The following is a 72,089-nucleotide window of genomic DNA, read 5'->3' as shown; positions in this document are numbered from 1 at the left end:
AGGTTGGACAGTCAGATGTTGTTGTACTTTTTTACCATCTGGATTTGCTGTGGATATTGCATGTTTTGGTATCCATTTAGTTTTGTTGTGTAAAACATCCCATTTCTGAGATGACAAGCTGGTGACACAGCAATTGTGGATTAAAAATAATTGTAATTGATGTTAAAATATGTTTTTGTGGAAGTGCAGGTGTGATGTTTACTCTGTGCCAGCACACAGAATAGTTTTTAAAAATGTTTTTTTAGTTATTTGTGTGACACATCAAATAGCTGGTCAGCCATAGATCTGGGACAGAACAGCTTTTCCATGTATAAAAAAAAAAAAAAGAATTCAATTTATGTAACTAAAACGTGTCCTTGTAAAGTCTACAAGCATACCACATTCATACAAATGACAAATAAATGCAAAAATGTAACTTGTAACACTCCAACAAGTGTGACCTTACCTCGGCTTGCTCATTATCAAAACGGTGCAAAGCTCACCACAAGAGGGCGCTATGCCAACAAACACATGCTTCCAAGAGGAAAACACAGATACATTGGGTGTATTCAGACCTGCACTGTTTGGTCCACTTTAAACGGACCAGGGTTCGTTTTGAACGCTAGTCCGGACCTTTTATGTTGATCCTGGTGCGGATCAAAGAACCGGACCGAGACTCACTTTTTCAGATGGTCTCGGTCTGCTTCCAAACAGACTCGGTCCAGTTCGCTTCAGGCACCGTGGGAAAATTAGCCCTTTGCTGCTGCTAACGCTAATGCTGGATGGATGCTACAAACAATGAGCCATGGACAGACCTGGAGCCTCCTGGAGATTTGGGCGGATGCACTAACCCAACTGCCAGAAAAGACACACAAAATGCGTTCCTGTGTAGCGGGAAAATGAGGCAGAGGGATTTCGAGCATCTCCTGAGCAGCCACCGTGTCAAAGGGGAAAAAACATTGCCCAATTTAAATGAAAGTGTGAGACGCATTAAAGAAGAGTGGAGGAACAAGACCAACAGTTTGTCCCGTGGACATAATGGAAACAAAGAGCTCAGCAGACGACCCTTCATCTGTACACCTCTTCCTCCAGCTGCTCCGGTGAAGCTGAGGTTAATGGTCAGTGGTTTAGTCTCTTAAGTTTCTTTTATCATCATTGTAAGAGTCAAATATCGTGTATGTGTTTACAATATAAAGTTCACTTGCAAAAAGTACAATCTGAATGCGAACCGCCCAAAACAAAAAACAAAAAAAGCCAGCTTTTGGTCTGGACTGAACAACCGGACCAAAGGACTTTTCTGTTCTGAATACACCCGCAACTCTGATGCACACGGGTACATCTATTTGGGCTGGGCCGGTCAGAGTCCAGGGCCGTGTTTTAGTCCCAGTCCGCCCCTACTCAATGGGATCCATTTGAACCCTTCTTTGATAAGCCGTCTTTATATTTATTGGTTTATTTGGTAGGGATAGGGATACTTTAACGGCGTGCATTTTCTCCAGTTCGGCTTAATCGAAAGACTTCTCACAGCCTTTAGGCCAGTGTAACGCCTCATTTGAAAGCTAAGACCTACAACACTGATCTAATATTTTCCCTTGTGTTTCCATGCATTGTTTCCGAGTTGTCGTTACTTTTTTGTCACGTTCGTGTACCTTTTTAATGGTCTATGGAACCCAAGCAGGGAGAACATACGAACTCCACACAGAATGGAACCCACCTGGATGTATCTGCTTCTGTCTTTTCCATCAATCAGTGGAGACAGTAAGACCTGAATGCAGATCCCACTCTCTGATAGGCCTTTACCAACGTGGCATGTGAATTTGGAGGAGACGCTCTGCAGTTTGAAGTCATCCACAGACACGGCATTTCATCCGGCGCAATCGAGAGAAAGCTTTTGTGGGATCATTTCTAGTGCAACTTCCAGTTCCTGTTGTCTTTTTGCCCGTCCCGGTGCGATGATTGAGCATTCTGTCTTTATACTCTCTATACCCTTCTGTGTGGCACTTCCCTGGGGATGGACGAGTCCTCCAGTTCACCGTTAAATAGAGGAGGGAGGCTGGAACACTGCGCTTGTCCCTCGTGGCCGTACAGACTTTAATTAGACTCTTTACAGGGCTCTATCCTCTGGCATCCTCTGTCACAAAGGCACATAAATCAAGTGCAGTACCTTGTGTTTTTCAGTGTGGAGGGAACCTGTGTGCTTTAAAGGGCCAAATATAATATATAAAACGAAAATGGAAATGGAAAAATCCAGCAATTTAAAGGAATAGGCCACCGTTTTTACATACTGAGATATGTTCTTACCTTAGCTTTGACGAGTTCTTTAAGACCTGTCTGGTCTTCACCTGTGCTTTCAATCACGTAAACACAGCGCAGACGGCGTTAGCATTAAGCCTCTCCCTCTCTCCACTATAGCTCCAAAACAGGTCAAGATAGAAGCTACTGTAGCAGAGTGGAGGTTACCATAAAAATAAATAAAATAAATATGTTGCCACAACGCCACCCAGTATAACTGGGAAATACCTTACAACAAGTCTAAGGCACACAAGTTCGTTAAAAGGACCGGGCAGAGGCAAATGATTTACAAAAGCATGTTTTGTTTTATTACACCAATTAAGTTTGGTTTCTTAAAAAGTTCATTTTGGACGTTTCGTTCATTAAAAGCTGGTTCCAGGACGTAGGTACAGAAGAGAACAGGTTGACAGACATACAGGCAGGGGAGGCATGATGGTGCTGCCAAGACCCTGTAATTACATTTAACATAAGTACAGGACAATACTTTTTACAGGTGTCAGAAACAAAACAAAGATCCTACCAGGTAGCGAAAGCGAAGCGAGACACCCTACGAGCCCGCAGACCCCGGACCACGTCCAGCTATACGGCACCACTCGGACCGGCATCAGCAGCGCTATGTGAACAGTAGGAACTTAGACCATGCACCCGCATGACAAGACACAAACTGCGAAGAACACGCTTACCATCAAGGCATGGAAGTTGCATACAAAGTTGATGGCCTTAAGCCTACGTCGCCGGCTTGACGCTCCCGACACGACGCACAACCAAGCAACCCCAGACTAGCCGCTAGCGAAGCCCCGCAGCAGGTGTGACGTCAGAGAGGTGAGAGGGCAGGTGATGGGGAAGAGGCCCCTTTTATAGCGCGCCCCCTACGTGCTATTGGCTTAACGCAGGGACACCTACCCCACCTCACTACACTGACAAGTTCTTCCACGTTTTCCCTATTTAAATATGGTTACACTACAAAGTATAATTACACAAAATTAAACAATGTGGATTTTCTAAGCGGATAAAAGGGGGAACTATATTGTAAGGCGTAATAATACCAGGAGTAGTTCGAAATCCGCGCAGTAATCTTCACTTTACTGTGCGGATGCCAAACTACTGCTGGTATTATTACGCCTTACGATATAGTTCCCCCTTTTATCCGCTTAGAAAATCCACATTGTTTAATTTTGTGTAATTATACTTTGTAGTGTAACACTTCACGTAACCATATTTAAATAGGGAAAACGTGGAAGAGCTTGGTAGCTTCTATCTTGACCTGTTTTGGAGCTATAGTGGAGAGAGGGAGAAGCTAAATGTTAACGCCGTCTCCGCTGTGTTTACGTGATTGAAGGCACGGGGGAAGATCAGACAGGTCCTAAAGAACTCGTCAAAGCTAAGGTAAGAACATATCTCAGTATGTAAAAAAACGTGGCCTATTCCTTTAAGGGATATGCAAAAAAAAATGTAGCCCTCTCACGCAAAGCCAAGGTAACCTGTTCGATTTGACGTGGATTTCATACTGAACTCACCGACTTGTAGGACATACCTGATTTCTTGTGTGCCTCTAAACACGACCCTGTGAGAATGCAAATGGCCCAGAGTGCGGAACGAAGTGCTCCACACTGTTTGGCCATGTGACGGTCCAGGAGAACAAAAACAAACGGCATGAGCGGTGATAGATATCGGATCAAAGGGTTCTCAGGCAAATCAGTAGGAGATGGTAGAAGTATGATTCCACAAATCCTTTTTGTTGACCATTTACAAAATAACAATGTTAGAAAGCTTTGCAATGGCTAAATGGACCCAAACTGCAAATAATATCTAAGAATAAGGAAAGTGACTAGATTAGAGGGACTATAGGGAGTTTAAAAATGTTAAAATTTTGTATTTCCCCCCTACATGTTCCAACAATGTCACCGAATTGCCGTCATGCACGAGCTTAAAGAGGGGGAATTATGTTTTTTTCAAATATCACATACAGTTACACCACACATAGCACCAGTCTATATCACACTACAATGATGACGAAACCTTCTGTTGGTCTGTAAATGCAGTAAATTAGAATAACTGCCTTGTATAAAATTGGTCTCTCAAAATGGCTGTAGAAAATGTCTTGAAATAGGCCTCCATCTCTTTAAGAACCTCTGACCCTTTCCGACACGCTCTGCTGAGGAGCAGTGGTTGGTTACTCGGCTGGTGACGAAAGCTCGGAGGCGTCTCCAGGAGGTGGGGGCGGCCTAAAATGGCCGCCATCAGAGTTTTTACAGATTACTCAAAAATACGTGAACGTGCCAAGGCAACACTTCAGCCATGTTTTTAATGAGGGAATGACATAATAACATGATGTAAAGCTTGAAAAAGTCGATTTTGCATAATACCCCCCCTTTAATATAGAAGGTGCAGTTACACATATGACCTGAGGTGGCAGTAGTGAGTATAAAATGGCCAACTTGCATCCAGCCCCTTTAAAGGAATAGGCCACCGTTTTTACATACTGTGATATGCTCTTACCTCACTTTAGACGTGTTAATATATCCCCGTCTGGTCTTTGTCCGTGCGCTCTGTCACGCAAACGGAGCACATACGCAGCCTCTCCCACATGTCACATAGCTCCAAAAAAGCTCACGATAGAAGCTACCAAGCTCTTCCACGTGTTCCCTATTTAAATAAAGTTACGTGAAGTGTTTTCATGCGAAGTATATTTACACAGAAATGTAACGTGTCGATTTTATAAGCAAATAAAAAGGGGGACTATATTGTGAGGCGTAATGATACGAGGAGTAAAACGTCCGCGCAGTAACTCCTAAAGGTTATTGACGGAAGTGAGCGGGGGAAGTCTTTAGGAGTTACTGCGCGGACGTTTTGCTCCTCGTATCATTACGCCTCACAATATAGTACCCCTTTTTATTTGCTTATAAAATCGACATGCTACATTTCTGTGTAAATATACTTCGCATGAAAACACTTCACGTAACTTTATTCAAATAGGGAACACGTGGAAGAGCTTGGTAGCTTCTATCGTGAGCTTTTTTGGAGCTATGTGACATGTGGGAGAGGCTGCGTATGTGCTCCGTTTGCCTGGCAGAGCGCACGGACAAAGACCAGACGGGGATATATTAACACGTCTAAAGTGAGGTAAGAACATATCACAGTATGTAAAAACGGTGGCCTATTCCTTTAAGGCTGTGTAGAGCTAGTGCAGGAGGTGGAGTAGCCTGATCAAAAGGTCAAAAAAAAAAGTCTGGGGAAGGAGAATGAGATCACATGATCAGAAGTCACATGTGATCTTCCATTAAAGGACTTTTAATTATTTTTCATACAACAGAGTGCCTCAGACTTTTTTTGACCTACTCCACCTCCTGCACTAGCTCTACACAGCCTTAATATAGTCATTTTTTTCCCTTTTTATTGCAACGCTGGCCCAGTCTTGGAAGAGCACCTGTTTGTTGGCCTTCTACAACTGCACGGACCCTCAGAAACACTCACGTTTCAAATAATACCTCTTTGGTCTCGTTCACACCTGACAGTCAAGAGGACTCTGTTCGACTGGGGACCAAAATATAAACGTTGTTTCTTTTTCTTTCCAGCTGGCACCGGTTTGTGTCCACGAACCACTTTCCACAATTGACCTTTGGCAAGAGCCCCAGCCCCTTAGCAAATGCTGGCTAGGTCCGGCAAGAAGTGCAGTTTCACACGTATTATAACAGGGGATAAGTGTGTGTTTGTGACTCTTTTTGGTGCAATACCAACGCGATATCTGCCAGATTGAGGCAAAATGGATCACAATGTGCCATAGAGGAATATATTTCAAATATGCAACGAAGGGGACACTTCAATTATCGAGGTTAAAGCACCGGCCTCATGTGACATCGGAAAAAAAAAAATCCTGGAGCTGCCTTAAAGGAACAGGCCACCGTTTTTCAAAGAGACCAAAGATGTTGTTAGCATTTAGCCTCTCCTTCTCTCCTCTATGGGGCCAAACATGTCGATTTTCTAAGCAGATAAAAAGGGGGACTATATCGTAAGGCGTAACAATACCTTAGGAGCACGTCGACGTCCGCGCAGTAATATCGTCACTCTTGAAGAATTTTGAAGTTATTACTGCGTGGACGTTGACGTGCTCCTAAGGTGTTATTACGCAACTGTGTGGACTAGTCATGGTGGTGCTCTTTCACCACTGGGTAAGATATCTTCTTATGTTTGTCCAGCACTGATTAAAGGGCAACTAAACGCTTCCTGTAGCACTTAAAGGAATAGGCCACAGTTTTTCTATACTGTTGTATGTTCTTACCTGAGCTTGACCTTAGACGAGTTGATACGTACCTGTCTGGTCTTTGTGCGTCGCCCGTGGAAGAGCGTGGTTGCTTCCAACTTCACCCCCGTTTGGAGCTATAGGAATATACTGGGAGAGGCCAAATGCTGACAACATTTTTGGTCTTTGTACGTGACTGAGCCCACGCACAGAGACCAGACAGGTACGCATCAACTCGTCTTAGCTCAGGTAAGAAAATATCTCAGTATGGAAAAGTGGTGGCCTGTTCCTTTAAAAAGTAAGCTGGGCTCAAAAGTTGGCAGGTGGTGTTTTACAGTACAGCCTTTGAAAGGAGAAAAACATTTCGTTTCTCAGACTGGATAGCCGGGGAAGAATTTAAGACTTTTTAAGACCCTTTTAAGACCACAAAATCTCAAAAATAAGACCCGTTTTTGAACGCGCAATATATAAATGGACTGTAAAGAAAATCACTGTCACAAAAATCCAAGAGTCAAACTGTTGTTTTTGATATCACAGCATTTTTCACATTAGGCATTTTAACAACCGTTCAAGTTTTAACAACCTTATCCCATAACAAAAATATTGAGATTGAATAATTACTCACAATTATCGACTGAATGAAAGAAAACAACAGATATTTAATTTTTGTATTTAAAATGATTTTTTAATACTTGAGCTGGTAAACATTCACTATTTCTAAAAATAAAAGCAGCTTTTCGACTTGTTTGCATAGAACAACACAAAACACTGTCAACTTTACAACTAATTAATTATCAGAATTATTTTAATTTTATTATTATTAGGCCAGAATCTAGTCTAGGTTTGATGTTTTCTAAACTTCTTTGTCAGATGTTTTGATGAACAAACTGAGAAACGTGTTTCTAAAGTAAAAGGACTTGCACTTTCCTTCTGTCCCTGAGCAGAGGAGCGATAGCTTTGTGTTTCCCAACATTTGGACAAACTTTATTGTGAATTATGCCGTTCATTACCTTGAGTTGGATATTCACAGTGAAGGATTATCTCCACGTTGTTTCATATTGGACGTATCTTTCCACCGACAGCAGCATTACGGACCTCCATCAGCGACAACAACACCGTGGTCATGTTTTGGATTCCTAAACTTCAGTCGTTTTTTGGGGCGGATAAAGCTCTGAGGGAGAGTCCTTCTGCCTCGCTCAACTATCGGTGAGTTTATGCGCGGTTTGTGGCGGCGGCCAGTGCGTCAGTGTCGCTTCGCCCTATCGGACCATGAGCGGCACCGGGCGGCTCCTCATCGGTGCTTCTGTGCATTTATTTGTCTACTTTTTAAACTAAATTGTGTGCAAATAATTGGGTCGTTGAACGTTAAGACCAGTTTACCATGGATTTAAGACCAAATAGGCCGAATTTTAGACTTTTTAAGGTCTTAAATTTGGATTCTTAAATTTTAGACTTTTTAAGACCCCGCGGATACCCTGATAATGCTTTGTGCCTTGGGGGGTAGCTACGACCTGGAGGCCTTTGAGTGCAAGTGAAGCTACAGCCAAACAATGATGAAAAACAACTTCTGCTTTGCTCGTGATTGCTCCAACAATCAAAAGATGTTATCCGGAACTACAAAAGCACTGTTAACACAGGTTCATGAGAACTTTTTTCCCGATCGACTTGTCAAAATCAATAGATTACAAGGTACAGATTTTGGTCTGGTGGAATTTGATTTTTTTTTTAATGGTATTTGGTAGATAGTCTCTTCGATGACCGCTGGCAACGCCATATTGTTTACATTAGCCACCCCCCCAAGGCGCAATGCATTCTGGTATTGCGCATTTTGGGGCGGGAGTTTAGCAAACGGTGAACTGCTGCGGTGGGAAATTGTGTCTTGTCACCACAAACACGTTAGCACTGTTGATATATTGAGCAACAGCAGCAACCTTCCTCTCTCTTGGTACAGCAGTGTTTTTTTTGCCTTTTTCTGCAAACTGCTTTTGTAGTTTCTCTGTTCCACACTTTTTGTTAGTGGATGCTATGTTTTTGCGAGGTTCAGTGGATTTGTTTTTTTTTTACTGCAGAGTCCATACAAGGCTTGAAGGGCGATAGTATTAGATTTGTGGCCCTATTCCAGTATTTACATCAGGTGATGCACGTCCACCAAATGGCATATTTTAATTATCATCTTACATTCGCTATTTTGCACCTCTCCTGATAAATGACCCCCGAGTATTCTAATCTGAAGCTTGTGTCGAGTCACTGCTCCTCAGAAACGGAAGAAGACAGACTTTAGTCTCCCCACCAGCTCCTGACAGTATTCAATTGTAGCTTCTCCATTGCAGCACTTTGAGATACTTGCGAGAACATTTTTCACTCTCCACAGGGACAGCTTATCAAACTGATTGTAAATGTGTGTCTGCAGTCACTTTGTGTGAGTGGCATTCTCATTAGCTTTGTGTCACTGGGGCCAACAGGCTAACAGAAGGCTAAAGGCTAACAGGCTGAGGACACAGGCTAATTACAGCAGGTTATTGGATCAATTCCCCGTAGACCCGTCCACGAGCGTTCGCCGGAGACTGTGTGACAGTAATTGCGTCAAGTTCATTCATTAATAATGTCGTTTGAGGTCCCATCCAACCCTTGCGCAGGAAAACCACACTGGATGTTTTGTATTTTAGAGAAGATACAATAGCAATGAAATACTCATGTGTGTCAGCTCACCCAAAACCAACTTCACATATACACGTAGGCTGCTCGATTATTGAAAAAATCACGATTATTTTAGTCATAATTGAAATCATGATTATTCAAACGACTATTTGCTGCCTTTAAAAAAAAAGTATTTATTTTATTTATATATCTATTAATTAAAAAAACTATGCTGAATATTTTCTGAACCGTCATAAAAGTACAAATGATTTCAAGTTTGCCTCGATTAAGGAGAGGTCTCTGTTTCACGCCTGCCCCCTGCTGGCCAGCCCTCACACCTGCACAAGTAAACTGAGCAGTGCGGCTCATCCCACAGCGCTGTTTGTTTTTATGTCAGGCAAAAGCATGAGCCATGGCACGTGAAATGCGAAGGGAAAATAATCCCAGCGCCGTGAAATAATGAAAAAAATCAAATGGATGAAAATTAGCCTACATGGCTAACTCCGGCACATTTACATGTTGAAGAAACACATGTTGATTAATGTGCACTGTCCCAATTCAAATAAAGATATTAAAAAAAATAAATAAAAAAAAAATAAAAAAAAAATTTAAAAAAATTATTGAATACATTTTATTTTTTTGTAATCGTTTTGTGTAATAATCGAAATTGTAATTGAATTTCGATTAATTGCACAGCCCTATAGACACGCGAGAAACAATCCAGAGCTGTTATTCCCATGTGGATGCAAACGTTTTCACACATTCTTGGATGTTTCTTACAGAGTGTCATTGCAAGGTGCAGGATGCAACGCAGTGAGAGGGTCCACCACCTCATATTATATACACACAGAGAGAATGTAAAATAAAGCTTAAGTTTAAGCATATGTTTGGTTCTTTGGGTCACAAGCTAAAATATAATTGTAAAATTCATGGTTATAAATAATCTGGTTAAAATATAGGTAACAATAGGGGTAAATACATAAAAAAGGGTTTATTTCAAGTCAATTATATTTATTTCATGATGATTATTCTTACGTAATGTATGAACATTTGCAGTGGCGGCGTAAACTTTATAAAATGTAAATGAGCGGCGTCCATCATTTCAATCACCCATCGTCAGGAGCACACAGCCCGACGGTATGCACCAAATTCAAAACATGAGGAGTGTTACATGAGCTACAGTCTGTTAGTTTAAAAAGTTTAAAGTCTAGTGCTTGGGTAGTTGTTGGGATTTGTCTGTGTTGGGAGACTTAATTGGTAATTAAGTTGGCGTGCATGGCGCTCTCGGCCTCGAAGAAGTGCCCACTCTGGTAATAAAAAACTAAGTGAACTAACGTAGCAGATGGTTGTGTGGTGAGCGGCGGAGATGTTGTTTTTGTAAAGCCCCATCCATCCATCCATCCATCCATCCATCCATCCATCCATCCATCCATCCATCCATCCATTCATTTTCTTCCACTTGTGGGTCCACAGAAGGACAGCCTCTCATAAGGAGCTTCTGAACAGCTCTTTGTCTGACCCGTCACCTAGGACCTGTTTGACCTGAGAGACCCTACCAGGGGCACGAAGCCCCCGACAACAGAGTTCCCGGGATCATTCGGGCACTCAAACCCCTCCACCAAGTCAAGGTGGCGGCTCCAGGAGGGGTTGTAAAGCACTAAATTAAGATAATATAATAAAGATGCAATGTACCTGTTAACGTGTGGGAGCGGTACTCTGCGCATGTGTGTTAAACGCTGTGCATGATGGGAGATGTAGTCTGTGCGATATTATTAAGGCTGCTGTGTAAAGCTGCAAGATTATATGATTATTTTTGTTGCATCCTATATTCGATGTACACATTTGTACACATTTGTAACATTGGTTTAACATTGGTTTAAAAAAAAAAAATGAAACAAAATACAAGACTAATGACAAACACGAGTCATGCCATGTGTGCTGCCTGTCACTAGACTATTCGGATGGCTGAACATTTAAAAATAACAACAATGCTGTATATGTGGAAGCAGATTTGTGTCAACGTTTATTGGAGATGAAGTTGTCAAGCTCCCCATGGCTGCCAAAGTTACTTCTGCTCTTCATTTTTACATGTCCGGCTTTTTCCTACATGATTTGCAAATATATGCAGTTACATCAGGCGTGGTCCGACATGCCAATGAAAACACTATATTATTCTCAAGACCACAAAGAGCAGGTGAATCCAGCTACATGCTTCGATCTGGGTTTTTTTGTAGTTTATCCTGTAAAAGCTTCATAACATGCAGGGCGTGATGTTTAATAAAGCGCTCAGCTGTGTGCAGACACTCGCTCCGAGATGAGCGTGATGTGGGCGGGGAGAGAGGCAGCAGCCCTCGGCGTTAGACACCACTCGCATACGCAAATTTACCAGATGAGAAGGATTTAATTGATCAGAAACTGTCACATCGGCTGCAGAGAACTTGCAGAGTTATGCAGCGGTTGCAAGGAAACTTGTTGGAACAGTTTAGCTACAGCTACAGGACTCTTAGAGCGGCTGAATTGATGAAAGCTTGCTCTGTGCCCTGTTTGTGAAATACCATCTGTTTTGGACTGAGCTGTTCACGAGGAGCAGCAATGCAAAAGGAAACCTGAGGCTTATTACGACAACCACAGCTGATGCTCTTCATTCATCAGGAGGTAAACCAGCAGTGGCACTGACACACACTGTAAATACAGCCTTTAAACCAGGGGTGCCCAAACTTTGTCATCAAGGGCCAAAATGAAACAGTGCCAGTAGGTCACGGGCCGAATACGGCGATGTCAAGTGTGAAATTGACATCGCAAATGACATGCTACATTAAAACAAAAGCTAGCTATGGTAAATCCTTGTTTTAGTTGAACAAAAACTGTAGCAATATAGTGCAAAATGTAGACAACACAGTTTTACAGTAGCCTTCCTACAGTGACTTTACCTCATTCATTTGTTAACTCAAAGGAAATGCCACATTTGATCATTTTGAAAGTGCCAGTATTTTTTAAGTCAATGTTTAACACGTACCTTTGTTAATGTCAACAACCTTTGCAATAAAAGTTGGAAAACTGGGAAAGTTGATGCTACAGCGCTCCGTGATAAACAACCAAGACACCACAACAGTGTTTCCTTAACTTGCGAAAGGAGTGAAACAGTGCCCCCGATTTGGCGCTGGTGGCAAAAAATTGCACTGCATCAATATTTACGATTGAGAATGAATGGGAGAGAGTTGGTATTAACCATACATGGTGCAGAAGTAGGTCACCCTCTTAAACGTAACAAATGCAGCCGCTCACATCAGCTGCTTGTATCCTGTTCACGTCACATTAGTCTTGGTTCCGTGCTTTGGCCACAGCCAGAGGTCAGGCCCAAAACGTATGCCTGGTCAGTGGTCACACCCCTATAGTGCTGCTGAACCTAGACCTGACCAACTGCAGCAGGCCCAGGACAGAACAGTTAGTCACATCAAGGTGGAAAAATTATATATATATATATATATATATATATATATATATATATTTTGTCAGCCCGTGCATTTGGGAATGATCCCAAGTCCAACTCTGAATCCTTCATCCTCGCCAACTCAACCATTCCAGCTTTAGGCCGTATGGGTGGCTACTTGGGGACAACAGGTGAAAACAAATACAGCAACAGTTATTAATTATTTCCATTATGTGTACTTTATATCTAATAGAAGCTTGTAAAACAGTTTTTATTCCCCTGCATGCACCTAGTTGTAAGGTAAACGCTGTAAGTAGGCTCTGGACACCGTTTATGTTTGTGGAAAACCGAGTAGAACTGTCAGAGTAGAGAGGAGGGACTTCAAAGATAAGACAATCTCACTTAATCTCGGGTCCCACAGGTGTCAGCGCTGACAGCGTAATCCCTGGGAATGGGCACGCAGACCGACACGAGCGCTGATACACGCTGCCTGGTAATAGAGTGGGGAGTCGAGAAACAACTGATATGAGTAAGCTGAATGGTGGTCCAGTGGCCCAGCCACTTCGTGAAAATTGAATAGTGAGAAAGAGAGAGGGAGAAATAGAGGGATAGAGAGAAATGTATTTTCAGATTTGTGTGTAAAGTACAAAATAAATAATTGATCAGAAATAAATAAAATGAGAGAGAGTTTGTAGCCTCCACTGGGTGTAACCGATCACACACAAGTCGAGTGAATAAGATAGTTTGAGTCTATTGAACAACGTCATGTAATGCAAAACAATACAAAACATTTGCCCTTATTTAGTCCCACCCCCTTTTTATTCTATGGGTGCTTTCACACCTAGACCATCTGGAGTATGCTTCGTTTGGGCTGGTGTGGAAGGGGGCCAGTTTAGTCCAGACTAAAGAACCGCACCAGGGACGGCCCGAGCCAATTTGGCAAAAAATAAAATAAGAAAATCAGAATTTTTTTTATTCAAATAACATTCTATAGTTTTTCTTTTTTCTTTTGCTCTTTCTCCGAATCCTTTTGGACACACTTTGGCTATGGAAAAGGCTAGTTTTACTATATTACATTATGATTATCATTGTATCATTATATTATATTATATTATGGATATCTATTCATATTAATGTTGCGTATTTTTATTACATTACTGGGCAAATGTATCGAATGTGTGAGCAAGCCAAGGCAAATTACTGCCATCACTGTGCATGGTAGACAATAAAGTTTTTTTTTAAATTTTATTCTAAAATAAAAGGTCAGAACATTTGCTTCATGAAATGTGCAACATTTATTATTTATTCAACAGTTATATTGGAGCCTCAACTTCTGTGGAAAATGTACACATTTTGACTGCGATGTTACGCGGCTCCCTGGAGGCGTAGAAGGACCAGTGAGGGGTCGTTTGAAAGCTTGAAATTTTGAGTTACCAAGTCACAAGTCTCTATCACTTTCTCTTCCAAGTTACGTCAAAAAATCTGCGATGTTGTAGATGGCGGGGGCATGGGGTTTAAAAATTGCAAAAAAGTCCCTTGATTCAGCCCTGCTCTGTCATGTAGCAGACTGTTTGTCTACGGAAGCTTCCGAAACCAAGCTCGCACTATATTTTGTGAAGCACAAACTTCATTTCTCTGCACGAGTTTGTACCTCTCACACGCCGACCTTCTCCTGTAACCGATCTGATATGTTTTGTGGTGATATGCAATTGTGGCTTATATTCCTTGTAGGAAATGTCATTTTCTCATAATAAAACATTTACCATTTGACTGGAGGCATATGGTGTGGAGGAGAGTGGCAAATGGCAAAGACACCGTCGCACAATCGTTTCCTGATCCACAGCTGCGACCAAGGAGCCACACTAATGAAGTTTGGGAAGCCCGTCCTCAGGAAGCGACGGCAGATTGGAGGCGAAAATGCATCCCACTGATCCGCACAATGTACACGGCTAATTCGGTACACTACACCTGTCTCCTCTCCTTATCTCGCCTCCTCGTTCCCATCCCTCCCGCTGTCCCATGGGCTCATGTCAGACAGATCCTCCACAGCAGTAAATAAGCACGGGCTGAATTTCAAGTGGCTTTTAACATGCAAACGGTGACTGCTGAGCTTTTGACACGGACCATTCTTCCAGCGGTGCATGCTGGGATGAGGTTTGGAGGGACAGAGGTGAGGGAAGAGTGACACACACTGGAAATGAATGTGAACCACTGCAAAAAATAGTGAGGATGAAAGCCACGGCGCTTCCTAGTTTGAGATTAGTCGAAGATGTCCTGCTGTTTTCTTTAAAAAATAGATGAATGTTGCATATTCTTATAGTTTTGTAAACAATTCTCCAATTCGACCACCAGCATCTGCAGACCAAGGCTTAATAGGATATTATTTTATTTTGACATAGGGCCTCATTTCCAAGTTGTTCAGAGCGTTGTTGATTTCTGGAGATATTTTATTTTAATTCATGCAGTCCTTATATTTGAAGAGTTTAGTGGTGCAAGGCTAGTGCATGTCTATGGTAACTGCACTGCGTTCCAAATTATTATGCAAATGACATGTTTCTCTGATTTTCTGTCAACTCAAATGAGTCAGCATAATTTTCAAGTCTTTAACTGGTAGAGGATCACCTAAATGTGATTGAAAAAACTTCCCAGTGATAATAGTATTTTATTCCAATATAAAAATTGTAAAAACCTCAAAATCTGCTGTTCCAAATTATTATGCAACTCATCGTTTCAATACATTTTAAAGCTTGTAATTAACTGAATTAGTCATTTGTTGAATTTGCAGCATTAGGAGGTCATATTTACTGAAATCAAAAGCTATTTCAATCAAAAACATCTCTACAGGTCAAGTTACATTTCAACATAGGGCCATTATTTGATAGCAAATTCTTACATTTTCATTTAATTTATCTTTTTATGGACATAGCAATTACATTGGACGAACAAGATGCATTGTTTAAGTGTTATAGCACATGTGCTAATGTTCAACACCTGTCCATAGGGGGCTTTTAGGTTTAAAAAATTCAGTTTATAATAAAACAGATTATTAAACTAGATAAGGCACATTTTACACATGTGAACAACTTTGGGCCGACTTAAGCTAGTTGACGCTAGTCTGCAGTTTCAGAGTCGTGGGGAGTTCCTCAGTGTAGCCCCTCTGAAGGAGAAGCTCGACTGTCCAAAAGATACTACATCCATTAAACTTGAGTTTTTGGAGAGTTTCTGCTTGGATTTCTTTGCAGGATGTCAGAATAGCCTCCCAGAGCTGCCCTTTGGATGAAATCTGCCTCCCACCCTCATAGATGTTTTGCTTGAGGCTCCAAAGGTTCTCAACAGGGTTGAGGTCAGGGGAGGAGGGGGTCCACATCATGAGTTTCTCTCCTTTTATGCCCATAGCAGCCAGTGATGCAGCCAGTGATGCAGAGTATTGCAGTATGACATGGTGCGTTGTCATGCATGAAGACGATCTTGTTAGGGAAAGCACGGCGCTTCTTTTTGTAAGCTACTGAAAGGATTAATTCATTTATTATAACTTGTATACTTATTCATTTATGTTTATGACTTATAATGATTCATGTATTTGTGGAATATGTTTAATATGTTTGTGTGTATGCTATAGTAGAGCTGGCGTCGTAGTTTTGCACGCACACCCTGCCAAAACCACATTCTTGCTCAATATGCTGTTTTTCTCGGCAACCAAGTATCTAAACAGGAACAAACACAGACAGGTGTCAAGAAGATAACCAGGGCGAAGATCAGCGGCTGGAACCGTCACGTACGACCTTGAATATGCAAAAACAATGCCATATATAGGGGAAGAAGAAGATTCGAGAACGGACACAAAATCCATGCTGATTGTAATAAAAGGCCCCGTATACGAAATGTTGGACAAGGAAAGTCATAGTACTCAGGCATGGTGTGCTAGAATTGTAACTGAAAAGAGAATAAAATCTTGGTTAGTTAATCTAACTTTGTTGTGTTCTTCCTTTCAATAAACGGCAACACTACATGCACTAGCCCAGCACTAGCCTAGCACCACTAAACTCTTCAAATACAAGGACTGCGTGAATTAAAAAAAAAAAATCTCCAGAAATCAGCAACACTAGGACAACTAGGAAATGAGGCCCGATGTCAAAAATCCTGAAATATCCCTTTAATTCAGGTCAGTTCTCCATTTTGTGAACAAATGTGGGCGCTAGCAGGAGACCAAGACAGAGATTCAATGTAAACATTACCCCACTTCTTTCTATTAAGCAACACAGGTTTGCATTGGGCTTATGTTGTACAACTAATATGTCAAATCATGTAACGCACTTGTAGTTGTTCGATTGAAAGGTGTAATCCGTCGCTTGAGTCGCCTTTGTTCGTTTTTCCATGCACTGTTTCTGAGCACAAAGTCGATTGTGCTTGGAGACAGTAGATAGTTTCACTACATTTCTCCGACCAGCACAAACCTCGCCCAGCTTTCAAACCTCCGGCCTCTCCCGGAGACTCTGACATATCCTCCCTGATGCTGACTCTACCCCGGCCCCGTGCAGTGGCTTCCACACCGTGCCCCCTCCCCGGCCGGAGCAGCAGCAAATACAAAGCTCCAGCACAATACGGGCTTGTAACCAGTGGTGTGGTCCAGGTGATACACAGGTATACACCGTATAACCACAGCCTGCAGGATTACCGGATTCCCACTACAAATTGAGCAAGGATGCAAATCACTCATCTGCGCAGTGTTATTTTCGCGTTTTCTGCCTATTTAGAGACCAGCCTACACTTTACGGTTACAGGTTGCCATTTTGACCCCCCCAACCCCACTCCGACATTGAGGTCTAAGGGCGCATTTCCATTTTTTTTAATCAAAAGTCCTGGCTCTGCAACATTGTGGGAGGGGTGACACTTTACTTTTTGTGCAACGTCCTGCCATTCCGACACACAAGATCATTATAAGGTCCTATGTCATGCAAAATCGACTTTTTGGAGCTTTTAGCCATGTTGTTATGGTACTTCTGTATCAAAAACACCCCCAGAGTGGTTTGTGGCTTCATTCACGCCATTTTCAGCAATCCTCCTGAATCCTGCTCTCTGAGCAGCTGCTCCGCCCTCTGCTGGAAAACCACTGAGTTGTGACACTCGACATAGTGTCAAACAGGAAGAGCCCAACTTCTGTAATGTAATGCCTTACAGCCTGATTTTAATTTATAAAACAGCTTTTTTTTAAAAAAAAGTCAGGGCTGCAAAACAAACGCACCCCTGAGCGTCTGAAGGATGTGAAGATGGAGCTCTTTCTAACCTACTCTGGACACACCTGTTCTTTTTTCTTACCTAACAATAATGTCGCGGAGAAAATCTCGTTTGGCTACGAGAGGTGCAGGACTTTATTCAACCTTCCTAAAGAAGAGGCCGCTCGCCAGAAGTTGGAATTTCTTTCCGGGATTCAGTGACTATCAGCCAAATAGTGTTTTTCTGTGACTGTCTCTGATGGATGTTTGGTGAATCTTCTCAAAGTGGATTAACTTTTATAACCAACGTGAGTCCCCAATGTGATGGAGAGGCCAGGACAGAGCGGTGTGAGTCAAAACGTGTGTTAGCTTGTATGTTAGCTTGTGTGTTAGCCATTTATGAAGCTGTATTGCATGTCAACTCCTTATAAGGAGTTATAAAATAAATATATTTATATTTATTTTACTGCTAATAATGCATGGGCAGATCCGCTCGGAGAGAGGGGGCGGAGTTAACTGAATCAAAGCGTCTTGTCTTCCAGGTTTGCAAAATACCTCCAGAAAATACTGATATTTCTCACAAAAAATAGTGCTCCATAGCCGTAGAGGTACAATACATCATATAAATGCCTATACTTTACTTTGGGATGGCTAAAGTAGCATGATACAGATCCTTTAAAATATGTGGGCCTGCTAGAATGACTTATTAAATATTATATTCACGCTCATAACCACTCACACAAGACAGAAGATTTTGAAAATGAAGAGTCACATCACCCAAACCCTAACGCACAAAACTATTGTCAGAATGGTGTCAGATTGGAGGGACGTCGCAATGGAGGGTGGTTGGAATAAGGGGTGGACGCTCAGACTCATCAGCAGCCGAGGCACAGATTAAACAGGACAGATCAGGAGCAAAGCACCAGCACAAGGTCTCTCTGTTTAAATATTATTCTAACTATATTGGGCTACATGAAGTCAGCCTTGCATAGATTTGTTGCCGCTTATAAGCGAAACTGAAGTCCACATGGCTAATTTGCAAACACTACAACAATACTGAGTCGCTAATGCAGCTGTCGCTTCTCCTGAACCAAACTTTCCTTCAAAGCTCCCCTTGTTCTGTCTCTCTTATTGAAGCGTGTGACTCCTTTGATCATCATGCCTGACTGCGTTGTCTGATTCATGACACACCTGTTACACACCTGTGCAAACTTCAGCTCAAACAAAAAGAAATGCCTTCCTCCAGTATCTAATGCACAAACATCTCCCATTGTCTCGCCCAAACTACAAAACTAAGTCCCGTTTCTGACAGAGACATATCTGTAAACCTGACGATTATGAAGAACAATGGCGATTATTGAAATTAACCAAAGTAGAGATTGCGATTTCAATTCAATTTAGTAATGCCCAGCCCTACCATTATACATTACACAGTGGTATGTGAGAAATGTTACATCAGTATCATAAATCAAAGGAGTGATGGGTCTGTTGTGAACAAATTGGTCTTTTAAGTGAATGATGAGAGCCGAGTCCCATTTTTTTCAAACGGTTGTTTATTAAAGGAATAGGCTACCGTTTTTACATACTGAGATATGTTCTCACCTTAGCTTTGACGAGTTCTTTAGGACCTGTCTGATCTTCCCCCGTGCCTTCAATCACGTAAACACAGCGCAGACGGCGTTAGCATTTAGCCTCTCCCTCTCTCCACTATAGCTCCAAAACAGGTCAAGATAGAAGCTACCAAGCTCTTCCACGTTTTCCCTATTTAAATATGGTTACGTGAAGTGTTCCACTACAAAGTATAATTACACAAAATTAAACAATGTGGATTTTCTAAGCGGATAAAAGGGGGGACTATATTGTAAGGCGTAATAATACCAGGAGTAATTTGGCATCCGCACAGTAAAGTGAAGCTTACTGCGCAGTAAAGTGAAGATTACTGTGCGGATGCCAAATTACTCCTGGTATTATTACGGCTTACAATATAGTTCCCCCTTTTATCCGCTTAGAATATCCACATTGTTTAATTTTGTGTAATTATACTTTGTAGTGGAACACTTCACGTAACCATATTTATATAGGGAAAACATGGAAGAGCTTGGTAGCTTCTATCTTGACCAGTTTTGGAGCTATAGTGGAGAGAGGGAGAGGCTAAATGCTAACGCCGTCTGCGCTGTGTTTACGTGACTGAAGGCACGGGTGAAGATCAGACAGGTCCTAAAGAACTCATCAAAGCTAAGGTAAGAACATATCTCAGTACGGTGGCCTATTCCTAGCTTCACATGCATTGCTCTGTGCTACCTCAGATCTGCTCAGATATTAAAAAAGAGAGAGAGAAAGGGAAGAGAATGGGGTTGCAGAGAGTGAGACTGGAGGTGAAAAACTTGCAGCCATAGCCCGTGTGTGTGAGGAACGAACCTGCTGTTTACACAAAATCAAGATCTCTACAAACTTTATCTAAGCCATGAATGTAGTCGGTGCTAGTCTAGCTTTTAGCCACTTTTTATTTGAGATAAAATCCGGCTCATATTTTCGGTTTAATGGTTGGATAGAGTTGGGTTTGTGGAGTGAAAAGTAAAGCCCATTCTAAAAGCAACTAAAGCAGAAGTACAGGAGTCCTGCTGAAGTTTTGACGTCAGTGATGTCTGGAGTCTGCGTTCCTCTCAGGGCGAGGTGCAGCTCACAGACGAGCAGGAACGGGGCGGAGCTGACACAGGCAGCAGAGGGACTGGAGTGAAACACTGAAAATGTTTACTGTAAATAAAAGACTACACACATGAATCTAATACTAGCTTTAAACGTGTGGGCACAGACCACTAGAAACCATGTAATAGCAATGAAATAAAACCTTCTGTTCCTTTTCAGTTCATTCTTGATTATACTGTAGTTGTGATTTTGTGCAGGGAGCAGTACGGCTCATAACAAGCCATGAATCAAAATCTCTTCTAAATGTGTCTATATTTTAAATTGTATGACAAAAAGAGCCGTTTGGTAGCCAAAAGAGTGAGCCGATCCAAATGATCCAGTGCACCAAAAAGAGACAAAGATCCCATCACTAAAAAGTAAGGAAAACGACTTAATGTGGGCTTTTCATTGATGAACCAAAATCCTAAACCACACACAGCCATGGTATAAATAAATGAATGCAGTACAAAAAGTATTACGTATTTTTAACACAACCAACTTCTATTCTGGAACTTGTCATCTAGAAGCTGCAAAAAAGAAAGAAAAAAAAAACTTTATATAAATTAGTCAGGTATTCACTGCTCACCTCATAGATTTATCTCGTCATTTTCTCGTCATGGTTTATTCTGGAATTTTATTTAATTTTCTTCTGGTTTAGAAGATGGGCTTTCTAAGATGTTACTTAAAAGAACTTTTTCACTTTTTTGACACTTTGTTGCTGTTTTTGTCACGTTTATCATTATTTTTTTACGCTTTTTAATTGCATTTTTAATGCATTTGTCATGTTTTTTGCAGCGCTGTGCTCAGAGCCGGTGCTGGCCCTTCTGGGGCCTTAAGCAAAAATCCACACGGGGGCCCTACAGTAGCATCCAATGGTTATTCAACGAAGATCGAATCCATGTATGGTCAAAAACAGTTCCAGTGCAGTAGTGCAGGTAAGAAGCGAAACAGACAGACCTCAATTCAGGCCCCGCCCCTCTGTGTGAGAACCACTAACCACTGTGAGACTGGGATTTAGGACTACTACTAGTCTATTTTCCAAATTTTTACAATGGTAAAAAGCCCCATTCTCTCACCTCTAGTTCCTGACCCACAGTTTGGGAACCGCTGATTTAAAACTAACTGAAACCTGCACCTGACGGTTATTTTTGTCTGACCACTGAGAATTTGCCTGTGAGTAGCCCAACTCGTTTCAGACTGTGCACATTCAGAGAACCAGAGTTACTGTAAGTAAGTAACTGCGTTAATTAATCAATCAGGGAAACAACTCCGTAGTTTGACTGAGATGCGGGGCCCTTGTGGCTGCAGGGGCCCTATGCAACTTGCATAGTTTGCCTATAGGAAAAAACGGCTCTGGCTGTGCTTTTGATTTTGCGTTTTCATTCTTTTGTTGGTATTTTAGTGTGTGTTTCAAGAAGCTTTTAGATTTGAGTGATGCCAAACTGGAGAAAATGCGCTCGGTTCAGGTGGGGGTTGAGAGGTTAAATAATAAAACTGTGCATTACGTCAGATCTGCATGCGGAATATTAACAAATCAGGCTGGATCAACGCTTTAAGCTTCAAGTCCATGTTGTGGATCTTAAATTAAATGTATTAGCACAGTACCTGTTACATATTACTGCACAGAAGAACTTCTCATTTCATGCAAATGTTTTCTGCTATTTTTACAAGCGCAAAACTCAAATGCTCTCAAGACTTTCTCAGTTCCTCTTCACTGGAGCCTTTATTTCATTTCACAGCAGTGAGTCTTTCTTAACTGAAATGTTCAGAAACTGTATTGAATATTTGTATTTAGTAGCTAAAAAAGTGACAAAATGTATGTTTAATTCTATTGATGGTTAAGAATAGTTAATAACTGCTAACTATCCTGCTTTGTACTTTAACTGTGTTTAATGTTCATTAGTAGTTTTTCATCACGGGTTGAAAGGGGGTGAAGAGTGGGGAGAGACATTTAGCAAAGTATTGGTGCTGCAAACCCTTAGCATTAATACTGGAACAGTGTTATTAATTGTGTTATTTATTGTGTATTTCTGCAGCCCTCATACTGAACGCTCTCACTTCCTCTCAGTCATTTGCCATCGAGCAGCTGTGGTGAGTCGATTTTCTTCTTAAGACTAACAAGTCCATGCAAAACATGCAAAGTACAAAGGACACATTTCTACTATTTTGGGGGAATAAATCACCCTTCGGTAGACGATTTAAAATATGAATTGTAAAAACTGTATTTAAGAAACAAAACAATAACATATTTACTGTTAAGTTTGTAGAACCACATTGCTCTCTCTTCTTCTACTCAGACAAGTTTGTGATGAAAAAGTATGTGAACCCTTTGGAATTTCTTACAGTACATTTCTGCCTAAATTGGTCATACAATGTGGTCTGATCTTCAATCATAAGTGTTAGAGGAAAACATGAAATCACTATTTATTACACTGGGTTCAGCTGTACGGTCGTACTATCTCTGTCATAGCCTTGACTGTGGTGCTCAGGCGCTCACTCTCAGCCACTGAATGTTTGCTTGTGTATCAGTATGACGCTCTGAGAGGGAATTTATCCCTTTTCTGTGGAAGCATGGACAGACTTGAATGGTAGGACTAGCGCAATGTCTTGAGTTCATGTCTCCGGGTCCCGAACCGATGGTAAATAAATTAAACTTCTCCTGTATAAGACATCCAGACTGCTGCCTATTCTTCATCTATCCTCTTGAACACCATTGTTAACTCTCTAGCAATAAGAATGAGTGAACAGTGTCTGCTTAAACTAATACCACCCAAACATACACATGTTATCATATTTTTATTACATGTAAACATTCACAGAAGAAATTCCAAAGGGTTCACATTCCTTTTCCTCCCTACTGCAGTTATTGCCCTTAAAGGAACAGGCCACCGTTTTTCCATACTGAGATATATTCTTCCCTGAGCTTAGAGGAGTTGATGTCTGGTCTTTGTGTGTGCCCTCAGTCATGCATAACGACCAAAGATGTTGTTAGTATTTAGCCTCTCCCAATGTGTTCCTATAGCTCCAAACGAGGTGAAGTTAGAAGCGACCAAGCTCATCCACGGGCACAATAACCAGACAGGTACGCAACGTCTAAGCTCAGGTAAGAACATATCTCAGTATGGAAAAACGGTGGCCTGTTCCTTTATGGGCAATAACTACAGTAGGAGGAAAAAGTATGTGAACACTTTGGAATTTCTCATGTGAATGCTTACATGTACATGTATGGTAAATAAAAACATGATGAAAAAGAAAAAAAGAACATGTCTGAGGAAGGGCGTAGGCCCGAAACGTTACACGGTGTAAGTCATCATTAAATACTTTTTCTGGGAGCTACCTAGTTGTGCGGACTTTTTTTCTTTTTCAGCTTTATAGTCTACTTTGGTCCTGCACACACTAAATAAAAATATGATGACATGTATATGTTTGGGTGGTATTGACTGAAAGATACAGGGCCGGATCTTGTGGTTCATAGCACAGATGGGTGGCGCTCCTTGCAGTCTTAAAGCAGTACTAAGTAACATGTTTACCTTAATAAATCCTTTTAGTCCCTGTGGGGGTAATACAAGTGTTTATGGGATGATTGGAGGCAACTTGACTGCCACTGGACCGGAGCAAGCAATACACACTAATAGAATCACGAAGAAGAAGCTAACATGCTAATGTGCAAAGCTAACTGTGGACTAGCGTCACTTTAAACAGTATTTACAGCCAAGTTTCAGTGAAAAAAAATACTTCCATTGTATAATTGGATGTACAATATCCCTCTCTCCCTTCCCCTTTCCTGTCAGCGTAGTATTTACTCTCCAAGACAAGTAATAAGTTAAAAAATTGCAACTTGCTACGACACCTGCAGTTGCGCGGATGGCCTCTAGGGGCAAGACTTACTTAGTACTGCTTTAAGTGCCATACCTGCCGCAGAAAGTGGGCAGGACAGGGGGTGGACAGCCTCACGTGGAGATGTTGTTGCGCCTCCTCACCAATGCTTTCCCCAGACCTCTGGGGAAAGCATGGTGAGTGGGCCAGATCTTGCGTCAGATCTGGCCCACTCACTCTAAAAAGGCCTGAGTGTAGATAATTTAAGAATAAAAAGGTATTAGATACTCTTAACCTGCCAGGTTAGGTTTAGAGTTAGAGTTAGCAGTTGTGTATATCCAAATCTCAAAGTGTGTTGACTGGAGAGCTTACAGCCTATATGCCAGTGTAATATCTCATTTGAAAGCCAAGACCTCTTAGTTCCTAAAACTATGTGTAAGATCTATGTCAGTGAAACACAACTTACATCTAACCCTAATCATAACCCTAACCCCTGACGCCAAACCCTAATACAGCAAATAACAGGTTAAAGCAACAACAAACTTCTTTTCTGTCTTTAACAGGAACAAGTCACAGGATGAACTCTCTTTTCTCACTTCTGTTTCTTGTGCTTCTGCCTCGTCCATCAGGGTTTTACTCTGTAGCAAACTGCACAGCTGCCATCTATGATCAAAACATACTTTTTTGCGAGAAAAATGGGTTAACAAGCATACCCCCTGATTTACCCAAAACTGCCACTTTTATATCCCTCAGTAGAAATGGAATTGATAAAATCCGACAGACTGACCTGAGCGGTTTCACCAGACTTGAGACTCTATCAATGAATGCTAATCAACTTTCCCAAATCGAGGACTGGGCTTTTTCAGATCTATCAGCTTTAACAGAGCTGAGAATGATACAAAACGAACTCGGACACCTGACTGACAACATGTTCAAGGGACTGTCCAACTTGTTAATTTTAGATTTGACAGGTAACCCAATATATTCAATTTCAGAGTTTGCATTCGAGCCGTTGAAAAACCTCCAACAACTATACATATTCGGCACTCATGAGAACAACATGACCTTGATCAACATCATTTCACACACTCCATCTGTACAGACTTTAATAATCGATGACGTACGCTCATTGGAAGCAGAACTTTTTCCTTTTCCTCTCCTGAACCTTACTATGCTGCATTTGTTCCCAGTCCAAATGAAAAAGTTTAGCATTCACTCGGATGTTTTGCCCCAGTTAAAATATCTCATTCTGTCAGGCAATGGACCCGAGTTCGAATGGGACGTGTCAAACAAATCTGTGTTAAGAAATCTAAAGCATTTAGAATTAGGTCTTGCGAAACTGCCCACTGAAACATATGAAACCATTTTGCAAAGTGTTGACTCAGTGGAATATCTTGAACTCAGAACTTTTGGTAATTTGTTTGACCAAAGAGTGTTGGACGCCGCTTGTGGTATCCGATCTTTACAGAAGCTGAATTTGTCTTTTCGAAACATGTCAATATTAGACGACGCTCTCCTACGCTCCTGTGTTCACCTGAGGGAACTTACCTTTTACTCAAACGCACTGGGCGATTTATCAGAGTCCTCCCTTCGAGCGCTGGCGCGACTAACTCGTCTGGAGATCGAGTGGAACGAATTGTCCCGAGTCCCCGTTGCCGTACGAAACATGTCCTCGCTCACACATCTGTCGTTTCAATCAAACCAAATCACAAAACTTCAATGTCCGGATTTTTTAAACCTGCCATCGTTGCAAGAACTTAACCTAAATTTCAATAGAATTTCAAAACTAAAAGCGTGTGCGTTTAAAGATCTAAAACAATTAAAAGTACTTTTCATAGAAAGAAATCTTTTATCTCAATTAGATTATACCTTTGGCACCAGTTTCCCCAGTTTGGTCAGATTGAACGCTGATGAAAACTGCCTGGGTTTGGTCCAAAAAGGCACCTTCGATAAAATGATGTTTCTTACCGATCTAAATTTAAAATCCAAATCGGCAACTAATGTAGAAAATGGTGTTTTTGAGGGACTTTCCATTCTGAATGCGCTGACCTTTTCTCAAAGCTTCCAAAGTGGGTGTGTTTTTGCAGGTTTGGGAAAATTGCAACGTCTTACTCTGTTCATTTCAAGTTACAAAGAAATGACTGTTTCGGAGCCGATGAGTTTTAATATTTCCTCCCTGCAAGAATTGACCCTTGAAGTTGACAAAAATGTTTGCATTGATCACAACCTGTATAGTCTTCACAACATGAAAAAATTAAAAGTGTTTTCTCTGAGCACAGTCTGCTGTTACACTCCTTCTGATGCCTTTTTGGAAACTCCGCACTTGCTAAACCTTAAAATGACCAACTGTGCTGAGTTCAGCCCACACCCTGAGCTTTTTCAACCAATCACAGAATTACAAACTCTTGATTTGTCTCAAAATAACATCAAATCTCTGGATTTTCTCACTGGAGCTAATCTGACCAAAGTACAAAAATTGATATTAACAAACAACCATCTAAGAATAATCAATGAGACAGTTTTTGAGGCATTGAAGAAGAAGAAGAAGAAGAAGAAGAGCTTTATTTATACAGCGCCTTTCACAGACATATAGTCACAAAGCGCTTTACATGAGACAATTGTACGTTCACTCCATGCTCAGTGGTGGTAAGCTACGTTTGTAGCTTCAGTTTCCCCTGGGGGAGACTGTCAGAGGCGCTTTCGCGACTACACACGTCTGCGCCAACGGACCCTCTGACCACCACCATACATTCACTCACACACATCATTCATCCTGGCCTATTGTGCATGTTTTTAGTGGTAGGGGAAACCGGAGTACCCGGAGGAAACCTACGCAGACACAGGGAGAACATGCAAACTCCACACAGAAAGGCCCGTACAGGTGGGAATCGAACCCGGACCTTCTAGCTGTGAAGCGAGAGCACTAACCACTGCGCTACCGTGCCTTCATTGAAGTATCTCGACTTAGCTGGAAATCCATTCATCTGTGACTGCTCAAATGCCGGGTTTATTGAGTGGGCGGTCAATAACAAACAGGTGCAAGTGGCCAATGGCTTTCAGTACAGATGCTCCTCTCCTTTGTCCCGTGACGGACACTTCCTGCTACGCTTTAACGTGTCGTCGTGTTGGCATGACATTGCTCTTCTCTGCTTCCTCTGCAGCTCAGCTCTGGTCCTTGTCACTCTCCTCTCATCGTTCATCTATCACTTCATGCGCTGGCAGCTCGTCTATGGCTACTATCTGCTACTTGCTTATCTGTATGACAGTAAAAAGAAGAGAGAGGGGAGTCCTCACATGTACGACGCATTTGTCTCCTACAACGTTCACGATGAGGAGTGGGTTTTCCGCAAGTTGCTGCCTGAACTGGAGGGACGACAGGGATGGAGGCTGTGTCTGCACCACCGCGACTTCCAACCAGGTATGACAAATACACATGTGACGAATGACAGAAAAATCTGCAACAGTTCGTGGCTAACACAGTCAGAGTTTAGCATTATGACAGAAGTTTACAAACGACTGATGATCTGAGCGACCTGTTCTGATGCAGCTGAAATCCTTATGAAATGTCCGTAAGTCAAATAATCCAATATCTACAGGGAGCTGTGGTGTTTTTTCTCCTTATGACCTTGTCTCCTTATGAAAAGCAGGCACTGGGAGGCTGTGAGGCGTTCGAGGGTTAGGGGGGGGAAAAAAACTCTGTAGATTTAGGTCTAAATGAAACATTAATGTTCTAAATGCCAAAAAACCCCAAAACACAAAAGTTGCAGTTTGGTATATATAAGTATATAAGTATATACAGTCTCAAAATGTTTGCTTCACATCATATTTATGCTGATAAATGTGTGTTGCACACAAGATTAATGAGATTTTTTTGACCTACTGACAAAAAAAAAATCCAAAAGGCATTGCTCTGGGCATCTTTAAAGGATCTGTATCATGCTATTTTAGCCATCCCAAAGTAAAGTATAGGTATATAAGTATTTTCCGAAGGTATTTTTCAAACCCGGAAGACAAGCCGCTTGGATTCAGTAAACTTCGCCCCCTCTCCCCGAGTTGATGCAGCCGATGCAACTTTAGCAGAAGTAGAAATATAAATATCACAGCAAAAAGTGAAGTTACTTCACGATGCAGCTATAAGGAGTTGACATCTGCAACACAGCTTCATAAATGGTTAACACAAAAGCAAACACACGAGCTAACACGCTTTTTGATTGACTCACCACTATGGCTGCTCCATCATCGCTGGTTACAAGAGTTTAATCCACTTTGGTTCTGACCAAGGTTCAACAGGCATCCATCAGTGAAGATTTTCCAACTTCTGGCAAGTGGCCTCTTGATTAGGAGGGTTGAATAAAGTCCTGTCCTGTCGTAGCCAAATGCGCTTTTTTTAGCCTTAGGTAAGAAGAAAGAACAGGCGTGTCCAGAGTAGGTTAGAAAGAGCTCCATTTTCACAGCTTTCGGTGCAAACATGACATCTGTTCAGACGCTCAGGGGTTTGTTTGTTTACTCCGTTGTAAGAAATATTTTTCTTACAACCATTGATCGTGTAACAGAAATAATGAGAAAGCTGTTTTACAAATTCAAATCAAGCCGTAAGGCATTACATTACAGACGTCGAGCACTTCTGTTCCGCTCTGATGTCAGAAGGGAACAAGTTCGATTCAGGAGGATTGCTGAGACATATATTTCAAGTCTGTTTTTCACATTCAGCAGGTGGGAAAAGGGGCTTTGTTTAAAATATTGTGTGCTCTTTGTTCAGGGAAACCTATCATTGAGAACATCACAGACGCCATCTACAGCAGCAGGAAGACTCTGTGCGTGATCAGCCGCCACTACCTGCAGAGCGAGTGGTGCTCACGGGAAATACAGATGGCCAGGTACTTTTGACTTGCACTTTGCAAGTACTGAAACTGTCAAAGGGCCCCAATACTCCCATCCATGCCTTTTCTTTGTTCTTTTTAACAGTTTCCGTCTTTTTGATGAAAAGAAGGACGTGCTGATCCTGTTGTTCTTGGAGGAGCTTTCGTCCAATCAGCTGAGCCCATTTTACCGCATCAGGAAGCTGGTGAGGAGCCGCACGTACCTGAGCTGGAGCCAGGCCCGCGGAAACAAGGAGCTGTTCTGGGAGAAAGTGCGAAAAGCTCTGGAGAATGGGGGCAACCCTGTTGACAACCGTGGCCCGCTTCCTGCTAATGCTGAGTTACTTATGTGACATGACGAGGGGTGCTGGTGTTTTTAAATAAAACCCAAGACATATAAGGACAGAGGCAGCATGTTCCTTTAATACAGTTTCATTTATTTCTATGTTGCGTTTTTTGCATCTTTCCGTTTCTTACTTTTGTTCACAATTAGACATTTATAGCTTTTCTTAATTTACATTAGCCTTCAGTTGGCTCACATTTGTTAGTTTTTCATTAGCTTTTCAGTTGAACACGGTTTGTACACCAGTTGGACTTGCAAATGTCCAGGAGCAGGTCAACAAAACAGGAGCAAAACAAGAAGGAGGAGACCAGTTCTCATCCAAAGGCTAAACCGAACACATCGAGAGGGAGCAATGGATGCTATGGAGTGGTGCGCGTTGAGGCTAAAATAAACCTGGACCCGTAGAACATGCACAGCCCAACCAGCTGGAAGACGCCAGTGAGGAGACAGAGGAACTGCGTGTGAACCAGGGTGGGCTTTTATAGTATTTAAACGCCAGCACCATCTGCTGTCCGTTTTGATGTTAATAAGTTTTAATAAAGTTATTTAAAATACAGTTGACTAAAAACTGGTAATGCCACGCTTACAATAATAAAGATAAGAGATATTACACTCAGTCTGTTTATTTTTTTTAATACTTTCGGACAACTGTTATTTGTGTTAATAACTTATTGTATATTTGTGTCAGTGCACTTACTGGTCTCACGTGGTTAACACATTCAACCGGGGCTTTTTTGTTTGGGTGGAGGTTGCTTTAGCAAAAAAGAAAATGTGAATAAAAAAGTAATCGTGATGGGTCAGTCGTAAACAAGTTGGTACAAAGAGCTGGCTCTTCTAAGCGAACGATGAAAGAGCAGCGTTTCAGCCGTGAACCTTTTCTTTTAATTGTTTGTTTATTAAGCTATATGCATCGCTCACCTCAGAGAGTAAAAGAGAGAGAGAGAGAAAGGGGAAGAGAATGAGTTTAAATGTAGTGTAGGCATCTATAGCTTTAAGCCACTTTTTATTTGAGGAAAAAATCTGCCTCATATTTTCGGTTTTGGGTTAGGGTAGTTAGAGTTACGCTGGGTTTGGGGGCTGAAAAGTAAACAATGCGATCACAGCGATATGTCAGGATTCCTGCTAAAGGTTTGACTTCAGCGATGTCTGGCTGGCAGGCAGCAGAGGGACTGGGGGAAAAAAAGGACTTTAACTGTAAATAAAATTGTATGTTTGTTTGTTTACTTTATTGTCCCCATAGGGACATTTTTCCTCTGCATTTAACCCATCCTTCGATGCCGCTGGGGCGACCCGTAAGGAGCAGTGGTCGACGGCAGTGCCGCGCCCGGGGACCCATCTCCATGATGTGGAGCCAGGCTGATGGTCAGAAACACCTGGTTGGAGGATTCCCCTATTGCACATGTTTTTAGTGGTAGGGGAAACCGGAGAACCCGGAGGAAACCTACGCAGACACGGGGAGAACATGCAAACTCCACACAGAAAGGCCCCCTCCTGAAAGCCCCCCCGACCTTCTAGCTGTGAAGCGGAGGCGCTAATCGCTGCGCTACCGTGCCGCCATTAGTTTCATACATGAAACTAATCATAGCTTGAAAAGTGTTGGCACAGACCACGATAAGCCATATAATAGCAATGAGAAAACAACATCTTCTGTTCCTATTCATTTCTTTCTTGATTACAGGTGTTTTGTGCAGGGAGCAGTGGAAAGAGTCATTTAACCTCTTAACCCCCACCTACACAAGTAAATGTTCTCCAGGCATTACCCGAATGTAAAAGCTTCATGAAAAAAGTGTCAAAATAACACAAAAAGACCACAAAAAAGTGATTAAAAAAAAGGTAACAAGAACAATATGTGTTTGTTGGTATAAAGCAGTTAAAGAACACTCACTTCGTCATTTCTTCTTAATTAGGAAACTTGTTAAACAACGTAGAACATAGAAAGAACACCAACAGGCAAGTAATTAGATATAACAAAGTTCATTATAGGCAAATGTCTCTATGATACTCTTACTTTTTTTGCTTTTAGCATGGTCACCCAGATGCACGCTTCTGTTTTTGTCCAGAGCCGCATGTTAGTTGAGTACAATCTTGTGGGACTTGACAATGGCTAGTACCTCATTGGTCTCAATATTGAAGCTTGCTCTGTCCTTTTCAATGATGTTGAATGTGCCTTCAACAAGAGGGCCTGAAAACAGACAGGAGAGCCTTCACCAATGAGGATCAGTCTGGTACCTCTTCCACCCGCTGACTGACTTTAACTGGCTCCAACACATGGGCCCCACCATAGGGCCCAGTGGCCCTATGGTGTTTTCATGTTACCAAAGAGAACGGAGATGCTTGCTTTTCGCCTCTTGTTCTCGATGGTGCCCACACTAGCCGATCTGCTAATATCCTGCTGTACAACCCTGATTTTGGCCCTCTGACAATTGTCCAGCAATACTGAAACAGCCTGGTCCCACCTTAATCTGTACAGTATGTGTCAAGAATGTCAGACACTGTATTTGTGAGTGTTTTTGGGTCTGCTACATTGGCCTTTCTTGAGGCGAGATGAAGGGTTAAAACTCAAAATACCTGATGAGGACATTGAGAATTCGATCCACATTAGCATTGGTAGCCTCATCAATGAGAAATGAGAAAAGAATTGCCTGCAGTTTGGTTGATTTATAGCGTGCAGCCACGCCGTGTGTGCAAAGGTAAGAGGTGTGGGAATTGGTTCAATTGGTCAGTTTTGAGAGTGCACTCCTTTCAATTGTGCATGATTTTATTAGCTCCACAAGCAGCTGTGACATGGTGAGCGAAAGGTCATGTTCAGCATTGCAAGTGTTTGTTGTTGTCACTGAGGCACCGGGCAGGCATGGGGTATTTTGCAAAGAACGCACTGCAGCCTTATGAGTGGCCTCTGACGGATGGCATGGCAGGACTTTTTTGACATTACTGCGATAAATAATCTTCTTATGGCAAACTACGCACAGGTTGTTTAATTTTTTTCCACCACAATCAATGGGAAAAGTATTGTCCCCCTTCTCATCAAGCCATGCCCATCTCCATCAAATTCTAACTAATTGTTTTAGCATCTGCCGCCAACAACGACACATATATCACGTTGCTATCAAGACGTTCATAGGCCTATGGTAGGGCTGGGCAATTAGTCAAAATCGCAATCTCTACTTTGATCAATCTCAGTAATTGTCATGGGACTTTATAATCGACAGGTTTACAGCCATTTCTTTGGCACAAACAGTACCTAGTTTGGGAGTTTGGACGAAACAATGGAAGACTTCTGTGCGTTGAAAGCGACGTGATGAAAGCATTTGATTTTGTTTGAGCTGAGGTTTGAATAAATGTACTTACTTACTTAGGGCTCCTGCAAAGGGTAAGGGGGCGTCCCGTCCCTGTGCGTTGAGCCTACCAAATGAACCGGTTGTTTCCAGTGCTGACGGTCTTGTGCCAGCTGCTCAGAGTAACTCTGTGTTGTTGGAGGTCTCCCGCATTCAGGGCTGGACTGGCCATCGGGAGATTTGGGAGTTTTCCCGATGGGCCGACGTACTTTTGGGCCGGTTGGGCCAGTCAGATCGAGATAAGGCCCGTTATACCTTTCACCGGTCCACAATTAGCGGGAAAAGCCATTATCTATCTTTACATAGATGCAATTACACAACTCCTCCACTAGAGGGATGTGACGTCTTTTATACCCCTCTGGTGGCATAGTTTCTTGAGTCATGGTTCACAGATAATCTGGTATAATGAGCAATAGGTCTCTGGGACATAACACTCATGCCCCTCACATTGTGAATATAAGAGGAAATAGTTTATTGTAACTCCCTCCAGGACCCACAGAACCCTAGACCGCTATTTTGTATACATTTTAGACAAATGTTTACAAAGAAGTGCATGCTGGGAGTTGTCAGGTGACTCTGTCGTGCCCCTCGTCGTCAGCGCAGTTTGTACATCTTCTAGTTTCCATTGAAAGGATTTACAATGTTTGGCCTTTTTGGTATTTCTATTCTCACTCCACAGCTCTGTAACTCTGAGGTGAGTTTTACCATTTCATCTTCAATCTACAGTGGGATCATGTGGTTGGTTTGGAGAAGTTTATTTGTGTTGCAGTCGTGAGAGGAACTTCATTAACGGAACGCACATTTTACAAAAGTTCCTTCAAGTTATAAACGACAAGATGAAAGTGTTGAGTCTATGAGGTGCTAGCTTGAATTCAGCAGAAACAAAATGCAACTATTGTCCTTGAGTCATAGCTTATACTGTTTTAGTTCAAGCCAAGGGCTTATTGTTTTGCTCATCACCTTGACTATTGCATTGAATATGACTGTTTTTTTTTGGAGGGCCGGTCTTGACCCAAAAGTCCCGGGCCGATTTTTTCTGCCAGTCCAGCCCTGCCCACATTGATGTCGAGCCATTGGGTGCGGGCTTTGCCTCGTGGTCGTCTCCAGCCTGTGGCCCACAGGTGAAACTGGAGAATGGCTCTAGTCGGATGGTGAAGAGGGAGGCGGAGAACATGGCCAAACCAGCGAGGCAGGATGCCCTGGGCTGGCACGTGCAGTCTCTAAACACCTCGTTGGAAACCTGCTGGGGCAACCTGATGTTCTCAATGGTTCTGAGAGCCCTGCTATCAAAGCCATCTATTCTTGTAGCCAGAGTGTTGTTTAAAGGCCAAGTCTCCGAGCCATACAGAAGGATGGAGAGTACTGCCGAGTTGTAAATCCGGAGCTTCGTCTTGCATGAGATGGTCTGGTGGTTTCCAGAGAGACTGCAGAGCTGACGCAGCCAGGGCTCTTCTGCGGATGATCCCTGGTTTTAGGTCCCTGTTGTCTGCCACTACGGATCCCAGATCCACCAAGTTCTTGACAGGCTCTACAAAGTCATTACCAATCCGCAGGGGAGGTTGGGGAGTAGAAATGAGGGTCTGGCAGTTGAAGTGTTGGTTGTTTTTTCCCAGCCCCAGCTTATAGCATAATTAATCATGCATTAAAAAAAAAAAAAAAAACATTTATTTTGCGCCCAAAGCTACGTTATGGCCAACAAATGTATTCGTTGAAGCATTTTCCCTTTGCATGACTTTTAAAACCTTGCATACTCGCAGGACACAAACGTTAATGGTGTATTCATTTTCATTTCAATTAACATCACAAAAATGAAAGTGAAAATGTACTGGATTTCGGCCATTAAAAACACCCCTACTCTTCTGTTTATTTGTTCACTTTTTTTTTTCTTATTAAAGTTAATTTGATGGATTTTTTTTCTCCGACTTTACCAATTGATGGAGAACTTTAACCCCGGCCTACAGCGACAGACAGGTGCCTGCTTGCTCCACCCACTGTCCACAGCTGAGCGGAGGACGCACAGGACACACATTGTTCTGTTTTTAATGACACAGCTATTTAAAATAATGCCTATTTTCTTATTCCCCAGAGTCTCTTTGGTTTAAACTGAAGCAGAAAAAATACACCACTTTTCATTGCAACCTTTGGAAAAATAGCCCGCGAAATATGGCTTTTAAACCCACAACAATAACAGAAAATACCAGATGAACTATTCATAGCAATACCACTAATAATAATGACGCAAATGAATGAAACATAAAGAATTTTAGAAATTAAGCAGAATAGGTAGAATATAAGAAATCTGGGAAACAATACACCATGCTCCCCAAAAAAAGTTGCCACAAAAAAAGTTCCCAGGCTCTAATACTGTTTTTGGTTGTTGCGCCTTTGGCTATCATTAGAGCACATTCACTGTAGCATTGTTTCAAAAAGTTTCTGTAATGTCAAAAGATCTAGTGCTGCGTTCACTTTTCACCAAGATCTTGTATTGATGATTCTATGAAGTAAGAAGTAAGACTATAACCCACCAGCTTAAAAACAACACATCAAAAAACTGTCAGTAATTTGCATTGGGTCTTGAACTTACCCATACCACAGTTTTGAGAGTCACTGTTCTCATCTGCTTTACTTTCTTGCCCACACTGTTTGGAACTTTTTCTGCCACGTCTTCCGATCCGAGGCTGTAATCATTGCAGTGCAGTCTTGGCTTCAGTGAGGAGCCAGAACTTTGAAACAACCTCAACAAACTTTGTGTTCAGCAGCGAGACAAAGAACCTCTGAGCAGAAACGCTAATGAGAATATTCACTTTGGCTTTTTTCTGCCCAATGTAAAAAAAAAAAATATTCACAATTGTTAGTATTTCTTCCATCACAGGTGAACCTTGAAACAGTCCTTGTTGCTGGAGAAAGGATGAATGTTGATTAAGGCGAGACACGGCAAGTGAAAATATTGATGTCGAGCAGTGGCCCATGTGGAGATATTTCCTTCCCTTGACATCTGAAATAATGCCGCGCCGCAACCTATGGCCAGGGGTGACTCCAAAAGACGCTTTGTAAAACAGATTCCATTGGAGACTTTGCACCTTCCTAGCACTGCTTAAAAGTCTGGCTCCATAAAGTTTATTTTTCTAAAAATTGCTATGACCCCTGTGATGGGAGTCGTATTTTTAACCACGCTGGGATTTGTGCCTTAGAATTAAAAAGTTGAAGCCTAAATCTTTGTTTGGCAGCTCTGGAGCTCTGTGGAGGCTTGGAGCCAGTCCGAGCCAGCCCGCCCGCCCCATGACCTTTTAAGGAACAGGTTTTGTAGGAGAAGCAAAGTGTGCCATTTTTTTTTTTTTTTTTACTTTACCTATCCGAGCCTTAAATAAATAATTATAATTATATAATTATAATAATGATCATTGTTTCGGGTTCAGGCCAACAATTCAAGTTAATTGCTCGGGTCGGGTCAGGTTTTATGCCCAAGGGCTCGGGTAGGGTCGGGCTTGATTTTTTGGGCCCGATCTAACGTCTACTTTCAAATATATATCAAAAGACACTCATGGACATTGTTTTAAAGAGACGGAGGTTCAAGCTTAACCTCTGTTATTTTTGTCTCCAAAATGCAAGAGGCTTTTCTAAATGTCAGGAATAAACTTTCACGTGCCACTGTAGAACCTTTTGGCCGGAATGAGAAAAGGTCAGTTTGGAGAAGAAAGGGCACAGAATTTCATGAAAACCACTTCTGTCTGACTGTTAAGCCGGGGTTTCATTGATCAGGCTTTGGAGTTGTATTGCAGCCAGTGGCACAGGGTCGTGGGTAGAACTGAAAATGTATTAAATTCCAACAAACTCTAGAGGAAAATATAACACCATCTGTGAAAAAGCTGACATTGAAAGACAAATGGTTTCGACAAATGAGTAATGGGTCCAGGAAAGGGCTTGATTTGGGTCGTCCAGTGTCCCATAACCCTCAGGATCTTTTAAGAAATTGAAAATGACTGTTTTACTGTGTCCAACCTCAGCAGCGATGGCGCGGTGCGAGAGGCTCTGCTTATGCAGCTCAACGACAACCGACCATGTTCAAAACAAGATTATTTTTTTTGCCTTTGCCATCAGGACGTCATGACAATGTGAAGACCTGACAGAAAATGGCACTTTTTGCACAGATATGGCCTTTTAAATGCATGTGGTCTTAAACTTTGGATCAGCTGCTATTTCAGTTTATTTGTTATTTTTTTTGCCCTTTTCTTCTTGTTACATATTGAAGTTCTACTTTGAATCTTGTCTACTTTGAACCTTGTCATAAAGGCAAAATGTGATTTTTTTGTGTGTGGCCATTCTCAACTGGTATTAAAATGTTGATATTTATAAATAACTGTTTTTCCAATACATTCAGTACTGGTCCTGCTGTTTCCTTCCTCTGAGACAAACCAAAGTCTTCCTGGCCATTCACTTTTTTAGGCTATATCTTCACAAAGACAAAACGCTTATATTTTCGGAAACTGTCTTTGTAAGCATGAAGCCAGCTCAGTAAATGTGTGTGTCCACATGGGTCGACTCAGGTCTGTGAAAACGGCACAATTCATCTTCCAGGCCTGTGTGAGGCGCTGTAACGCTAACACAGATGATAGAACAAGATGTAGAGGGGCATGTGCAGTAAACTTTAGTGTAATGTAAACAGTGTAAAGTAAACTGTTTCAAGGATTTAGGATCTACAGAAGAAATGAGGAGGAGAGTTTATTCTTCAGACGTAACGGGACTAAAGCAGAAAAAACCTGTCAGTGACTTTTACTGTCAGTCCAAAAACACAGACTGACTCGGCCGTGTTTTTCTACTTGTCACCTGTGGCTTGTGGACTGCAGCGGAGCAAAGAGGAGCGGAGTAAAACCATCATAGATCCATGAGTCAAACTCATTCTAAGGTCACTAGATTATGGATAACAGACACCACTCTGGAGCTGTGATGTCATTGTTTTAGTAAATGCTGTGGAGACGTAACAACGGAGCCATGTAAACAGCATTTTGAGATCTTTCCTAGTTTGGAAACTGTTCGTTTACAGACCCCCAAAACGCCGGGCTCGTATGGACGATCCACCGGATTGCTAAAATATCTTTGCGTTTGGTCCTCAGCTTGACTTCGTATGGACAGGGCTTTACATACATTCATACACCTTGGACTTTTGCACATTTTGTCTTGTTTACAACCCTAAACATAAAGATTTTATTTTGATTTTTTTACTAAACGTTCACACACAAGTAACAGACAACTGTGAAGTGAAAGCAAAATGATACATAATATATGATGTTATTTTTCAAAAAATAGAAAAGTGAAAAGTGGGACGTGCATACACAAATCTGGCCTTCAAGGACGAGTGGCAAGAAGAAAGCCATTATTGAAAGGAGGCCATGAGAAATCCTATTTGAAGTTTGCTAGAAGTCATATGGAGGACACAGCTCCATGTGGAAGGTGCTTTGGTCAGATGAGACAAAAATTGAACTTATTGGCTCAAATGCAAAACGTTATGTATGGAGCAAACCTAACACTGCTCATTGTCCTGAGTGCACTATCCCCAGTGTCAAATATACGGGGGGGAGCATCATGCTGTGGGGCTGCTTTTCCTCAGCGGGGACTGGGGAGATTGTAAAAATAGTTGGGAAGATGGATGGAGCCAAATACCGGGACATTTTGGAGGAAAACCTGCTGGAGTCAGCAAGAGAACTGAGGCTGGGGCGAAGATTCACCTTCCAGCAGGACAATGACCCGAAACACAAAGATAAATCTACAATGGAATGGTTTAAAAAAAAAAACATATTAATGTGTTTGAATGGCCCAGTCAAAGTCCTGACCTAAATCCTATTGAAAATCTGTGGAAAGACCTGAAAACTGCTGTTCACAAACGCTCTCCTTCTAATGTGACAGAGCTTGAGTTGTTTTGTAAAGAGGAATGGGCTAAAATGTCAGTCTCTATATGTGCAAATCTTGTAGAGTCAGACCCCAAAAGACTTGTGCTGTTATTGCAGCAAAAGGGGGTTCCACAAAGTATTCATGCATGCTGTATGAATACTTATGCACGCCCCACTTTTCACTTTTCTATTTTTTGAAAAATAACAGAATCATGTATCATTTTGCTTTCACTTCACAGTTGTCTGTTACTTGTAAAAAATAAAAATAAAATCTTTATGTTTAGGGTTGTAAACATGACAAAATGTGCAAAAGTTCAAGGTGTATGAATACTTTCGAGAGGCACTGTATATGGCCATTCACACATGTTACAAGAATTGATCCCCATTGGCACTATGAAAATCAGAAACGTGTTTTGGCAACAGCTGAGAGATTTCATTCAACTACCTACGACTAGGTTTGATAACGGAGCAAATCGGGGGAGGTTTTGATGCGTACGTAGAGAAACTCCAGGTGTGTATTTGACAAGGGAACAATGTTATAACATGGTGAAAAGCTCAATAAAGATCATTTTACATGCTATGTCTCGATTAAAGGTGAAATTTGTGTTTACAGTCAGATGATGCAGGAGAGAAATGTCGAAGCCAAACTTGTTGAGGTGGTGATAATAAATTCTGTGTGCAGCTCTGACATTTTCTCGTGTCTGAAGCCGTGTGGCACAGACAGAAGCACCGGATGTTGTTTTTACAGATGCTCCTTCTGTTTACCTTGTCAGACAGAGAGAGGCCCCGAAACATTCAAACTCCAGAGCCGGTAAACCTAATTAAAAGTCAGATCAGTGTCTTTCATTCTCTTCGACTTCAGACTGTTTTTTGCCCCAGACGCAAGCAGCTCTCCGAGGAAATCCCTGAGGATCAGCCCCACAGTCTGGAATATGAAAAAAGATCATGTTTAAATTATACTGCATGTTTTTCAAAGCCGCAGTGTCCATGTTTTCTCTTGTGATGGTGGGGGAATGCATTTTTTATTATTCTCTCTTTCACACTGGCTTCATGGTGTAGTTTTGTAGTTTTGCTGAAAGCTGAAAGAAATCATCAACTGTTTTAGAGCCGAACAATGTGAAATTAAAAGGTTCAAAGATTGTTTTATTAGATTAATTTGTCAACACAGTATTGTGAGCATGTGCACTAGCCGTCATTAGTTTGGTATGTATCGAAACCAAAACAGCTACAAAAAATGAATTTGGTTACCTACTAACCTATCAATACTGTTACAAGTGATTATCCCAAAGACACTTTGTGTAATTTTTAAATTTTTATATATTTGATAGAGATATGCTGGACTCTCCATAGGCTTAAACACAAACTGGTGTGACAACCGGCTGCTGGACTTTCTGACGGAGAGACCACAGGGTGTAAGTGTCGGCGGCAAGTCCTCCAGAACCATCACACTGAACACGGGGGCTCCCCAAGGCTGTGTGCTGAGCCCGCTCCTGTTCACTCTGCTGACCCATAACTGCACTCCAAAGTACGACTCAAACCTCTTCATCAAGTTTGCAGACGACGCAACAGTGGTGGGCTTCATCAGCAACAGAGACGAGTCAAACTAGACGAGTGAGTGAGCAGTCTGGCCATGTGGTGCACACAGAACAATCTCTCTCTAAATGTGGAGAAGACAAAATAGATTGTTGTGGACTTTCGAAGAGCGCGGGCCCAGCATGCTCCTCTAACAATCAATGGTGCTGCAGTGGAGAGGGTGACCAGCACATCACAGAGAAGCTCTCCTGGACCATACACACTACATCACTGGTCAAGAAAGTAATCAGCATCTCTGCTTTCTCCCCAAGTTGAGAAGAGCCAGAGTCCCAGCCTCCGTTATGTACAACTTCTACAGAGGGACTATAGAGAGCATCCTGATCAGCTCCATCACTGTGTGGCACGGCGCCAGCACTGCCTCTTGCCGAAGGAGCCTCCAGCGCATCATGAGAGCAGCGGAGAAGATCTGCAGCGCCCCTCTCCCCTCCATTAAGGACATGTACTCCACCCGTCTCACCCACAAAGCCATCAAAATTGCCAGGGACCCTTCGCACCCGTCACCCAGTCTCTTCAAAGTTCTGCCGTCAGGGAGGAGACTGAGGAACAGTTTTGTCCGCAGGGCCATCGGGAAGCTGAACTCCCTAACCTCCCTCCCACCCCTCCCCCCACTCCACAAACCATGATGAGAGAAACATAATTTCAAACCATTCACATGGTTTGACAAATAAAAAAATCTTGAATCTTGACAATAGCACTGAAATACAAAAACAGCATGATGACACATGAAAAGAGCTTATGCACTGGCACTGAGGAGCCCTGAGCTTATCTCACTTAGTAAATCACAGGACCTTACCCAAAATGCTCTTGTTCATATTTTGTGACAATACCACTGTGTGTGGAGTGGACGAAGAACAATTCCCCTACACTAAGTGCTTTGGGTGACTTGTGTCATCTGAAAAGCGCTATACAAAATCCCAAAATGTATTTTTGGGATGCCTGAAAGGGTGCAGGTGGCTGCTGACACATCCACAGCAGGCCTGAAGGTGTCTACACACACCTAACGCGACAAATCATGCTGTCACTTCTGTTTGGACGCTTGAAAGGCTTGCAATCAGTCGCTCGCATGTGTTCACTTCAGGCAGAGCTACTGTAAAAAAAAACCTCAGCGCTGTTGATGTGAATGAAAATTATTTCCTGATTATTTGCTTGTGCTTTGATGATATTGGAACAGTTTTACGAGATTACCTTTCTCTGACACTTAAGGCAAATCTCGCCTCTTTTCCTCTCTCGGATATTATTTTGATTATTATTTCAACAGGCACGGCGACTGACAGTACAGCAAGGACGAAGGACATGGCTGCAACGTGCCTCAGGTAAATAAACGCACCCACATTCTCCTTGCCCTGTCTAGTTTAGTTTATTTGTTTATTTGAGCAGTAAACATTCTGCTCAAAAGGAGGGGCTGAAGCAAGAAGCTTATGAGCGCCGACCCCCAAATTCAGAGCAGTAAAAAAACATTTCACAATGATACCGAAGGATCAGAACATCAACAAGACGTCATCCAAGGAGAACTTGTTACATTTCAAGCAACTACATGAACACAGACCAACTTACAAACGTATAAAACAATATTTGAACTGTTTATATAATTAATTACAACTATTAAGCACAAGTACAACAACGATCTTGTTTCATGTACGATGTTTAGTACAAAGAAAGTAACAAAATGCCATCATTAATATATTTCTTTTAGATTGTTGCCAGTGCCAAACTTTTATATTATAAAGGTACATTCATGCATATTAATGTATTAATATGTATTATACTCCGAGATCTTACTTCCCAGTTGTCATTACCATCCTCAATATATTTTTTATTTGTGTTTAATTATTATTATGTATTTATTTATTCAATTGAGTTATGTGTAGGGCTGGGTACCGTTAAACGGTACCTACGTGGTACCGACCGAAACACGTCGGTACCTAGTGGTATCGAAAAATAAACAATCTTTCGATACCCATTTTCGGTACTTTTGCTTAAAAATCCGCGTCAGACAGCTCATTAAAACGCCGCTGATGTCCTTTAGATGCGGCGTGCCGCGTGAGTGGTCTGCTGTCTCTCTCTTTATCTCTCTCTCTTTCTCCTTTGGTTTGACACGTCCCACGTGACCCGCACAGTGCTCCGGATAGCCCCCTCCCCTCTTGTTGATTACTTTCTCCAAACTTCATCGCGTGCACGTCGAAAATGCCGAAGAAATCCAAGGTTTGGTTGCATTTTAGAAAAGTAAATGGCTCCAAGGCTAGATGCAACGTGTGTGACAAGGTTTGTTCGGCAAAGGACGGCAACACCAGCAACTTATTTAAGCATCTCGTGGTGCACGGCATCAATTTACGTGCCGAGTCATGCACCGTCTTTGATGCACGAAAACAACCTGTAAGGCCTAGTTCGCAGGCGGAGCCCACTGCATCTATATCAGCAACGATGGTGGATTTGTCTGGGGAAGACAGCGATGTCACTGAGAGTTCTCGTGGTACGTATTAAGCCCTTCAAAACTCCACTTGTAGAATATTTATGTTTCTAAACATATTGTTTGACAAACATGATGCGAAACATTGCTGAAAAACTGTAGCGTCATTTGCTGTATGTTCACGAGTTTTTTTTTTCTTCCCCTCCCCCAGCATCAACTCCGATTACACCTCAAACCCCGACATTTGACAACCCATTTACGTTGGCTGAAAGAACTAAAATGAGCAAAGAAAAAGAAGAAGAGTGCCATAGGGCCTTTACTACGTTTATTGTGAAAGGACTACTGCCATTCTCTTTAGTGGAGGCTCCTTGGTTCAGGTAAAATTAAGAATGAATGATTATTTTAGTTTAATTAGTAGTTGGCTATTTATTCCCTTCTCTACTAATGTATGGTGGTTTTGATGTCTTTAAAGGACAACTAAGCACCAAATCAACTTTTTTTGATTTGGTGCTTAGTTGTCATATTTATAAACTGCATAAATATGTTTCTTATAGTGCTCTCTACACGTCCTGGTCATTTTTTTTACATTTTAGTGCAAATTAGATAAAATCTCACTTTTGAGCCAAAAAACTTCTGTGTGGCTCTCTCTCTCCATTTTCGGTTGAGCTTTTTGAATTTCGTGCCCTGCCTCTCCATTTGCTCTGGCCTCTGTGTGACGTCACTTTGTGCTGTGTGACGTCCGTCGCTCTGGCGCTTGGGGTATAAAACCAGCCGAGTCTCGCACACGCCCCCGTAGCGAGTTGGAGTTGGAATAGCGAGCGAGCATTTTACATCGATTTTCAGGTTAGCATTATATTAGCATAGTATTTAGTTAGTTCTTTAGCGTTTCTAGTGTAGTTACTTTAGTCAGGTAGTTTCGTAGCGTGGTTAGATTAGTTTGATTTTGTTATTGTGTGTTAGTTTAGATTAACGGAGTGCTTTTAGTATAGGCTAGGTGTTAGCATTAGTTGTAGTTAGTGTTATTGTGTGTAATATTAGCGTGTAGTGTTTGTTGTAGTCTTGTTTGTCAGGATGGGGAGAAAGTGTAGTGTTGTGGGCTGTCATAGTACTGTAGGGTTACATTACTTTCCACAGGACTTAGACTTTAGGCGCCAGTGGTTACGCGCAATTGGCCTGGGGGAAAACTGCGAACTCCCGCCTTATGCTGGAGTTTGCAAAGAACATTTTACGCGTGATTCCTTCGCCAACTTGATGGAGTTTGAGCTTGGCTTTGCTAAGAAGCGCCTTTTGAAGAGCGAGGCTGTCCCCACCCTTGGTCTTCCACAACTGAGGATGGAGCTACCAACACTGCTGCCCCGCCAACCCGGAGCTTTCGGGCGCCAAGCTGAGGTGAGTGAACAAAGTCATGACCAAAACAACTAATATTGATGATTTGGCGCTTATAATAGCAATCTTTGTAGCTGCAGTGTCAGACACATAACGTCAAGAGCTGCAGACTTTTCACCTTTTGGCGGAAAACGCCGTTTTGATCCTGAAAACGGTCATCCACGTAAATCGTGCATATCTATACTAAAGCATATTTGGAGTGGGGTAGAGGGCTTTGTGTAGGCGACCCGGTGCCGTGGTCACAACAGCGCTAATAACTATGAATGTTGAATGCACCGAAGGGGCCATTTCAGCGCCACAACAGCCCTGATCCAGCCCCAGGGCTGTGGGCGCTGACTGCGCCTCCAGACCGGCTTCAACATCCCCCTGCCCCGCGAGGGAACTGCGCGGCTCCGCGGAGCAGGTCACCGCTGTATTGCTGAGTTTAGTGCAGTATGTTACATGCTCTCGGTTTTGTTGTTCACTCTGTTAGCTAGTGGAGGGCTAACTTTTGCCTTGAGTTTATAATGTCGTAAGCTAACGCGATCTCCAGGACATGACTGTCACTAGCGTTTGTTTTTATCACGTCCACATAGCTGCGTGTTGAACAACGGTATTAAAATAAAACATTCAGCTCTACAGTCTCCGTGGTCACAGTAGGCTAAAGGTATCTCCTGAAGTGCGCTGTGTTGCTAACTTTTCAACATATTAAAAGTAATAAAGCTATAACGTCAAGTTTAGTATCTTATCCTGTGTCTTTTGCAGTCACTGCTCACTGCAGTGTGAAACTAACACAAAAGCATAGCCAAAAACGGGTAAATGCAGTAAAAGTCCAAGATTTAGTTCCTAAAAGATAGAAAAATATTACCCCAATACTCCTCAGGTCAAGTACCATAATATTTAGCAGACAGCCTGCTTTTCTTTATAAATAATAGTTACTCAAGTACAAGTCAAGTATTACTGTCATTAGGAAGACCCCATACAGCAAATTGTCCCTGGCCTCATCAGTATTCTTGTTGCACAAAGCACATGCGATTATTCCTGTAATTCTAGTGTTGAATTAGTTTTATTTTTCCGGGTGCATGGTAGCTGCATGTTGCTCATGGTTTGGGTTGCTGAAGCCCTACAATAGACATATGTCTTAGCGCACAGGCTTCAAACCTTTGCTGGGAACATCTTCTACTTTGTTTACTACTCTGATATAAAATGCAATAATCTACACTGCAGAAATTAGTCTTAATAAATAATAAAGACTTTTCTCCCTTAAAACTATGTGTTATTACTAATATTATTGCTTATGTTTTCAGCCTAAAGCAACCAGAGAAATGGCCTGTCAGACTGATCCGATCATCAGCAGGCATGCATGTGTCCAGGCCAATGTGAAGCCTAGCAGGCGGAGCAAAGGTGATTTGTCTTTTATACCATTGTCTGGATAATACATTATTTGAATCGTATAAGATTTTCATTTTGCTTTGGATTTGTTGCTAGATTCTACTGTAACTATTTCTTAGTGCTATTAAAAAGGTTTTTTTCTTTATTCTTGTAAACAGGCTTGCAAGTGCAGGTTCCACAGAGGAGCGTCAGCGTTTCATGTGGTACCGAGACCTTCATGGAAATCCCTCTTCCTGAAAGTCCCCAGGCAGCCTCCACACCACTGAAAAGGAAAAGGTGTGACGTGTCTGTGTTTGACCCCAGCTTCCATCTGAACAACAGTTCTCTGAACTGTTCAAGGTACAAATTATGGGGGGAGAAATGCTTTTGTAAGGTTTAAAAATATACGTTGGAACAAATTGGATTGTATTGTCTTCAATGGTTACATTTGCCTTTTTCTGCAACATAGCGCTTCCACTGAAGTCCCTCCCCACAAAGCCAAAAAGTACATCGTTCACGAGGACCAACTGTTGGCACTTTTCCAGAAATGTCCTGTCTGCACTCATCGTTGTACAGTTGACACAGCCACATTGGGCACACTCCTCCGGGTGAAACAGCACTGTCCAACCTGTGAGTACTTCAACGACTGGTCCAGCCAGCCGATGGTGAAGGACATCCCAGCTGGAAACCTTCAGCTTTGTGCTGCTGTCCTCTTCACTGGCTTGTGTTTTGCTCAGATTTCCAAGGTAGAGCCAAATTCTCATCTGTATTGACTATGTTTCCATATCGTTCAGTTGGTAATATTACTTTACAATTTATAGTTCCTGAGGGCTTTCAACATTCAAGGGCTGTCGGAGCAAACTTTTCACAAGCATCAGGCCAAGCTCCTCATCCCAACGGTCAGCTGGCAGTGGAAGCTTGAGCAGGATGAACATATCAGGGAGGCAGCTGCTAGTGGGGCTTTGACAATGGGCGGGGATATGCGCGCTGACTCTCCAGGTAAATCATTTATTAATTAATGAAGATTCTTTTTATGTTTGAATAAAAGTATGCCAAAGTGTAATGTGCATTGCTGCAGGACATTCAGCCAAGTATGGTAGCTACACTATGATGAATCTGCAAAGTAACAGAGTAATTGACATCCAACTTGTCCAGGTAAAACACCATCATGATTACATTTGGACATTTAAATAGGGATCATTGTGCACATTTCTGTAGAGCATTCTGTTCTCTTTCAGAGCAATGAAGTTGGAAACAGTGTAAGGATGGAGAAGGAGGGATTTATACGCAGTCTGACCATGCTGGAAGAGAGGGGTGTCAAAGTACAGGCCATTGTGACAGACAGACACACAGGAGTGCAGAAGTTTATAAGGGAGGAAAAAAAGGACATCACTCACTATTTCGACCCTTGGCACATGGGAAAGGGTATGTATTGAGTGTAAAATTAACATAAAAAAATTAAAAAATACTATGTGTATCCATTTATATATAGGAATTGGGAAGAAGATTGATGAGCTGGCGAGGAAAAAGACCACTCAGGACGTGGGCCCGTGGAGGAAGAGCATAGTCAACCATCTTTATTGGTCAGCTTCAACTTCCTCCTCAGGAGAAGAAGCTGTGGCTAAGTGGACTTCTGTGGCCAACCATATACAGGATGTTCACGCTCATGACAATGCCCTGTTCCCATGCTGCCAACACGAGCCTCTGGTTGGGGAAAGAGCAAGGCAGTGGCTCAGGCCAAGTATGTAAAGACTATGCTTTTTTTTAAATAATATTTTAAGTTGCATTGGAAATTTAGCATTGGCTTTCTAAACCAAGTAAATTTTCCATTGATGTCATGATCATTTTTGTTTAGGCACAGCAGCATGTGAAAGACTCACAGCCATTTTATTGGCTCCACGGTTTCTAAAGGACGTGGAGAAAATCAGCCCACTGTACCACACGTCCTACATTGAGGCATTCCACAGCCTGATCATTAGGTTCTCGCCGAAAAGTGTGGGCTTTTCCTTTAAAGGAATGTTGGCCAGGTAATGAATACCAAAACCTTCTCAAAGTATCCATTTTTATTTCCTCATTATATATTTCTTTGAAACTGTAATAATGTCAGTGCTGCCTTCTGTTTGTTTTGATTGTTCTAGGTTACAAATTTCAGCTATGCACTACAATGAGAACGCGCAACGCACACATGCCAGAACTTCTACCGGTGAGCTGAGATACTCCATAGTGTACCCGAAGTACAAACACGGTGACTATACTGTGAGAGCTCTGAAGACCAAATCCACCACATGTATGTCCGAAAACAAGCTTGACTATGGAGGACCATGGCTGCCAAAACTATAAATATATACATAAATAAATAAATAAATAAATAAATTTAAAAAAGATAAAATTTGCAAAGAAATGCGTGCAATTATGAGAATAAGTGCATTTATTTCTGTATTTATTTATTTATATATTTATTTATTTCTGTATTTATTTATTTATTTACATATTTATTTATTTTTGTATTTATTTATACATTTATTTCTGTATTTCTCTATTTATTTCTCTATTTCTGTATTTATTTTTGTATTTATTTATTTATTTATATATTTATTTATTTCTCTATTTATTTATTTATTTCTCTATTTATTTATTTATTTTTGCATGTATTTATTTATTTCTCTATTTATTTATTTATTTCTCTATTTATTTTTTTATTTATGCATTTATTTATTTATTTCTGTATTTATTTATTTATTTCTGTATTTATTTATTTATTTCTGTATTTATTTATTTATTTCTGTATTTATTTCTGTATTTATTTCTGTATTTCTCTTAATGAGATGCAAATCATGGGGTGGGTCGGGATGCCTCTGCTGTAAGCTCATTGGTCAATCTTTTTCCTTGCTCCAGAGCTTGTCCAGCATAGACGGCCATGTTGAGATCACTGTGTTCTCGCTATAGCCATGTCAGAACGAAAAGAAAAAAAAAGCATTCTTCCATATGCAGCAATTGCATTGTGTGTGTGTTTTTTAAACAAATAAGTAAATTATCCTTTGCTCTGTGTCGCTGAACAGCCTCCATTTTGGAGTGGTGAACGGTTGCATGTTGGACCTCAAGCATATCTAGTTGGGGACTGCTGTGCTATGTTACTACCCCTTACAACAACTAGTGGCTTGCCAAACAAGTCGGAGACTCGAGATAGAAATGGATTCGCTTTGGAGTGAAATTTCTAATGAGCTGAGAAGACTGGCGGACAGGCATACGAGAAACTGTAGCGTTGACTATATTATTTTCCGTTTGGATCAGTTACGTAAAGTCCCGTCGCCAGACGTCAGTCTTCAGGGGGGCATATGAAATCAACGCAGGGGCACATTTAGTATTACTATAAAGTACATATTTTTCGGTATTCGCGTAGCCCTGGCGCACACTGATCATTACATTAAACATAATCAACAGCAAATATGACCAGACCAACTACAGCTGTAACATCAGTCCTCGTGGAGGAAACGTCAGTAGGCCTACATGCGTTTCTCCGAGCTGAGCCTCCTCATCAACACATCCTTCTACTCAGACTTGAACTTATGAGTGAGGTCCTTTTCAAAAGCAGCTGAATGAGCTGGGCTTTGCGTCTGTGCAGAATACTGCGCCGATGCAACGAAAACACGTTTCTGAGCGTGGAAAACGACCGGACCCTGGGGCTGTAGAACGAGCGCCTGCACCCCCACACTCCCCCCCACACTCCCCCCACACACACCCCCACACTCGCGCCACCGTTTGTACCATGAATATGGCTCGGTCAGTGCTGTGGCCGCGTCCACTTTTCAGTCTCTCTCAGCCTTCACTGAAAGCTCCAGTGTCTGAGTGTAAAACGCACACTTCGAACGCGGGGACTTTTCGGCGGACTTCAGCGCTTTGTAGTAAAACACACACGAGCACCTGTCACTGCCTTTGCCTCTCACGAGCATCGTGGACTCTCAGGGCGGAGGATGATCGTTGATGCCCCTCTATCATATCACCTATATTTAATTTTGTGCCCAGACAACACGGGAGCCGTGCGCAATCGCGCACGAGCGCAGCTTGGAAGGAACCGTGCCAGAGAAAGAGAGAGAGGGATGAAATGCCGCCTCCGTGCTATAGGAGGAAATAGTTCGGCTACTTGTTGTGGAGTTTGGGCTGGTCTCTAATCGGGCAGAAAGCGCGAAAGTAACACTGTGCAAATGAGTGATCTTTGCCCAATTTGTAGTGGTTTGTAGTGGGCACGCGCATCTTGACAGCATGGCGCTTCTCAGCGCACGCCTGTAATGTACATGTACGCACTTTGCGCGAGAGCTCGTCGCGTGCGGTGTATTAAACCGATTGAAAGCGCAAAGTAACACTTCGCACATGAGTGATACGTATCTTGGCCCGGTTTGTCGTGGTTATCCGGCAATCCTGCATGTTTTCTAGTGGTTATACCCGTCGCTATGGGCTGGCCATACGGGGCCATGCCCGCCCCCCCGACACAGATGTGGTTTAGTAGACTACGTGATACGCAGACATACGCCGTATAACCACGAGAAGGCCTGCTGTATAGCCACTACAAATTGGGCAAAGATCACTCATTTGCACAGTGTTACTTTCGCGCTTTCTGCCCGATTAGACCAGCCCAAACTCCACAACAAGTAACCTAACTATTTCCTCCTCACGGAGAGAGAGGACCGGCGGCATTTCATCACTCTCTCTCTTTCTCTGGCACGGTTCCCTCCACGGGAGCCGTGCCCGTGTTGTCTGGGCACAAAATAAAATATAGCTGATATGATAGAGGGGTATCAACGATCATCCTCCGCCCTGAGAGTCCACGATGCTCGTGAGAGACTTTTGGCAAAGGCAGTGACAGGTGCTCCTGTGTATTTTACTACAAAGCGCTGAAGTCCGCCTCACTCATAAGTTCAAGTCTGAGTAGAAGGATGTGTTGATGAGGAGGCTCAGCTCGGAGAAACGTATGTAGGCCTACTGACGTTTCCGCCACGAGGACTGATGTTACAGCTGTAGTTGGTCTGGTCATATTTGCTGTTGATTATGTTTAATGTAATGATCAGTGTGCGCCAGGGCTACGCGAATACCGAAAAATATGTTCTTTATAGTAATACTAATGCCGCCTTAAGACTGACGTCTGGCGACGGGACTTTACGTAACTGATCCAAACGGAAAATAATATAGTCAACACTACAGATTCTCCTGTCCGCCAGTCTTCTCAGCTCATTAGAACATAGCACAGCAGTCCCCAACTAGATATGCTTGAGGTCCAACATGCAACCGTTCACCACTCCAAAATGGAGGCTGTTCAGCGACACAGAGCAAAGGATAATTTACTTATTTGTTTAAAAAACACACACACAATGCAATTGCTGCATATGGAAGAATGCTTTTTTTTTCCGTTCTGACATGGCTATAGCGAGAACACAGTGATCTCAACATGGCCGTCTATGCTGGACAAGCTCTGGAGCAAGGAAAAAGATTGACCAATGAGCTTACAGCAGAGGCATCCCGACCCACCCCATGATTTGCATCTCATTAAGAGAAATACAGAAATAAATACAGAAATAAATACAGAAATAAATAAATAAATACAGAAATAAATGAATAAATACAGAAATAAATAAATAAATACAGAAATAAATAAATAAATACAGAAATAAATAAATAAATGCATAAATAAAAAAATAAATAGAGAAATAAATAAATACATGCAAAAATAAATAAATAAATAGAGAAATAAATAAATAAATAGAGAAATAAATAAATATATAAATAAATAAATAAATACAAAAATAAATACAGAAATAGAGAAATAAATAGAGAAATACAGAAATAAATGTATAAATAAATACAAAAATAAATAAATATGTAAATAAATAAATAAATACAGAAATAAATAAATATATAAATAAATAAATACAGAAATAAATGCACTTATTCTCATAATTGCACGCATTTCTTTGCAAATTTTATCTTTTTTAAATTTATTTATTTATTTATTTATTTATGTATATATTTATAGTTTTGGCAGCCACGGTCCTCCATACTTGACGGTTATGTATGAGTATTGTAATAATAATTATGTTGTACGTTTTTCCCAAGTCTACATTGACAAGCTGATGGCTCTGCTGTTCGAGTGCGTGGTTCAGGATGCGGCGCCATATCAAGAGTACTCGGACAATATACCTGTGCCTGAACCACTCTGTGGTCAGTATGAGAGGCCAGACAAAAAGGAGGCAGTAAGCAGGCACAGGTCACGGTTTTTCAAGAGCACATAAGGTGACCAGAAGATAATATACAATAAGACCTTCCAGAACTAAACACTATGCAAGATGATCATTGTTATAGGTTTGCTTCTGACATGCCTACATGCCAATAACAACTAAAATCTTTTCAGAAAGCAGACATGAGTCAGCCAAGAGACATGGCTAACAATGAACCAGAGGTGTGGGCAAGACGAGATGGACCTCAGTCTCAGGTATACCTCCATGAGAGCCCACCAGAATATTGATGATAAATTGATGATCATAGTGTGGATCAATTTGCATTATACATTTCATTAATGTATCATTGTAGGACACTAAAGAAATATTGAATGTAAAATGATCACATTTATATAGCACCTTTCTACCTGCTTTAGGCACTCAAAGGGCTTTACATCAAGGAACCAGTCACCCATTAACTCTCATTCATGCACCAGTGTATGCAGATACTGGAAGCAGGGTGAAGTGTCTTGCCCAAGGACACAACGACAGTGTGCACCTGCGGCGTTCGAATCAATTCTCCGATCACAAGACGACCTTCTCCACTCTCTGCACCACTGTCGCCGGAGAATGTATACAAGTGTAGATTATACATATAAATGTGTATGTAATGTCGGGGTAAAGCCATTTGTCAGGAATTGGTTGTTTGCAGGTTCTAGAATGTGATGATGTCACAGGAGCCAGTTTTTTAACTCTCACAAGTCATATCTAAAAAGAAAATGTGTGAATTACAAAAATGATCATTAATATAAGTCACAGGGTCTATGATTTGTCTGTGAAAGACCAAAAATGTCTGAATATAATGTAAAATAATTTAGCAATTGTAGTTTACATGTTACACCAGCAGGTGGGAGAATTGTGGCTAATGAGCTATAAATTCATCATTCATTTTGTTTTTTTGCCACATTATGTGCATTAGGTGTTGATGGGCAGAATTAATATAAGTACCAGTTATTTCTAGACAATGCTCCTAACTCACGATGTATACACCAGGAAGAATGGTGCTTATGCATCCCTCCCACATAAGCCTGCACATAAACTTTTAATTGATTTTTTAATATTTTTTGTTTTGTTAGAACTAATGACAACATGCATTTCTGCATGTACTTGACAACACTACGACTCATGCAGCTAGCATGTTGATGATAGGACTAATGTCACAGATAAAGTACAACTTTATAAAATCAACCAATTCATCCAACTCAGGATCAGCAGTGTGTTATACCTCAATGTGCAGATGTGTCACATATCATTTATCATACCACGATTCTAAGATTTTTTTATTTGTCAAACCATTTGTGAATACATTTAGGTGTTAAAGGTCTTTCAATGTTAAAATGATTGCGATGCAAATCTGTACTCTGCATTTTGGCAAAGTATTATAATGATTTAATCAAGGAACTCCTTGAAAGATGATTCATTTCAAGGGGCCATAACGTAAATAACTGTAAAAAAAAAAGAAATCAATAAGCATTACTTACTGTCTAAGGTATGCACTGTCACACAGAACTACAGTGCGATATGCAAAGTGTCTGTAACAGATAAATTACATGTACTAGAATAACTCCTGCAGAGCCCTGCGCTCCTCTTCTAAGATGTTTTGTATGTGTTCAGGTACAGGCAGTGGCGCAATCGTGCTTTTGTCGTGGCAGTCCCTTAATTCACTCCCATTATTTTGCCTGTGCTTTCACAGAACATAGCTTTTTTATACTATTTTTTCATTAAGAGTCTCCCAAGATGTAGTTGTAAAGTGCCATGGAAATAAACTTTGATTGATTGGTTATCAACTGGTGTGTTGCACAGTAAACTTCAAGGCAAATTTCAACAAAAACTAGAATTATGTATTTTGGCATTTATATACTCTACAATGATGGCTAAAATGCCAAATATGTATTATGTACTGAAATTATATATATTTTTTAAGTCAAATGGGTTTCCTTGAAATGTAGGAGGGTCAACTTCAGTTGAGAGACACTGCAACTGAGCTAATAGATCCCATTCTGAGGCTCAGCTTCTGCTGTCTAGCTATACAATTATGTAAGCGTGTATATAAGGGTGGAATGATAATTTGTGGTGTGTGCTATGCAATGACAGGTGTTTAAATTTATATGACAAGACAAGCAATAAAAATGTTCAGAATGGCAATTGTGTTCTTTGGATATTTTTTATTGGCCATGGAAATCCAGGGCTGGAAGGAACCCTGTATAGGCCACATCCTCCGGAAACTCCTGCCTGATGCGGGTGACGGCACAGGACGGGATCACCACTCTAATGTGCTGCCCGAGGTAGCCCCAGCACCACCTGACCACATTCCGGTAAGCAAGGTGCCGGTAATTGCTGAAAGAAGTGATGTATGTGTTGTCAACGACATCATTTTAAATCAATAGGCTATCCTGCAAAAACTAACCTGTGCACCAACGTCTCTGGCATCTCACCAAAGAGCTGCACATATGTCCCATAGACTGCCTGCAGTACATATGGGTTAAGGGCAACTGCCTCAAAACCCGGGTGCTCCGTAATGCAGGTGTTGACACCCACCTGCTGACATCTGTGCATCACCTACCACAAATGGGACAATTAATGCTAGCGAAAGTTGCGGAGGAAAAAGTCGTAATGTTTTGTGCATATTACTACATAACTAAACATTGAATTATTATGTCTTGTGCTTTTATTTTATTCAAGTATACCTTTGGTGTCTCCCTGCAGCACACATTCTCCACTGGGGACAAGGACGTGCAGTGGCCGCATAAACACCTGTTGATTCAGTCATAGCTTATTATGTTTGTATGATACCTCAATATCCATGTATGAACATATCTACAATTTAATATAAATATGAACCTTTCGATTGCGTTTGCTCTAAATCAGATTAACTGAGCGCTAATGCTAACACCAATTTACCATTCGCTAACGGGACCCATCCTTGGCGGCACTGACGCCTCGGCGGGCTCGTCAGTACCGGCCGCACCGGTGGCCTCGGGCAACGAGCGAGCCATCGGCTCAAACATGTACGGCTCAGGGCCGCCGGCCTCCTCCACATCAACATCCTCCACCTCCACCTCCGGTGATGAAGGGGGAGAAAAATCCTCCACCTCAAAAGACCTCTCGGTCGCGAAGCTGCTGTCACTGTCACTCTCCATCATTAGCTAGCGGTCAGTCACGGCGCCAATGTGTCAATCACAGCCCAGACCACGCCCAACTGTAAGCCCCCCTGCTTGCCCCCTGGTCTGCTGAGCAACGCCCTTTTTAGATGGAATTTTCAAATTTTCTTGTGGGCGGAGTAAGGCTGGGCACTGGTGTTTAGTTGTTCTTTAACAGAAATATGACAAGGACTCTCAATCCCAAATATCGCTGCCCCAGCAGGGACCTGTTGTCCAATACTCTGATCCCTGCCTGGTATGGAATAGAGAAGCAGAACCTCATTCAAGAGTTAAGACATGTCCATGATGTGGCAATAACATCAGATGGATGGACAAGTGTTGCACAGGACCACTACCTCACTGTGTCCATCCATTATATAATAGAGGGCGAATTAAAAGAAAAAAATCTGCACACAAGAGCTGTGTATACTTCACAAACTGGGGAAGCAATTGCAGAGGAGATAGGTGACATACTGGAGGAGTTTTCAGTAACGGAGAAAGTTGTAGCTGTCACAGTAGACAATGCAGCAAACATGGATGTGGCCATAAGAAGACTCAGTGTCAGAAAGATCGGGTGCTTTGCACACACCCTTTATCTTTCTGCACACAAGATTTATAATATTCCCAGTGTGTCGAAGTGGGCTGGGCGAATAAGAGCCATAGTTGTATGGCTGAAAAGATCAACCCTGGCAAAGCCAGTTTTGAAGGAAAAGCAGCAGCTTTTAGGTGAGCTGGTTATGAAATCACTGAATTTTTTTTTTTTCTAATGATTTTATTTTATTCAATTATTTTGTCATATTTCACAGGCCTTCCTGAGCATTCCATTTTGCTTGATGTAAAGACTAGATGGAATAGTCTCTTTCTGATGGTGGAGCGCTTCGTAGAGCAGTTTCCTGCCATACAGGCTGCCTCCATGGACCCTCGCCTAAAAAAGTCCTTGGAGAGAGACAGGTATTATTATTATTAGTAAAGCAGAAATGATATGTATATCATGTACATACAGATTTAAAACATGTTGAGGAATATGGTAATCTAAACTAATACATGAGGTATTATTATATTGTTTTTCTTTTTAATATTGTAGACTGGATCGTATCTCAGATGAGGATCTGAAAAAGGCAGAGGACTTCATTAAAGTGATGAAGATCCTTTATACGTCCACAATCTGCGTTTCCTCAGAAAGAAGCCCAACGCTTGGACAGATTTTGCCCATATTGAAAAAGCTGGAGCAGCATTTCACAGTTGACCCAGATGACTCAGTGTTTGTCCAAACTATAAAGGGGAAGATTTGGGAGTACCTTTCCAAACAGTAGAAGGTTTGTGTATGTAGTTATTTTCAACATTTTATTTTGTCTTTCCTTTTTTAAAGCATTTTTTTTCTTCTTAAATAGGATCAGGGTGTCAGATCTTTCCTGGAGGAGGCCATGGCTTTAGATCCCAGGTTTAAGAACAAAGCCCAAGAGCATGTGTGGTCAGCTGTAGAAGAGCTGATGACCAAAAGGCTTGAAGAGGCCACCAAGGTGGGTGGTATTGTCTTTTTTGCTGTAAAGTATTTTAACTATATAATGTTTGTATGTATGTACATTAAGTTTTGTTCTGTATCTAGAAAACAATTCCAATACCTCTGGAGTTGGAGCAGGAGGATCCAACAGAAGAAGATACAGTGCCACTGCCAAAGGTGTGTATAATGCAGATGTTTATTGTAGAAGACAAATATGTATAATAAACTTTGTTATTTATTTTCTTCCTTTTTTCCCTCAGCAAGCAAGGCTTTCTGCCCTAGAGGAACTGTTTTTCGAAGAAGACCAACAAATTGAAGTTGTTCCTATAGCTTCTTCAACTGAGAAGCTCCAGGAGGAACTGAAACTCTACAAGGCTCTTCCGTCATCGCTGTCCTCTGTCAATCCTGTGACATGGTGGTGGAACATGAGGGACACTTTCCCTATGTTATATTGTTTGGCAAAGAGGTATCTGTGTGTACAAGCAACATCAACCCCCTCAGAGCGCACGTTTTCCACTGCAGGAGACACAATTAGCCAAGAAAGGGCTTGCCTTCTTCCAGAGAAGGCAGATATGCTGATCTTTTTGAAAAAGAACTGCTAATAATGTGCACAGTTGTTTTACTTCCTTTTAGATTGTTTATTTAAGTTTGTTCATTAAAAGTTTATATTTTGTATTTATTGAAAAGAAATATTGTTTTGCTTTCAATTTTTATATTTATTATTGGGTTTTATATTGCACTGTTTGAGTGTTCCAAGAAAAGCTTTTTGCACTACTTTTGCACTTTTTGCATTAAAACTTTTGTTTGCTGTTACACTATAAATGTTTTGCTATTTATTCAAAATCTGCCTATTATTGCTTGGTTTTAGAATTGTTATTGTTATTTTTTTTTACATTTCTACCTTGCTGTCTTGTGCTATATAAATTAGAATTAAATAGAATGTGTATAATATCAACTTTGATGACAAATCTAGGACAAATTTTAACCAAATAAAATGACACCAGAGGGCGCAATAACCGAGCTTTACCGGGACTAAACAGTGAAGAACTATGCTAACAGGAAAAACAACTTTTAGCTACCAGCACGGGCCAGCATCCAACATGCCAAGCTGCGCAATTACGAATGGATTATATTATTCACCTTTTGGGTTTTTGGACCAAAAAAAACACGAAGGAAAAGCTCTTGTTGTCCATGGATGATAACAACCTACTGCGATAAAATGCAGACTGCAGAGGGAGACGTTCGGACTTTGAGGGGCGTGAAATGAGTAGCAGGTATGTTTTTGAAATGAAAATATAACTTTACTACATTCATTTAAAAATCTCCAAAAGGTAAAATGTGCAAAATATGGGCACTTTATACACACAAGGTATCGAAAAAAGTACCGTTATGGTACCGGTATCGAAAACGAGGTATCGTTAAAGTAGTGGTATCGAAAAAAACCTAACGGTACCCAGCCCTAGTTATGTGTGAAGTATGATGTAAGCCCTGCATAGTGTAGGGCGTTAAAAGCCAGGGTGTCGAGTGGGTCATTTGAAGAAGGCATCAACAAACCCCCACCCAGCTGCCCTAACAGCTGATTTTGTAGATGATGTTCCTATGCTGTGTGGTGCATTAAAAGACTAGGTTGTTGAGCCTGTTAGGAGGGTCCTCTCAACACGTCCATAACTTGCCTACCCTAATTCTCAATTTGTAAATTGGAGCAATAGAATGACCACCGTTCCAAGCAGCAACACTCTTCCTTGATTACAGAGGGAAAAATACACATAATCAATCCTACTGCATTTCTTCCTTTCTATATATTTCAAAAGTCTCTTGTTTGTATTTATATTTGAACAGGTTGATGTTTGGACATCGTTTCATCTCCATCTCCAGTTCATTCCACAATTGTACACCATTAACTGTCCATGTACTACTGCTTCTACCGCAGGGTCGCTGTGGCTTCACAGTGCACTCAGAGCGAGGACAGGCAGCCTCAAGTGAAGTAGCCAGCTGCATATATGGTTTGACCCCCCAAAAATTGCTACAAAAGGTTTTTCAATGGTTTTCTGTAGTATCAGGTGTGCTTATTATGGTCAGATTTTGGTAGACTTTTAGTATGTTAATAAGCACACCTGATACTACAGAAAACCATTGAACAACATTTTGTAGCCATTTTTTGTTGGGGTTAGGTGTTTTTTTTTTCTTCATATATGCAGCCGCCTAAAGACAGTGGATGGCACCGAACCCCGTGAGTCATGACAATAGCACTAAACACACGGCGGGATCCACGCTCAGAGCAGCGCCGTCTCACATTAGCATCTGACATACATGCAGAAAGTTTGCGGCTTGGGTTTCCTTCATAGATAGAACCAGGTGAAGAACCGTTGGATCTTTGGATCGTGATAAAACAATCTCACACAAATGAAAGATTGTCTTAAATCGGTCTAATATCGCCCCACCCCTACGCAGATGGATGAAGACACCTACCACCCAGTATGGAGTGAACGAAGAAACTCCCCTTACCTTTTGTGAAGCACTTCCGTCCCAAATGGGTTGAGTCTGACCGGGAAACCTCATCTGTGTCCCGACTACTACTCCACCTCGTCAAGTGATTCCACAAGGCCATCAATGCAGCACGGTGAAGGCTTAAAGGAATAGGCCACCGTTTTTACATACTAAAATATGTTCTTACCTCACTTTAGACGTGTTAATATATCCCCGTCTGGTCTTTGTCCGTGCGCTCTGTCACGCAAACGGAGCACATACGCAGCCTCTCCCACATGTCACATAGCTCCGAAAAAGCTCACGATAGAAGCTACCAAGCTCTTCCACGTGTTCCCTATTTAAATAAAGTTACGTGAAGTGTTTTCATGCGAAGTATATTTACACAGAAATGTAACATGTCGATTTTATAAGCAAATAAAAAGGGGGACTATATTGTGAGGCGTAATGATACGAGGAGCAAAACGTCCGCGCAGTAACTCCTAAAGACTTCCCCCGCTCACTTCCGTCAATAACCTTTAGGAGTTACTGCGCGGACGTTTTACTCCTCGTATCATTACGCCTCACAATATAGTCCCCCTTTTTATTTGCTTATAAAATCGACATGCTACATTTCTGTGTAAATATACTTCGCAGATAAACACTTCACGTAACTTTATTTAAATAGGGAACACGTGGAAGAGCTTGGTAGCTTCTATCGTGAGCTTTTTCGGAGCTATGTGACATGTGGGAGAGGCTGCGTATGTGCTCCGTTTGCGTGACAGAGCGCACGGACAAAGACCAGACGGGGATATATTAACACGTCTAAAGTGAGGTAAGAACATATTTTAGTATGTAAAAACGGTGGCCTATTCCTTTAAGTAGTAGTTTAGGCACTTTCTGAGTCATACCTCTGATCATTAGGCTTTATGTCTGATTCTAAGTAGGCGTAGGAGTAGTGATAAGTCCGCCTGACCGCAGCATGGACCATTGCTAACGACTACGCACTCTGAGGATGCCCCTTTAACCGCATCTACGGCCCGAACTCCAGCCGACTGTGGCAGAACCGACTTAGCTTGCACAGTGGGTGCTTCGGAATAGGGAGATGATCTATTCAAAAACTTTATTCATTTCTCCATTAGCGGGCATTGCAAAACGAACGCCTCATCAGAGCACTCGCGAAAGCATGTGGAAGAGTAACAAGGAGAAATCCAAATGACATTCGCTTTAATAGGTGGACAAAGCCTTTTCTGAGACAAAACTTTAGCAATATTTCACTTTGAATTACTTTCATTAATGGGTGTGCATGGAAAATAGACTTTGATTGCTCTTTTCGGGATGTCAGCCGGGGAAATTTACCTGCGTCGGAGACATGGTACAAGCCACCGTGTAAAAGTGTAGATCAGGGGTGTCAAACATACGGAGATATTTAATCCGGCCCCTGCCCTGTAGAGCATAAATTCCAGAGTATGTCAAAAAAAAACTAAGTCTCTAGCCCATTCCTGTGCGGAGTTATGCATTTTTAAAGAATAACCAGAATGCTCATTCTAGCCACTAGGGGGCATTAAATTAAAGAAAAAAGGATAGAGTTCTACACGTGTCCAGCAGAGGGCACTGACATAATAAGAGCTCAGGATATGAACAACACATGATATAGCCATGTGGTAAATGGACAGTCTGCCCCAGGGCGGCTGTGGCTTCAATAAAAGTTTACCACCACCAAGTGAATGAATAATGACTACTGCACTTTCAGGAACTTGTGACACAGGCTTGTAAAGTGCAATACAAGTGTAAGCCGTTGTCATTGATGAAGCTACAGTCAAGTTGGGGCTTTGATCAAACCACAGCTTATTTTTATTCATTTATTGGAAACATTTTCTCTATTATATGTGGCCTGCGACCCGCCATGGGAAAAAATGAGTTTGACACCCCTGGTGTAGATGATAGAGGCGACCAAAGTAAATCCTCAAAACGATGTGAATGAGGTAAAATCTTATCCAAGAATGGTTTTGACAGGAGACTGTTTTGACATGATTCAAAGCTCTACAAAGTTTATTTTGCGACAAATAGCTTGGTGACTGACTGTTGATTAATCCATTGGGTTTTACATCTAGTCACAGCTTTAAGGGTACCAACAATTTCATTGTATTCATATTGCTTAACGGGGTTTTATCGCGCAAATCAACTTTTTGACTTTTACTGTGATCATGTTGTTCCCTCGTCAATCAAATCATACCGGCACTTGTATTTCACTTCATTTGCGCTTTTTTGCAATCCTACACACTTTTACTTCAGCTGCTGAAGCTCTACAATTTGTACTTCCTGGATTTTTTTGCATCATTTCAGTGAACATGAAACTGTTCTCCGCAGTTCCCCCATAATCCATCGTCAAAGGCCCAATCGCAATTCTCTTTTCAAGATTCAAGATTTTTTTATTTGTCAAACCATGTGAGTGGTTTGAAGTTATGTTTCTCTCATCCTTGATTGTGGGAGGGAAGCTAGGGAGTTCAGCTTCCCGATGGACCTTTGGACAAAACTGTTCCTCAGTCGACTGGAACTGCCCCGTAGATTTCGCAGTCTCCTCCCTGAAGGCATAACTTTGAAGAGACTGTGATGGGTGCGAAGGGTCCCTGGCAATTTTGATGGCTTTGTGGGTGAGACGGGTGGAGAACATGTCCTTAATAGAGAGGAGAGGGGCGCCGCAGATCTTCTCCGCTGCTCTCATGATGCGCTGGAGGCTCCTTCTGCAGGAGGCAGTGCTGACGCCGGGCCACACAGTGATGGAGCTGGTCAGGATGCTCTCTATAGTCCCTCTGTAGAAGTTGTACATAACGGAGGCTGGGACTTTGGCTCTTCTCAACTGGAGAAAGTAGAGACGCTGATTATTTTTCTTGACCAGTGATGTAGTGTGCATGGTCCCGGAGAGCTTCTCTGTGATGTGCACACCAAGGAACATTGTGCTGGTCACCCTCTCCACTGCAGCACTGTTGATTGTTAGAGCAAAGTCCACCACAATCTCTTTTGTCTTCTCCACATATACAGAGAGATTGTTCTGTGTGCACCACATGGCCAGACTGCTCACCTCACTCCTGTAGTTTGACTCGTCTCTGTTGCTGATGAAGCCCACCACTGTTGTGTCGTCTGTAAACTTGATGAAGAGGTTTGAGTCGTACTTTGGAGTGCAGGCATGGGTCAGCAGAGTGAACAGGAGGGGGCTCAGCACACAGCCTTGGGGAGCCCCTGTGTTCAGTGTGATGGTTCTGGACTTGCAGCCGACAATTGCAGTCTGTGGTCTCCCCGTCAGAAAGTCTACCCCTTCCCTACCCCTTAAAACAGAGGGATATGGGCGAAGACCGCTTCCAGAAATGGGACAGCCCTCCATTTGACTGCATTTACGCAGATCTGGAGGAGATTGTCTAGGTTTTGTGATTTTGGAAAATAATGGAAGTTTATATTTTGTAACATCTAAAATCCTACAGATTTCCGTCTCTCTGCTTCATCCCGCACCCACGTTCTCCTTCACCCGTCAGTGTATTAATGCTTCTACCACAGGGAGCTGTGGCTAGGCACTGGACTCCATAAGTCAAGACAATAGCAACATTTCGAAAGTTTAGAAATAAACCCCACAGTCTGCAGCAAAGCAAAAACGAAGAATTTACACGTTTACAGCAATAGACTATTTTAATTGTTGCACAAAGCGGACAAAGTCACAAACGAAGGGTCCTTGACCTTGTAAAACCTGTACTTATTGATGATGCTTGTATATTCATTTCTCCAGCTTGTCTCCATGTTTTGTCAAACTCCGCATACCCCTCCGTTTGTAGGGTGCATCTGAAAAAGCTCCATTTGGAGGGGTATGTGGCCCTTTCCCAACCCCTCGCCACAAAACAGAATCTGGACACCCTTCATCTCTCATGAACGTGCAAAATGTAGGGGAAGGGCCAAGGCAAAGGGCTAAGGTGGAGAATTGAGATTAGGCCAAAGTGTTTTCATTTACTTTACTAGTTAACAATAAGCAGAAGGCCCATCTCGACTGTGGATGCATGGGTCAATCAGGCTCCTAATTTCGGCCCAAACAAACCACTCAGCCATTGAAATGTGTGAGCGAGTTCAGGTAGCGGAGCGTGAACACTGAAGTACATTGAGCCATAACCGTGACCCTTAAGGCTTACGGACATTTGTTTAAAGACTATATGTCTCGAGTGACATTTCTTGCAAATATTTATGTTGTCAATATCTTGAAAGTTAGGGAAAAGTCAGGACGGCGGCTCCGTAGGCAGGAGCGGACCATAGTGGACCATAGCAGACCGTAGTGGACCATAGTGGACCATAGCGGACAGGGGGACGACTGGACCTGGGATCAGCCCGACACAGACACTGCCACTTTTTAAATCATTTAAATTCGTCTTGAAATTGCAGGGAAAAGTTTCAAAATGGTGTTGATGCTAAATATAGTGGGTACATTTCCGTCTGTCAAATTAGCGATCGATTAGCCATGTTGTTCACCATCAGATCACTCGTAAAATAATATACAAATAAAGTCAATTCAGATGGCCTAGCCTATATGTGTGCATGGATCTCTCTGGTCACAATAACAATAAAAAAAGATTTCATTTACTGTCCACCTCTTTCATGACAAAAACAAACAAAAAGAACGTGTTTATTTCTTACTTCAATTTAAATGTTCTAAATATCGGCGGCATGAGGCCACAGTTTCAGACCCTGGACTTTGTCCAACAGTCGCTTTCGAGGGTCAGAAATGTTTACCTCACATAGTTATTCTAACTATGTGAACAAGGACTGGTCGTCACTTTGACAGCAGCTCTACATATGAACGGCCGTTCAGTTCTTTCAGTTTCTGTCTATCTCCGTACGTAGCCGAGGTTGTAAAAATAGACATCATGCTAACATCGTAACAAGCTCCACGGTGACGACAAAAGCACTTTATATCATCAACTTTCCAGCCGTTATAATGATCCAAATCAGAGCTTTCTTCGTTGCTTTACGCTAACTATCAATACTGTTTGGTAGCCATAACAAATTCCATTACCCATAATGCAATGGGTGACCTGAGATGGGCATTTGGCCTATAGTGTATGTATACGTACAATATGTCCAGATAAAGCCTTACAGACTGTTCCTGTGCTACCCCTGTTGTACATCACATTAAAACGTTTTCCTTATAACTGCGGCAATTGAAGTTTTCACCTCTCACCGATTTGGTCTGTTGATGAAGTTGTTAGATAAAGCGAGACAAAGTGACAGGTTGTGCGAGGTAATGGTTGACACAGTGGATTTGTCATTCCTCGTCAGTACTTGTGCTTCAGATCTGATCGCCCTCGTCTGCAGGGCTCTGATCCCTCTTCAGCTGCTGTGCGAGAAAACACTGTGGGGCACAAGAGCTTTAAAGTGGCGGGGCGTTGAAGTGGTCGCTTGAATAACCTTGGGCCACACACAGAAATGTATTATATACTAGAGTATGTAGAAAATGTTGGTAATGTTTTGTATTTGTATTTACGATTTCAGGTCAACATATTCAAGTCTAAAATGGTTTTGACTGACGCTAAATGTGAATTTACTTCATTCACAAATCAACAATGTTTACGTGGACCTGGTTAATTATGGAATATCCAATCAGAAAGCAGACCAGAAAACCAGTTTGGAAACGCCACCACGCTAAAATCTTCAATATTTAAAGGGATATTTCAGGATATTTGACATAGGGCCTCATTTCCTAGTTATCCAGAGTGTTGCTGATTTATGGAGATATTTTTTTTGTAATTCATGCAGTTCTTATATTTGAAGAGTTTTGTGGTGCTAGGCTAATGCAAGGCTAGCGCATTTCTATGGTGTCAGCTAGCCTGCATTAAAAACAGTCTGACCCGCTTCACAGAGAACCTGAGGCAAATCACTTATAACACCAGACTAATAGAATATTTTTTGGAATATAACTAACCTTGACATGAATCACATGAATAATCACATTTTGAGGGACTATTTTCTAGCAGATCACTCCCCCACTGCGTAGCTTATACAAACCACGAAGCTTATGCTGCTCAAATATAAGTTATTTTAAATGCAAAATGGTTAAAATTATTCTATCGACACAGACATTTATATAGTTAGTCTGGTGTTATAAGTGATTTGCCTCAGGTGCACTGTGGAGCGGGTCACACTGTTTTTAATGCAGGCTAACTGATACCGTAGAAATGCGCTAGCCTTGCACTAGCCTAGTGCCACGAAACTCTTCAAACAGAAGAACTGCATAAATTACAAAAAAAAATATCTCCAGAAATCAGCAACACTCTGGATAACTAGGAAATGAGGCCCTAGGTCAAAAATCCTGAAATATCCCTTTAATTAAAATGTTGTGGTCTGAACTCAATCCTAGCAAACTCGCCTGCAAGTTCATGAAACTGATACAAATGTTTTAGAATTCGATGCACAGTGTTGTCCCCTCACATATCTGCGTTTACAATAAACTTAAGGAGGACCTTTAACCTCTTAAAGGAACAGGCCATCGTTCTTCCATACTGTGATATGTTCTTACCTGAGCTTATATTAGTTGATACGTAGCTGTCCGGTCTTTGTGCCCGTGGAAGAGCTCGGTCGCTTCTAACTTCACCCCCGTTTGGAGCTATAAGAATACACTTGGAGAGGCCAAATGCGAACAACATCTTTGGTCGTTTTGCATGACTGAGGGCATGCACAAAGACCAGACAGGTACGCATCAACTCGTCTAAGCTCAGGTAAGAACATCTCAGTATGTGAAAACAGTGGCCTGTTCCTTAAACACCCGCCTTAACCAAGAGTATTTTCTCCATTAAGCTTTACCCAAATCTAAAAGCTTTCAGCCTACAGTATAGGCCAGTGTAACACCTCATTTAAAAGCTAAGACCTACAAAACTCAGCTACAATGATTTTTTTATTGCATTTTTATCACTTTTTTGTCACTCTTTAGTTGATCCCTCCTTGCTTTTGTGTAATTTTGTTGATATTTTGAAGCTTTTTTGAAGCTTTTAGATTTGCTTAAAGCCAAACTGGAGAAAATTTGCTCAGTTCAGGTTCTGAAAAAAACAATATAACAATGTAACTTCTAAACTATACATGTTTGCTTCTTGGAGTGCAGAAAAAATTGCTTTACCGCACCAACCCGCCGACACTTACACAGGAATTTGCATAATGAATCAATAAACTTCATAAACCCACCGTCAGCCCAGTCACCACAGCAACGGACCACCGCCAGCACCATCTGGCCCCTGGCCTCCCGCCGGACACCTGAACAGCCAGAAAAATGTCACCGCAATAATTGCAAATGACTAACACAGCAGCCTGCGCAAACACCCATGAGCGCTATGCAAATACTGGAGGTAAGTCTGCGGTCCTTTACTTCAGCTGTGAATGGAAAGTGGAGATGAGTGAGAGCTGTGAGGAATGAACGGTCTGAACCACCGGACATGGACATTATTACGTTGAATTCTCCGGATTCGTCAGATCGTACTATTTTTCTGTATTCTATATTAGGGATGGGCCGAGATCTCGCGAGATCAAATTGCCACGAGATTTCTCGTCACATTGGACAGTAATCTGTGATATTTTTTTTTCTTGTTTTATTTTTTATAGGCTGCAACTTAGATATAGACCTAGACCCCGTCCCAATTCAAACCCTAGCCCTAGATTTGAGCCCTTCCCCTAGAGTGTGCGCGTTCCCGCAGAGGGGTACGGTATCCCAATACTTTAGGGAGCAAGAGGAAGTAGCTCAGGAGCAGACTTGCGGCCAAGGGAGTAGAAAGATGGCGGCTACCGGTGGAAGCGACAATTACAAATGTAAGAATATATATGCAAATAAGCCTGTAAATAATTCTGAAATGTGCTGGAATGTGTTAGTTAGATGTATATGCAATGGACTTTTAAGTTATAGTTTGAAAGTCGCTATTTGACAATGTTCATAAAAATATGGACCTTGAGCCAAGATATTTGGCAAAATATCTTGGCTCAGAGACTGGACATGGACTTTTCTCTTGAAGGAGGACTCATTTTATGGGTTCTGGACTTCCTCAGCCAACGAGTACAGCAGGTCCGGATGGGGTCTGTGCTTTCAGACAGGACTGTCACTAACATCGGCTCTCCACAAGGGTGCGTACTATCGCCATTGCTTTACATTCTTTACACCAATGGCTGCACCAGCTCTCACCCTGGCAGGCGCTTGGTGAAGTTCGCTGATGATACAGCCCTTATCAGCCTGCTTCGGGAGGACGAGACTGAACACGGCCCTGTCCTAAGTGAGTTCATCTCCTGGTGTGACGACTCCCATCTTCTATTGAACACAACAAAGACGAGGGAGCTGACCATCGACTTCAGGCGGGAGTCCACACACAGCCCAACCATCATCAAAGGAGAAGTCATTGATTCCGTTTCTGGGCACAAGTATCTGGGTGTGATCTTAGATGACAAATTAAAGTGGGACAAAAATACAGATCACATCACGAAAAAGGGTCAACAGAGACTATATTTTATGGAGAAACTGGTGTCCGTGGTGAAAGTGCATTGACTTTCTGTATCATCTGTTGGTATGGGGCCATGACTGAGGCGCAAAAGAACTCCCTTAGGAAAATCTGTACAGTCGCAAGCAAAATCCTAGGTCAGGGGTAGGCAACGTCAGGCCCGGGGGCCAAAACCGGCCCTCCATCACCAAACTCTGGCCCTCCAGATGATTTTGAGAAGTATTATGACCCAAATCAGAGATGAAATGCCTGTTAAAAGTACTCTAGAAATGTGAAAAATACTGTCAATTCCTTAAAATGTCTTGGCAGAACACCCTTTAGACCATACTGCTAAAAGAATACTCATCTATAGGAAGAAATGACTTAAATCTACGTGAATTAAGAGATTAAATCTAAAGTGTGAGTAGATTTGGTCTGGCCTTAGAGCAGATAAAACCTATTCTTGCCAATAGAACAAACAAACAATTTTTTTCTTAATTCAGATTGTTTTGTATAATTTCAAGTGAATAATAAATATTTTTTACAGCAAAATTTAATTTGCCTGATTTCCAGTGGGATTTCTATTTGTTCCATTGGCATTAGCGTTTTTTTTAGTTCAAACCGACTCAAATTTAACATAAAAAAAGTAATTTATCTAATTTAAGATGGACATTTTTACAGTGTATATGATGTACAACACTGGCCTATGTAGAAAGTGATGCTTTACTTCAATTGCTTCAATTGGAGGGTCCGGCCCTTGGTCTTTTGACGATGAAGGAAACCGGCCCTCCACCGAGCAAACTTGCCTACCCCTGTCCTAGGTGTTCCTATGAAGGGTCTGCAGGACATTTATTCTGCTCGAGCTCTAGATAAAACAGACATAATATGATCGGACTCAAAACATCCTCTGTTTAGAGAGTTTGAGCTGCTTCCCTCAGGTCGAAGGTACAGGAGCCCCGCCCTGACTAAAAACAGGACCAGGCAGTCATTTGTGCCACAAGCCATTTTACAATTAAACAAACCAACAATATGAAGTAACCAACAGTTATTTTTCTATTCTGTACAGCTGGTCTGTCAGAGAAGGTTTTAAGGAATGTAGGCAATGATTTGAACATAATTTAAACTGAGAGTGACAGGCCGTGGTTTGTTCTTGTTTGTTGTCAATGTTTGGATCTGTCTGCTGTGGTCATTGTTGTCTTTGTGTATCACTTCAAATGAATTTCCCCAAAGGGACAATAAATTTCTACTACTACTACTAAAATGCCAAGCGCTTCGCAAGAGTCTCCCCGTCAATAAACACTGACCGCCGGGTGTGTGGTTCCTGGTGTACAAGGTTCTCAATCTACTGACTCTGATTCCAGCTTTCAGTAAAACAAAATGGTCTCAAGCTGAACCCTTTCCCCTGTGAGGAGACGCTTGTTTACGTTCTATTTATGTGACATAAGTAGAACGTAAATAATAATCGATAGGACTATTGATTGACCTGCAGATCCACACTCGCACCTCGTCATTTTTGCTTCCATTATGAACTAGCCTTGTTCTAATATTAAACTGTGCACACAAATGGAGCCTGCGTGATTTCATCCATATTGGTGAAATCTTATCAATTCCCGTTCTTATAAGGTTGTTGATTTTGTTGCAAGCAATACAATACAATGGCTCCATACAAAGGAAAGATAAGAACAAAAGATTATTTATTATTGCACATTATGTCAAAATCTCGTCTCGTCTCATGGGATTTGTATCTCGGCCCCACCCTTATTCTATATCGAAGATCTTTGTCTGGACCGACTGTTTAAGATTTTCAGCCGTTTTCCAAATGACCAACTGAGCTAGTTGGCCTAAAGCAGAATCACTTCTTTCAATAATGCATAAGGTGTACACATTTATCTCTAGGCATATCATACATAACTTGAGAAAGGAGGTTGTATTAGAGACTTTTCTTTGAAAGCTCACAAACATACAAAATGAGGCGTACAGAAATGTTTCGTGTGAAGTTTGTGATTTACAGTGCATTGGGAAAGTATTCACAAGAACCAAACCATAAAACTATGTCTGAGCTGTGTGAAAGGGTCACACCTGGGCAGTTCAGTGTGATGTGTGTGAGCAGTGGAGATACTAGAATTGGTATTTTTTCCACTGGCGAATCATTGAAACTTGAATTGTCCCAGTTTTAACCTCTTACCACTCGCCAAAATCAAACGCATTCTCTCCTCTTTGCCATTGTCGTCACTTTTTATTTCCCTTATGTGTTTTTGTCACTTTTTTTTAGGGCACTTTTGTTACTTTTTTGCTGGATTATTGTCACTTTTTTGTTGCTGTTTTGTCACATTTTTTGCTGCTCTTTTGTCACTTTTTTGTTGAATTTTTGTATTTTTTTGCTGGATTTTTGTCACTTTTTTGGTGGATTTTTGTCGCTTTTTTGCTGGATTTTTGTCCCTTTTTTGCTGGATTTTTGTCCCTTTTTTTGCTGGATTTTTGTCGCTTTTTTGCTGGAATTTGTCATTTTTATGCTGGATTTTTGTCGCTTTTTTGTTGGATTTTTGTCGCTTTTTTGCTGGATTTTTGTCATTTTTGCTGGATTTTTGTCACTTTTTGCTGGATTTTTGTCACTTTTTTCTGGATTTTTGTCTTTTTTTGCTGGATTTTTGTCGCTCTTTTGCTGGATTGTTGACGCTTTTTTGCTGGATTTTTGTCGCTTTTTTGCTGGATTTTTGTCACTTTTTTGCTGGATTTTTTTCATTTTTATGCTGGATTTTTGTCGCTTTTTTGTTGGATTTTTGTCGCTTTTTTGCTGGATTTTTGTCATTTTTGCTGGATTTTTGTCCCTTTTTTTGCTGGATTTTTGTCACTTTTTTGCTGGATTTTTGTCTTTTTTTGCTGGATTTTTGTCGCTTTTTGCTGGATTTTTGTCACTTTTTTGCTGGATTTTTTTCATTTTTATGCTGGATTTTTGTCGCTTTTTTGCTGGATTTTTTACGCTTTTTTGCTGGAAACTTGTCACTTTTTTGCAGGATTTTTGTCATTTTTGTCAATTTACATCCTCATTTTCTTTCTCGTTTTTTGTCACTATTTTGAAGAAGCTTTTAGATTTGGAGAATTTGGAGAGCAGGAGAAAACATGTTCAGGTGGGAGTTAAGAGGTTAATGTAGTGTCTGTAACGGCCATACAACACGTACTATAGGTTATGTTTTTTTCTTGAATTTCACAATGGCGGCATTTAACAAAAGAAAATAAGGATTGATCGGGCAAACCATGAACACATTTCTTTGGTCTTCAAGGCGTATACTGAACGTAGCGCCCTCTGCAGCACATGATGTGGAGGCCATAATGCCCCACACTTCATGAAATTCAGATTTCTGTAAACCGCACATTCAAGGAAAAGACAATAAAATCAAAGTTGAAATACATTTTTTGACACTCTGATTGTAGCTGACCGACTGTACACTTGACGACTTGACGGGGGAAGTTGCAGACCTGTCGGTCGGTAAACAGCGCTTTTCTGGACACTCAAAGACGCTTTACTAGGGATGTTGAAAAATATCAATCCACCGATATATTGGGCGATTCGCGTATCGATCCAAAAAGCGCTGTATTGATATTTAAACATATATTTTGGGGGGAATATTAGATGGCAGCGCACCGCACGTCCCGCTTGAGTAACACTACAATCTAGAGAGAGTTAGAGAAACTCAGGAAGAGTTCTGCCATGGAAAGTGGGGCCAAATGTAAAGACAGAGACCTGGATTATTACGAGAGCCTTCAGCTGTGTGCAGATGTTGCGGAGTGTGTCACCGCTGCGTTCGGAGAGGATTTCATCGTCTGGTTTCATACATAACTGTTTATACTGATCACTAAGGACTAACAACTATAGATATACTACAAAACGTGCATCCCCAGTTCAGTTGGTTTCATTACTAGGTTTCCAAGAGTCTGTTATCCGTTCAAAGTTACATAATCACCATAAAACACCACAGTCACAAGCACATTAATGAAAAGCATTTATATCATTGGATGGATGGATGGATGGATGGATGGATGGATGGATGGATGGATGGATGGATGGATGGATGGATGGATGGATGGATGGATGGATGGATGGATGGATGGATGGATGGATGGATGGATAGATAGATAGATAGATAGATAGATAGATAGATAGATAGATAGATAGATAGATAGATAGATAGATAGATAGATAGATAGATAGATAGATAGATAGATAGATAGATAGATAGATAGATAGATAGATAGTGATACAAATCTAATGAAAAGTTGTAAAAAATAATCGCAATAATCGTCTAATAGGCGATAAAAAAGGCGATACACACCCCTGCGCTTTACATTGCATTATTCATTCACTCCACACTTAGACTATTGTAGCCACAGCTGCCCTGGGGCAAATCCATTAGTCTGCGCCATCAGCCCCTCTGACCACCACCAACCACTCAAGAGATCTGATGGGTTCGGGCTCGGCATGTGTCCCTCACCTTTTCACCTCTGGTTGTTTCCGCATGCGACTCACTGAGGAGCTGGACCAGAGCTTCATGCTTTAGGACAGTTAAACCTCAGCTGTAAAGCCATAATGTGCCGTATAAAAGGCCTCAGGCTGTTTCCGACTCGCAGTTGGTCACGGCTTCACCGTAGGATTGTGGTAGTGTCCTTGACCTTGACGTGTGTCTCTGATCCCTTCACTCTTCTTCACTTAATGCATGCAAAACCACAAGCATCTGTGACAGTTTCTGGGAAGCGATAATCTATCATTTATTCAGTGAGAAGGAACAGT

General features: G+C 41.6%; 3 protein-coding genes across 3 annotated transcripts; all 3 read left to right on the top strand.

Moving 5' to 3' along the window:
• Nucleotides 1-22,526: 22,526 nt before the first annotated feature.
• LOC306960473 (uncharacterized protein) lies at nucleotides 22,527-26,885 on the top strand (the record flags this gene model as incomplete). Its single annotated transcript, XM_079552903.1, has 2 exons — nucleotides 22,527-22,567; nucleotides 24,856-26,885. Exon 2 carries the CDS (start codon nucleotides 24,870-24,872, stop codon nucleotides 26,883-26,885), a length of 2,016 nt encoding a protein of 671 aa, XP_079409029.1. The 5' UTR covers nucleotides 22,527-22,567; nucleotides 24,856-24,869.
• Nucleotides 26,886-26,901: 16 nt separating this feature from the next.
• Nucleotides 26,902-29,504, top strand: LOC306960472 (toll-like receptor 13; the record flags this gene model as incomplete). The annotated part of the gene is made up of 4 exons (XM_079552902.1): nucleotides 26,902-26,912; nucleotides 27,208-27,710; nucleotides 29,052-29,169; nucleotides 29,258-29,504. 4 exons carry the CDS (start codon nucleotides 26,902-26,904, stop codon nucleotides 29,502-29,504), a joined length of 879 nt encoding a protein of 292 aa, XP_079409028.1.
• A 15,900-nt stretch (nucleotides 29,505-45,404) lies between these two features.
• LOC306960471 (uncharacterized protein) lies at nucleotides 45,405-51,964 on the top strand (the record flags this gene model as incomplete). The annotated part of the gene is made up of 11 exons (XM_079552901.1): nucleotides 45,405-45,483; nucleotides 45,630-45,810; nucleotides 45,920-46,196; nucleotides 46,272-46,449; nucleotides 46,529-46,605; nucleotides 46,689-46,875; nucleotides 46,943-47,191; nucleotides 47,306-47,477; nucleotides 47,589-47,737; nucleotides 51,556-51,692; nucleotides 51,851-51,964. The coding sequence occupies 11 exons, from the start codon at nucleotides 45,405-45,407 to the stop codon at nucleotides 51,962-51,964; spliced, it is 1,800 nt and encodes a 599-aa protein (XP_079409027.1).
• Between the last annotated feature and the right edge of the window lie 20,125 nt (nucleotides 51,965-72,089).

The sequence above is a fragment of the Gobius niger genome (genome assembly GCF_951799975.1).
Source record: "Gobius niger genome assembly, chromosome: 3".
Classification (NCBI taxonomy): Eukaryota; Metazoa; Chordata; class Actinopteri; order Gobiiformes; family Gobiidae; genus Gobius; species Gobius niger.
This window is presented reverse-complemented; position numbering and strand designations above follow the sequence as displayed.